The 72,089-nt window shown below is 42.4% G+C and overlaps 2 protein-coding genes and 2 long non-coding RNA genes across 4 annotated transcripts; 2 read left to right on the top strand and 2 right to left on the bottom strand.

The window, feature by feature from the left end:
* Positions 1 to 6,976: 6,976 nt before the first annotated feature.
* LOC115193417 (uncharacterized) lies at positions 6,977 to 14,176 on the top strand. The gene is made up of 3 exons (XR_003878169.1): positions 6,977 to 7,110; positions 13,771 to 13,874; positions 14,148 to 14,176. It is a non-coding gene; the product is annotated as an uncharacterized LOC115193417 (long non-coding RNA).
* A 17,336-nt stretch (positions 14,177 to 31,512) lies between these two features.
* lurap1l (leucine rich adaptor protein 1 like) lies at positions 31,513 to 39,286 on the bottom strand. The gene is made up of 2 exons (XM_029753833.1): positions 38,581 to 39,286; positions 31,513 to 33,540 (listed from the first exon to the last, which is right to left on the bottom strand). The coding sequence occupies exons 1-2, from the start codon at positions 38,788 to 38,790 to the stop codon at positions 33,142 to 33,144; spliced, it is 609 nt and encodes a 202-aa protein (XP_029609693.1). The 5' UTR covers positions 38,791 to 39,286; the 3' UTR covers positions 31,513 to 33,141.
* Positions 39,287 to 40,065: 779 nt separating this feature from the next.
* LOC115194259 (5,6-dihydroxyindole-2-carboxylic acid oxidase-like) lies at positions 40,066 to 54,845 on the bottom strand. Its single transcript, XM_029753832.1, has 7 exons — positions 54,278 to 54,845; positions 51,391 to 51,713; positions 50,444 to 50,648; positions 46,762 to 46,929; positions 46,246 to 46,425; positions 44,775 to 44,921; positions 40,066 to 40,879 (listed from the first exon to the last, which is right to left on the bottom strand). The coding sequence occupies exons 1-7, from the start codon at positions 54,630 to 54,632 to the stop codon at positions 40,689 to 40,691; spliced, it is 1,569 nt and encodes a 522-aa protein (XP_029609692.1). The 5' UTR covers positions 54,633 to 54,845; the 3' UTR covers positions 40,066 to 40,688.
* Positions 54,846 to 56,349: 1,504 nt separating this feature from the next.
* Positions 56,350 to 59,996, top strand: LOC115194261 (uncharacterized). The gene is made up of 3 exons (XR_003878324.1): positions 56,350 to 56,566; positions 56,980 to 57,026; positions 59,117 to 59,996. It is a non-coding gene; the product is annotated as an uncharacterized LOC115194261 (long non-coding RNA).
* Positions 59,997 to 72,089: the final 12,093 nt, after the last annotated feature.

Below are 72,089 nucleotides of genomic sequence, written 5' to 3'. Positions count from 1 at the left end.
TATGATATGTTACTGTAGGTTACTTAATGAAAAAAACTAAAGGAACGTCTATCGACCCACAGGTCGTGTATTCAAATCTCATCACAGACAACTTTTGCATTTTAGCAACTTGGCAACTACTTACTACCTCATTTGCCACTTTGCAACTAATTATCATGTTAGCTAACCCAAACTGCATGATAATAGTGCCTAAAACTAGTTGATTCATCACCATTGTCATTTTCTGTGGATTATTTGGCTGCTCTATCAAGGCAGGAAAGACAACAGGGAAAAAATATGTTTACAGATTCCCCGCAATCCTGAAACACCATTGGTGACACCAATGAGAAGACTCAAGAACTGTCAGAAAAGCAAAGAAACCCATCATTTTTGCCCATCAAGGCCTGAAGCAAGACAGCTGTCTATAGAGGGTATGCTATGATCATTTCATTACTGGTAAGTCAAGTCTGTCGGATTTCGAGTTTAGTTTAGCTGTTATTAAAAACAACACTAAGTTAGCGAAAATTAGCTAACTAGATAGCTTGTAGTGTATCTATTAGCATGTGTCCAGTGAATTTCAAGTCTTTGTTCTATATCACATTTCAGGTAAGACCCAAATGCAGACTGTGTTGAAGTAACAATGTTTATTACAGCAACAGAGGCAGGCAAACAACAGTTCAAGGCAGACGCGGTTGATAATCCAGAGTGGTGGGGCAAAGGTACAGGACAGTAGGCAGGTTCAGGGTCAGGTCAGGCAGAGGTCGGTAATCCAGAGTAGTGGGGCAAAGGTACAGGATGGCAGGCGGGCTCAGGGTCAGGGCAGGCAGAAAAGAGACAGGAATAGAGGGGAAAACGCTGGTAGGCTTGACAAAACAAGACGAACTGGCAACAGACAAACAGAGAACACAGGTATAAGTACCCAGGGGATAAAGGGGAAGATGGGCGACACATGGAGGGGGCGTGGAGACGAGCACAAGAACAGGTGAAACAGATCAGGTGTGACAGTACCCCTCCCTAGGGACGCCACCTGGCGTCCTACCTGGGCACATACCTGGTTGAGCGGGGTGCCGGCGTTGGAACTCAGAGATGAGGCCTGGGTCCATGTCCCTAGCGGAGACCCAGCACCTCTCCTCAGGGCCATAACCCTCCCAGTCAACCAGGTACTGGAATCCCCTGCCCCAAGGTTGAACCATCAGGAGACGTCTCACCCTGTACACCTTTTGGCCATCAATGAGACGGGGGAGAGGGGTGGGCCTAGAAACAGGAGACAAAGGGCTGTGAGACATGGTTTTAAGTCTAGACACAGGAAAGGTAGGAATTATATGGAAGGTAGGGGGCAACAGAGGACGAACGGCAACATAGGGACAAATGATCTTGGAGCGAGGGGGAGGTCTTGGCTTCTGGGGGTGTAGCAGTGGTGCTATAACGGCATGCCAGCGCATCTGGCTTGACTTTCTATGATACCGGTCGGTGCTGTGGAAGCAAAGTGGCCCGGGCCTTATTGAACCCCTCCCGGAGGTCCTGGTACTCCACGGGAATTGCGGAGAGGTCCGGGGCAATTTCAAAGCCTCCAGGAAGATGTCCCGGGGCAGGCAGAGCTGACTTCAGGCAATGAGTGTGGCAGAATGGACTACAGCTCACGATGGCACCAGTAGACCAGTCAATCAATGGATTGTGTCGCTGGAGCCAAGAGAAATCCCATTACCATGGGAACCTGCGGAGATTAGCAGGAATTGGATCATCTCGCTGTGGTTCCCTGACACTCGTAGGTTGATGGGGTGGTATGGTGGGTGACCCGGCCAATAGAGTGCCCGTCCAGCGCTCTAACATCCATAGGAATGGAGAGGGGTTGAGTGGGGATGCCCAGATTGGACGCCAGGGTAACGTTCAAAAGACTCATATCGACCCCCGAGTCGATGAGTATTTGGAGAGACTTGGACTGGTCGCCCCACAGCAGGCTGGCTTGGAGAGGAGGGTGAGTAAGGGGAGAAGCAAAATTATCTTTAAGACCCACCAGAGCACTCATTCCTACCAATGAGCTAGGTCTCTTGAAGGAACAGGTAGACACATAATGACCGGCAGTACCGCAATACAGACAACACTGGGTGTTAAGTCTGCGTACACGTTCGGCTGGAGACAGCCTAGCCCTGCCGAGCTGCATCGGCTCGGGAAGAGGTAAATCGGCAGTCTTCAGAGTATCTTGGAGGAACTCGGGTAAACCTTGATCCTCTCGGGGACGTAGACGCCGGGGACTTCTGGAGTTCATTAGATGCAAGGTGGGATCCTTGCGTGAGCGATTGGGACCGCAATCAGACCTCTTCTCCCTCCTACGTTCCCGTAGCCGACCATCGATCCGGATGGTTAAAGCGATGAGTGAGTCGAGATCCATCGGTAGTTCCCGGGCTGCAAGCTCATCCTTAACTTCTTCCGATAATCCATGCAGGAACGTGTTGAACAGTGCTTCCGAGTTCCAGGCACCCTCCGCTGCTAGCGTGCGGAAATCCACCACATAGTCTGCCACACTGAGGAAGTCCTGCTGGAGTAGGAACTCGGGTAAACCTTGATCCTCCCGGGGACGTAGACGCCGGGTGTCACGGTTATCGTCGGTGAAGGAGGACCAAAATGCTGCAGGTATGTGTATGCTCATCTTGACTTTTAATAAATTCCAAAATGAACACCAAAATAACAAAAAAGAGAACGAACGATCAACAAACAGTCTGGCAAGGCACAAGGCTAAACACAGAACAATCTCCCACAAACACACAGAAACACACCCAACTAATATAGGACTTCCAATCAAAGGCAACACCACACAGCTGCCTTCAATTGGAAGTCCACCCCAATTAACTCTACATAGAAACAGACTACCTAGACTAAACATAGAATACATGAATCTCAAACAGTGCCCAAAAACCCCCGGAATACTAAATCAAATGCCCTTACTACAAAAACACCACCCTGAACCACATAAAACAAATACCCTCTGCCACGTCCTGACCAAACTACAATAACAATTAACCCTTATACTGGCCAGGACGTGACAGTACCCCCCCCAAAGGTGCTAACCCCGGAAGCACCTCAAAAATAACAAAAACCCCAAACAACAACAAAAAATCCCCCTAAACTAAAGGGAGGGAAGGGAGGGTGGCTGCCGTCAACGACGGCACTGTGCTACCCCCCCCCTCCCCAACCCACCTATATCTGGAGGTGGCTCTGGTTCTGGCAGTTCCGGGCAGACGACCCACCCCGGCAGCTCTGGGTAGACAAGCCACTCGGGCTGGGCCGGAGGACAGTCGGGCCACTCTGGCAGACCCGGAAGGCAGTCGGGCCACTCTGGCAGACCCGGAAGGCAGTCGGGCCACTCTGGCAGACCCGGAAGGCAGTCGGGCCACTCTGGCAGACCCGGAAGGCAGTCGGGCCACTCTGGCAGACCCGGAAGGCAGTCGGGCCACTCTGGCAGACCCGGAAGACAGTCTGGCCACTCTGGCAGACCCGGAAGACAGTCTGGCATCGCCGGGCAGTCTGGCATCGCCGGGCAGTCTGGCATCGCCGGGCAGTCTGGCATCGCCGGGCAGTCTGGCCACTCTGGCATCGCCGGGCAGTCTGGCCACTCTGGCATCTCCGGGCAGTCTGGCCACTCTGGCAGCTCCTGACTAGTGGGTGGCTCTGGCGACTCTTCACTGACGGGCGGCTCTGGCGATTCCTCACTGACGGGCGGCTCTGGCAACTCTTGACTGACGGACAGTTCTGGCGACTCTTGACTGACGGGCAGTTCTGGCGACTCTTGACTGACTGGCAGTTCTGGCGACTCTTGACTGACTGGCAGTTCTGGCGACTCTTGACTGACGGGCAGTTCTGGCGACTCTTGACTGACGGGCAGTTCTGGCGACTCTTGACTGACGGGCAGTTCTGGCGACTCTTGACTGACGGGCAGTTCTGGCGACTCTTGACTGACATGCAGTTCTGGCGACTCTTGACTGACGACCAGTTCTGGCGACTCTTGACTGACGGGCAGTTCTGGCGACTCTTGACTGACGGGCAGTTCTGGCGACTTTTGACTGACGGGCAGTTCTGGCGACTCTTGACTGACGGGCAGTTCTGGCGACTCTTGACTGACGGGCAGTTCTGGCGACTCTTGACTGACGGGCAGCTCTAGCGACGTCGGACTGGGATGACGCACTTGAAGCCTGGTGCGTGGTGCTGGTACTGGACGTACCAGACTGGGAACACGCACCTCCAGGCTAGTGCGGGGAGCGGGAACAGGATGAGTCGGACTGGGCTGACGCACTTCCGGGTCCGCACGAGAGACAGGAGCTGGAATCCCAGGGCTATGGAGGCGCACAGGCGGTCTTGATCTTACCTCCTGCACAACCCGTCCTGGCTGGATGGAACTAGTAGCCCTGTACGAGCGGGGTGCTTGTACAGGGCGGACTGGGCTGTGCAGGGGCCTGATGGTAGCCGTGCGTAGAGCGGGAGTTGGGTAGCCTGGTCCTCGGAGGCGTACCGGCGACCAGATGCGCTGCGCAGGCATCCTCCTACCAGGCTGGATGCCCGCTCTAGCACGGCACCTGCGAGGGGCTGGAATAACGCGCACCGGACTGTGCGTGCTTATGGGTGAGAGTGCGCTCCTCAGCGAAACATGGCGCTCTCCACCTCATACGCTCCTCCATATAACCACGGGTAGCTGGCTTCCGGCTTTTCCTAGGCCTAGCCAAACTACCCGTGTGCCCCCCCAAAAAAATGTCTTGGGGTGCCTCTCGTGCTTCAACGCCAGTCGTGATCCTCGGAAACGTTCCCGGTCCTTACCAGCCATTCTCCATGGGCCCTCTCCGGCCATAACTTGCTCCCAAGTCCATCTCTCCCGTTTGTCCAATTCAAAAATCCTCTGCTCCTTCCTCTGCTGCTTGGTCCTGGTTTGGTGGTGGGAGATTCTGTCACGGTTATCGTCGGTGAAGGAGGACCAAAATGCCGCAGGTATGTGTATGCTCATCTTGACTTTTAATAAATTCCAAAATGAACACCAATATAACAAAAAAGAGAACGAACGATCAACAAACAGTCTGTCAAGGCACAAGGCTAAACACAGAACAATCTCCCACAAACACACAGAAACACACCCAACTAATATAGGACTTCCAATCAAAGGCAACACCACACAGCTGCCTTCAATTGGAAGTCCACCCCAATTAACTCAACATAGAAACAGACTACCTAGACTAAACATAGAATACATGAATCTCAAACAGTGCCCAAAAACCCCCGGAATACTAAATCAAATGCTCTTACTACAAAAACACCACCCTGAACCACATAAAACAAATACCCTCTGCCACGTCCTGACCAAACTACAATAACAATTAACCCTTATACTGGCCAGGACGTGACACCGGGGACTTCCAGAGTTCATTAGATGCAAGGTGGGTTCCTTGCGTGAGCGATTGGGACCGCAATCAGACCTCTTCTCCCTCCTACGTTCCCGTAGCCGACCATTGATCCGGATGGTTAAAGCGATGAGTGAGTCAAGATCCATCGGTAGTTCCCGGGCTGCAAGCTCATCCTTAACTTGCTCCGATAATCCATGCAGGAACGTGTTGAACAGTGCTTCCGAGTTCCAGGCACCCTCCGCTGCTAGCATGCGGAAATCCACCGCATAGTCTGCCACACTGAGGAAGTCCTGCTGGAGTAACTTCCGGGCAGCCTCTCTCCCAGACACCGGAACCTCAAACTTTTTTACCTCCGTCATGAATCCCTCCAGACTGAGGCAGATTGTTGCTCCCACACCGCCGTGGCCCAAGTGAGTGCCCTCTCGGACACCAGCATAATGATGTACGCTATTCTCGAGCGGTCCGAGGGAAACGAAGAAGGCTGCAGCTCAAAAACGAGGGAGCACTGGGAGAGAAAGGCCCGGTAGGATTTGGAATCTCCATCATAGCCTTCCGGGGGAGGTAAGCGTGGTTCCAGGGAAACCGGGGTGACGGCGCTGCTACCAGCCGGGTTACTGAGGGGCTGGGAGGTTACCGTCGTGGTAGGCAACCCACGGAATTGCTCCCAGAATGCGTCCAATGCTAGGTCATGACGTTCGGCCACGGCCTGGAACCCTTCCATCAGACCGCGAAGCAACTCATCGTGCCTATCAATGGTGGCACCTCGGGAGGAGATGCCGTTGCGGAGCTGGTCCAAGTCTGCTGGGTCAGTCATGGCCAGTCTGCACTATCACGTTTCAGGTAAGACCCAAATGCAGACTGTGTTGAAGTAACAATGTTTATTACAGCAACAGAGGCAGGCAAACGACAGGTCAAGGTGGGCAGGGGTCAATAATCCAAAGTGGTGGGGCAAAGGTACAGGACAGCAGGCAGTCTCAGGGTCAGGTCAGGCAGAGGTCGGTAATCCAGAGTAGTGGGGCAAAGGCATAGGACGGCAGGTAGGCTCAGGGTTAGGTCAGGCAGAAATGGTCAATACCGGGAAAAAAATTGAAAAAACAAGAGACAGGAACAGAGGGGAAAAAGGCTGGTAGGCTTGACGAAACAAGACAAACAGACAAACAGAGAACAGAGGTATAAGTACCCAAGGGATAATGGGGAAGATGGCCGACACCTGAAGGGGGGTGGAGACAAGCACACAACAGGTTGAACAGATCAGGGCATGACATTCTACTTTACTTTTTTAAGTGTATTTATAGTACTACTGATATGATTACTACATTATTGGCAAAGAGCAAGCAGTAAAACCATTTCACTGTACTAGTGCACGTGACAATAAAAACTTGAAACTTGAATTGCAATTTGTACCATATCATATGAAATGTAATTTGTAACATATTATATAAAATGGATGATGGAAATCCACAAATGAATACATACCATACCAAACATAACCTATCATACTAATTGAAGTGTCCCTGATTTTCAAATACTATGTTACGTCTACCCCTGAGTCTAGGTTGGTCAGGTAGCTATTCCTTGGAAGGGAGGAGGAGTTTATCTTTAAATACACACATTGTATGCTGCTTTTGGTACAGTATGTTTTCTTTCTAACTAGAGTTTCCAACTTATTTTGTCACATCAGGCCGACCGGATAAGTCAACCTTTTATGATCCCTGTGCAAAGAGACGCAAAGACACAGCGAGTGCCGGTATGTTTGCAGAGCTGAAGTTAGGGAAACCACAAGGCTAAGCACGATATAGACATGTGCTGCTTAACCTTGGTAAAGGACAATTTTTCAACCTGACAGGGTTTAGCCGATACATTGAGATAGGATACCTGGGAAATCGAAGAAATTACAAACAAATGGTGGTCAAAGCAACATTTTAGAAAAAGAGACTTTTGAGGATCCTTTTCAATAAAATTGGATGAAAAAGTGCATTTGAACTCTCAAATTCAGAGACAGAGCTATGGATACAAGGACTGACCATCCCTGACATCAACATGGTAGTTTTAACCATGTTTAGAAGCTATACAATGTTTGGTTACAATTACATTGTTTACAAACAATGTAGCGAAAAAAACAAATATTTTGGGTTCTGATGGCGTAAGACACCATTATTGATATATACACTAGATGACTGATAAGAGCGCCGTGTTGAGTCCATCGTGCCTTCCATCTTGGCACTCCTCCACCATTGTAAAAAACATTTTGGAATCTATAGAAATCCATTTATTAATGTCTACATTGGTTTCTGCCACATTTATTAAATTACAGACACCTCAATGCATACTTTTTAATTATATTATGTGAGCTAAACAAAATGAAAAAATATATAAAACAATTTTCTTTCTTAAAGTATAACTTTTGGAGATTACTAATCTTACTGTCCCCACTACAACAACAAAATATTTAAATACATGCAATTTTGTCCTTAAAACTTTTGATTGAAATACTGTAGAATTCCATTCATTCCAATGGAGGACTGCTCCTACTGCGGAGTGCCAATATGGCTGACCGGCGGCTTCAAAGCCTGTCAATGGCCAATACATAGCATCAGCATTCCAAGGTTTATATACATCATTGGGAAAACAGTTGAACTAAGCTCATGAGGCATGCATAACTTACACTCCATAACAATCAATGGCTGTATATCATTCATTAGTGGCAGTGGCTAGGTAAATAAAATATACTGCTCAAAAAAATTAAGGGAACACTTAAACAACACATCCTAGATCTGAATGAAATAAATAATCTTATTAAATACTTTTTTCTTTAAATGGTTGAATGTGCTGACAACAAAATCACACAAAAATAATCAATGGAAATCCAATTTATCAACCCATGGATGTCTGGATTTGGAGTCACACTCAAAATTAAAGTGGAAAACCACACTACAGGCTGATCCAACTTTGATGTAATGTCCTTAAAACAAGTCAAAATGAGGCTCAGCAGTGTGTGTGGCCTCCACGTGCCTGTATGACCTCACTACAATGCCTGGGCATGCTCCTGATGAGGTGGCGGATGGTCTCCTGAGGGATCTCCTCCCAGACCTGGACTAAAGCATCCGCCAACTCCTGGACAGTCTGTGGTGCAACGTGGCGTTGGTGGATGGCGCGAGACATGATGTCCCAGATGTGCTCAATTGGATTCAGGCCTGGGGAACGGGCGGGCCAGTCCATAGCATCAATGCCTTCCTCTTGCAGGAACTGCTGACACACTCCAGCCACATGAGGTCTAGCATTGTCTTGCATTAGGAGGAACCCAGGGTCAACCGCACCAGCATATGGTCTCACAAGGGGTCTGAGGATCTCATCTCGGTACCTAATGGCAGTCAGGCTACCTCTGGCGAGCACATGGAGGGCTGTGCAGCCCCCCAAAGAAATGCCACCCCATGCCATGACTGACCCACCGCCAAACCGGTCATGCTGGAGGATGTTGCAGGCAGCAGAACGTTCTCCACAGCGTCTGCAGACGTCTGTCACGTGCTCAGTGTGAACCTGCTTTCATCTGTGAAGAGCACAGGGCGCCAGTGGCGAATTTGCCAATCTTGGTGTTCTCTGGCAAATGCCAAACGTCCTGCACGGTGTTGGGCTGTAAGCACAATCCCCACCTGTGGACGTCGGGCCCTCATACCACCCTCATGGAGTCTGTTTCTGACCTTTTGAGCAGACACATGCACATTTGTGGCCTGCTGGAGGTCATTTTGCAGGGATCTGGCAGTGCTTCTCCTGCTCCTCCTTGCACAAAGGCGGAGGTAGCGGTCCTGCTGCTGGGTTGTTGCCCTCCTACGGCCTCCTCCACGTCTTCTGATGTACTGGCCTGTCTCCTGGTAGCGCCTCCATGCTCTGGACACTACGCTGACAGACCCAGCAAACCTTCTTGCCATAGCTCGCATTGATGTGCCATCCTGAATGAGCTGCACTACCTGAGCCACTTGTGTGGGTTGTAGACTCCGTCTCATGCTACCACCAGAGTGAAAGCACCGCCAGCATTCAAAAGTGACCAAAACATCAGCCAGGAAGCATAGGAACTGAGAAGTGGTCTGTGGTCCCCACCTGCAGAACCACTCCTTTATTGGGGGTGTCTTGCTAATTGCCTATAATTTCCACGTGTTGTCTATTCCATTTGCACAACAGCATGTGAAATGTATTGTCAATCAGTGTTGCTTCCTAAGTGGACAGTTTGATTTCACAGAAGTGTGATTGACTTGGAGTTACATTGTGTTGTTTTAGTGTTCCCTTTATTTTTTTGAGCAGTGTACATCCGTAGATTGCAGTCTCTCCTGGTTCATATACTGTAGATTGCTTATTAGGCAAGTAACCACATACATAATGGTGTAATTTGGGTGAGCTATCCCTTTACCATGATCTATTACTAAACTCCAACAATGCTTGACAAAGATAGAACACTATGTAGTTCTATGTAGAGAATAGGGTGCCATTTGGGACGCACACTAGTAAGAGCTGCCATATGCCTTTAAAATAGAGGTGACGTGCAATATAACCTCCTCAACGGGGCATTAAAATGTGTTTACACTCCCATTGCCAGATGAGCGTTACCTCCCTATCAAATTCCGTTAAATATGTAGCCCCATAAACCTTGGCTGCTCTTTGGCTTTGTTGACTCACTGGTATTGACAGTGCTTTGTTTGTTGTATTACTGTGCAGAGGGTTTGGGGTTTACATCCAGGATGAAACAGAATATGTACTGTTTTACTTTGCCTCTTGTAAAATCCGCGTTGCGGAGAACGTGGGCGGACAGAATCACGGAATCCAGCCATTAAAATAGAATTCAACATTATACATTTTGTATAGAACTTAGTAGGAAATAAAGTAAATGTACTGCTCTTATTAGAAAAATGCATTAATTTCCTTAAGATTATCATAACCTGTTAAGAAAATGCATCAGTAATTTGCATTTTCCTTCAACTTTCTGGAGAGGCAACAGCACAGGAATGCCTCTGTCTGTGTGCGCACGTTTGTCTACCACTTTGTGTTGCCATTACCGATGATGCTAATGTAATGAAAACAGTTTTCTGGTAGATGGAAAGACCTTCCCAACAACCTTCTCACTTAAATGTTAAATACAAGTAGGGTATGCCTACCTGGCAGAATGATATCATGACTATTTCCATAAATCCAGTGGTCATTTGTTTTGCAAACTCTGCAAGCACCTGAGCGCCACAGAAACATCGCCAAAAAACGATCTCTGGCCTACACACTATCACAGCTTATTGTGAAATAGACACAAATTACTTATTCGAAATCCACGACACGATTTTCTTCACAATGCATTTTGTGTGCTTACTTTGGCCATCTCTCCATCACAGAAGCACTGAGGGAGGCTGAAACAGCTGCACTCTGGAGCTGCCCTGCTCCAAGAAGTACCTACTGCCTATATCTGTGATTGAAATGCACTATGTACAAAATCATGTACAAGCACACAAAAAGTGTAAACGTTTTTGTGCGCCTGTCACAAATTTCCAAGAAGCAATTCATGTCTATTTCACACCAATCTGTGATAATGGGTTGCTCTGGCTGTTGCACAGTTGAATTAAAGGGTAACTATACCCAAATATTGAAATTGAATAGATTTTTCCCAGACCTCAAAAGTGGTCTCCTGATGTGGTTTAATCATTGTTGTGGACTCAGAACATTTAATTGTATTATTTTTCTATTAAAAAACTGTGATTTTGAAAGAAAAACAAACAGAAGATTTTTTGGTTGAAAAAAACAAAACATGGAGAAACAAAACGGAGAAAATGGAATTTGGGAAAAAACAACATGGTATCATGTAAAAAATATAACAGATAGGGCCCAAGGCACTGCACCAATCTATTAGGTACTTAGCCAAATACAGAATTAAACATTGAAGGTATAGGTTACATACTGCTGCTGATGAAGAACAGCATACTCTGTTGATCTCTTCTAGGAAGTGGATTTCATGGTGGTCATTTTGTGACACATATGCTGTCTTTCACCTTTGCACCGTGGAGAGAGGAATGTCGCCCGGTGTCATTGCATGTCTCCAGGCGATAATTACAGCAGAAATATGTTCAAGCCGTGGATCCCTTAGTCTGTTTTAGATCATGCCATGGTGCTGGAGGCTAAAGGGTTTGAACAAGCATGTGAGACACGCCACAAACCTCGCAATTGGCCCGCCGAAAATGTCCAGTTTGGTTTGTCAAAAACATGGATATAATTAATGGCACATTAAAGCACATTACAAAGACAAAACTCAGACAAACGTCTGTCTAAAGTACAGATCATTACTCGTTGAGGCAAAGGTCTTCAGATTTTGAAGTGTGGTCAGTTCAGTACTTTCAAAATATTGCACTTATGCCACTATAGGGCCAACCCGGACTGTACTGTGCTGGTTCTAGTACAGCTTGTCCTGGCTTGGCTCGGTTTGACCCTATAGTTTGATTTTGAACCAGAAAATGAAAGATAGCTCTGGAAGTATATCAAAACCTTTATTGCCATTTGGTACCTACTGAACAAGACACTGGTTTGCAATGCCCCAACTGTGGTAATCGTTTTTGATAGGTCTTTCTTGGCTGCATAAAGCATCCGACACTGCTGAGGGAGCGTCTTCATTCACTGAAATGTTCTTAATTTTTCCATCAAACATGTATGAACCTGTTCATTGGAACAACAGCTTTGACATGTGCTCATACCTCATGTTAAACTACTGTCCTACAGGCAATTATCAAAGAAAGAATGATAGATGATAATTCACAACCATACAATATATTACATATATCTATTTTATAGCCAGATTAGATTCCGTAAAAGATCTGACAGGTCTACATGGGTTTCTGAGCTCTCACTGAAACACCATTATTACCCAAGCTTCCCTGTTGTGAAATCTGTAGAGTCAGCACATTGTGTGTTGACATGCATAGACAGTGAACTGTTGACAGACATCCCCGCATGGCTATGCTAACACACAGTATTGATACGATATGCTTTCTCATGATCTTAGCTCTACCCACATTTGTCTACATATGTCTACTCCAAGGTTTTTGTTTTGAAATTTGAGAGCATTGAAAACCAAGTGCCCAGACCCACTCCACAGAAAGGCTGTATAAAGATGAGGTATTTTTTGGCGCACTTTACAGAACATCACTGCATGCCACACTTGCCTGGGTCAAAATCTGTATGTACAAAATAATCACCCATGTGGTCCATGGTTAATGGTGATATGATTCAATTAATTAATAATCCTCCCATGTGTTTTCTGTGAATGGAAGTGTGTCCGCTCACTCTGCTGCGCAGAAGCACTGCTGCGCAGAAGGAATTCCATGCTGCGCAGAGACGCATGACGGGGCATGTTCACTAGCAAGCGGTAAATTGCCGCGTGCCGCTTAGGCCGCCCATTGTGACTCGCTTGTGGGCGTGCTGGTAGATATGGCATAATGTTCGATTGTGCATCAAGAATTCAGCATAGCAAGTTTGTATGAAGGTCTGGTTATTAAATTGGTAAATAGTTCAATAGTAATATGCTCTAAAACGCTCTGGTGACAAACTTTGCTGCCGTGTTTCCAATTGTCCACATGGCTGGGATAACCTATTCAAGTCAGTAAATACATTTGGAAAATGTAAAAAAAAAGAGGTATTATTAGCTAGCGAGCTACAGTGCAGTCTAACTCAAATGAGCTTCTAAATGAGCTAGCTAGTTGGCTGACTTTACATAATGTATAGATAGCTAGCTAAGTGAATTAAATATCACCAGATACCTAACTTCATATTAGCTAGCTATCTTGATGTATTCATCACTGTAAAAAACAAACTCCAAATGCATTTGTAGGTAGCTAGCTGATAACCATGGAGGAGAGTGAAAGGAGAGCAACCCCAACTGTCAAAGTGAGAGAGTAGGTGCAGATGGTTCGAGCTTTGGTATTTATTATAATCCAAGGGATAGACAAAAGGCAGGTCGGGGACAGGCAAGCGTTCATAACCAGGGTAGAGTCCAAAACAGTACAGGGCGGCAGGCAGGCTTGAGGTCAGGGGCAGGCAGAGTGGTCAGGCAGCGGTCAAAACCAGGAGGACAAGAAAAAAAGAGACTGGGGAAAACCAGGAGCTGAGAGAAAACCGCTGGTTGACTTCGCAAACAAGACGAACTGGCACAGACAGACAGAAAACACAGGTATAAATACCCAGGGGATAAGTGGGGAAGATGGGCGACACCTGGAGAGGGGGGGAGACAAGCACAAGAACAGGTGAAACAGATCAGGGTGTGACAAGTCTATTCTGGATAGGTCAGGTACTTGTGTAGTTCCAGTCCCTAGAAGTGAGGACGAAGATAATAGTAACATAATATTCAGTGCAGTGTAGTTTGAGTATAATGAGGTCTGTTTCTTGTAAGGTTTTCTGTCCTCAGATAAAGAGAGCTGTGAAAGAATGTCTACAGATGACGAGGTCCCAATGAAGAGCAGTGGTTCTCAGTCCTGTTCCTGGGGACTCAAAGGGGTGCATATTTTTGTTTTTGCCTTATCACTGTACAGCTGACACAAATGATCAACTCATCATCAAGCTTCAAGTGGTATTTATGTATTCATTTGTGACGCTATCCTTGATATGATCCTGTTATTGTCACATGCTACACATGCACATGTGTGTGCACATGCAACTATCAATCCAATGTTATCCTGATTTGTTATAAGGGATATTATACTTTAGTAATCCACAATTACCTGGTGATGTAAAAGTCTAATAATGACATTGTCTTCCATATTCCTACAGATACCTTGTAACTGGAGATTCTTTCAAAACGATTGCCTACAGTTACAGTGTAGGGCACCGCAAGGTTGGGTGACCAGGGCCATCTGGGACTGCCTCCTGGAGGAATTCAGGCGTGTGAAGGCTACCTATGTCCTGCATAACTTCATGAGGATGGACACAAGGACCAGGAAGGGATCTGCAGCTTGCCTCCGTGTGCCAGAGGAGAAGTCTGGTGCTCTGCAGGATGTTTCAAGGATGGGGTCCAACAACGCAGCAAGAGAGGCAATCCTTGTGCAGGAGATCTTCACCTCCTACTTCTTCGAAGAAAATGTTATGAGATTCACGCCATTGGTTTTGTTGGTAGTCCTACATTATGCTCAAATAGCCACAATATTCTTTTGGCTACTGTCTAAAACTGTAAGGGTACAACGTCAGCGTTAAATGTAAACGCGTGCCGGAAGTTGCACAAAATTATCATAATGTTCAAGTTTCTGCTCACAAGACCTAAAATTTGCTCAGTGCCCCACAAAAATTAGAGGGAACATTGCTCCATTTAGGTGAAACAGCCTGATACAATAGAAGAACATGTCCCTCTAACATTTTTGACATGCGTTTTTCTGGATTTTTTTGTTGTTATTTTGTCTCTCACTGTTCAAATAAACCTACCATTAAAATTATAGACTGATCATTTCTTTGTCAGTGGGCAAACGTACAAAATCAGCAGGGTATCAAATACTTTTTTCCCTCACTGTAAGTATTCAGACCCTTTGCTATGAGACTCAAAATTGAGCTCAAGTGCATCCTGTTTGCATTGATCATCATTGAGATATTACTCTAACTTGATTGGAGTCTGCCTTTGGTAAATTCAATTGATTGGACATGATTTGGAAAGGTACACACCTATATATATATAAGGTCCCACAGTTCACAGTGCATGTCAGAGTAAAAACCAAGCCATGAGGTCGAAGGAATTGTCCATAGAGCTTAGAGACAGCATTGTGTCGATGCACAGATCTGGGGAAGGGTACCAAAACATTTCTGCAGCAATGAAGGTCCCCAAGAACAAAATGGCCTTCATTATTCGTAAATGGAAGAAGTTTGGACCCACCAAGACTCTTCCTAGCTCTGGCCGGCTGGCCAAACTGAGCAGTCGGGGGGAGAAGGACCTTGGTCATGGAGGTGACCAAGAACCCGATGGTCACTCTGACAGAGCTCTAGATTTCCTCTGTGGAGATGGGAGAACCTTCCAGTAGGACAACCATCTCTGCAGCACTCCAATAATCAGGCATTTATGGTAGAGTGGCCAGACGGAAGCCACTTCTCAGTAAAAGGCACATAACAGCCCTCATAGAGTTTGGCAAAAGGCAGCTAAAGACTCTCAGACTATAAGAAACAAGATTCTCTGGTCTGATGAAACCAAGATTGAACTCTTTGGCTTGAATGCCAAGCGTCACATCTGGAGTAAACCCGGCACCATCCCTATGGTGAAGCATGGTGGTGGCAGCATCATGCTGTGGGATGTTTTTCAGGGGCAGGGACTGGGAGAGTAGTCAGGTATGAGGCAAAGATGAACGAAGCAAAGTATAGAGAGATCCTTGATGAAAACCTGCTCCAGAGCGCTCAGAACCACAGACTGGGGTGAAGGTTCACCTTCCAACAGGACAACGACCCTAAGCACACAGCCAAGACAATGCAGGAGTGGCTTCTTGACAAGTCTCTGAATGTCCTTGAGTGGCGCAGCTAGAGCTCAGACTTGAACCCAATCGAACATCTCTGGAGATACCTGAAAATAGCTGTGCCGCAACGCTCCCCATCCAAGCTGACAGAGCTTGAGAGGATCTGCAGAGAAGAATGGGAGAAACTCCCCAAATACAGGTGTGCCAAGCTTGTAGCATCATACCCAAGAAGACTTGATGCTGTAATCGCTGACAAAGGTGCTTCAACAAAGAACTGAGTAAAGGGTCTGAATACTTATGTAGATGTGATATTTAAGTTTTTTATTTTCAATAAATTAGCAAGAAATTCTAAAAAACAGTTTTTGCTTTGAAAAGCTTGGGGTATTGTATGTAGATTGATAAAACATATATATATATATATATATATATATATATATATCATACATTTTAGAATAAGGCTGTCACGTAAAAAATGGGGGTCTGGTTACTTTCTGAAGGCACTGTATCTGCCCTGCTCTGTACATTAGACATTAGCCCTTAGTAGCAAATATCCATGAGAAAAATATTGAGGTTAAAAATATAACTGTGTATTCCACTAAAATGCTAAATGCTTAAATTTGAATAAGTAAATGCTAACACAGTAAATGCTACCATTTTAGCCAGAATGCTACCGACAATAGCCCTTTTCTGACCACAAACAGGGTCCCTCAGCCAACCAGTTAGTTATGGGAATCTATCTTCCTACTGTTTTCACTGGTGGGCTTTAGAGGAATTCCTGCCACGTGACTACACTAGCCAAGATTCAGAGATTTCCCATGCATTTTCTTCCTTCAGTCATCACCAGCAAATGGCTACTGTCAGCTACTAATCTGTGCTTATGCCAGAATTACTTTTATTTGTACAAACATTTACTCTGCTCAGACAGGATGACTTCCGGTACCATTTGAAAAACCTCCATATCCACAGAGAATGAGCAGCATTCTTCATTCTTTGGTCAGGCAATAGAATGCTTTCCTTTTTCAGAGTAACACTAAGGGAATATCTTAGCGTGATTTCTGAAAACCCATTCTGGCTATTCTTTTGGGATAATCTCTGAAGACACTAACAAGAGATGTTTCAAAGAGATCATTTAAATGAGGAAATACAGTGAAAGCTATGAGAGAGCTACTTTCAAATGCTTTTCACCAGCATTAAATGAAAGTCTACAAGGTTAAATTGGGACAACGTGCCATTGATTTCAACGCCAGTGTATACTTAACAGACTTTGACTCTGAGGACAGGAGAGAAATTCTCAAACGATAGACCTACACATGAATGTACACATTCACACATCAATGACCATCGTCATATCTGACAACTCATTTGTCTTTATCAGTCTTCGCAGGTGCACAATATGTCTCTTTATCCAATGACAATAGTAAATGAGGACTGTGGCAAGGGTTAGACATCAATCTCAATGAACAGACAAGCTCCCCTGTCAGTGAGTGGCCCACCAGTGGGATGCATAATGATTAGCCTGACTAGAGATAATCATTAACAGTCACTGCTGATTGCCTGACTGCAATTACCTCACCTGTTGGTCGCTGCAATGCACAGCCAGCTAGGTCAGCATGTATTTAATAGCAACGGCAGTGTCCCAAATTGCACTCCATTCCCTATATAGTGCACTTTGAAGGGAACAGGGTGCCATTCGGGAAGCAGACATTGTCTATCTGGCGTGCCTTTCAGATGATGCCATTGTAAATTGGCATAGAGCTTGGTCAGTGTCCTCAGGTAATAAGAAATCAAACACATTTACAATGTGTTGTATAAAATGTTAAAGTTGCAATTGTCCAATCCGGCCTTGTGGTAAGGACCAATGATAAATAGTCAAGGCCGTGTAGGGATGTAGGTTGAAGTGCAGCTACTTTATGTGTCTGGTAAAGTAATCAGGCATAGGGGAGGTTCAATGGCTTTAACTGCAAGTGATTCAAATGACTCCTGGCTCTTTAGCCTCAGTTCACTGTTATTTATACATGTAGAAATTCATTAAAGTGGAACTGAGTAGCAATGATAGCTAAGCAAGAGCAACTAAGAGCAACTTCAATTCCCTAATACATTGCTCCCGAAAAGCATGTATTTGTTAAGTAAAAACCAAACCATCGAAACCCACGACAGCAGATTGAACAAACGGCGTTGTACTTCCTCTTTGAACAGAAGAGGCCCTCTGAGTCCTATCGGTAACAGGCTGCTAAGAGGATTTTATCTTCAGCACAAAGAGCTTTCTGTTAGGCCGTGGGGATCCTGGGATCCCTGGAGTCAACTGGGACAGGTGGCTATCCCCACGGGGAGTGTATGTGGGGGCTGGGAGGGTGGTTGATGGGCGGCTGTTAGCGTAATCAGATACCAGCCTGAGACATAAGCACTGGTGGTGTCGGCTGGTGTGTGGTGTGTTTCTCGAACGGTTTCTAAACGTTGAACAACATATTTACCATGGTTGGGTCAAAGGTGTTCTGTTCACGAACGCCCACTCAACCAGAGAGGAAGTGGGTATATTAGCAGTAATAAACATTGGGACAGTTCAAAATGGCCGCTAAGAGAAAGTGGTTACAAGGTTAAAGAGGTCAAATGTTTTTTCCATGCTTAATTGCTTCCCTCAACAGTAGGCAATGACTTATGGCCACTTAATAGGGGGAGAATTAAAGTAGTTATCAGCTTAGTTATCTATCAGGCTCGAGTATCACGGTGCATATGTAAAACTCATTTGGAATATGGTTCTTCTTGGAAAAACAGAAGCCAAGTAACATGAGAGTCTACAACTCAAAGTCTCAGTGTTCTTTTGAGATCTGACCCTACTGGGCTCCCACACCACAGAGGTCGTAGAGGGGTTGTTGGTAGGTATTTGAACCTGCAGACATTACGGTGCTTCTGAGGTGGATACTCCAAATCCCCTTCAAGTGGAAACAATCTATTTTATTCTTTCTTTTTGAAGCGTCCCATTTAGACCGTGCCAAAGAACCATTGCCAGTATCAGGGCCTAATCTGTAAGGACATTAGAGGTTCCTTACCTCTTGAACCAAAGCACTCGAGAAGAAATAGCAAAGGTCCTGTTACACATAGAGAGTCTTAATGGTTGAGTGAGGATCAGACCTGGGTTGAAATACTACTTGAAATCATTTCAAATACTTTATCTGTGCTTTATTGAACTTGCCTGGCTTAATGGACCAATAGAATAGTCCCAAAACAGTAAACCCTGCCCATCTGGCACTCTAAGCAGGCTAGAGCAAACATTCAAATAGCATTTGAACCCAGTTCTGGTGAGGATTGGATGCCAGGGTAGCTTTTTTTATATACTACATCTGTCAGAAATGTCTAGCGATAGAAGGGGATTTTGTTGCAATGCCTCAAATTTGATGAGTGAATTCCTATTTTTGGCACCCTAAGCCACACCAGGGGCAGCGGGATGGACAATCAGACCTTTGTCTGTTTTGCGGCGTCACATCATCAGACAGTAACAACTGGAGGTCTGTGAAAGAGGAAGACATATACTAATCCGATGGAGTTAGTTACACGATCACACCAAAACCCCTCAGCCAGTAGTGCTAAGAGGATTTAAAACTTAAAGACACATATTGCCTCCTATGCCTAAAACAAACCAGCTCCCATCTGATCTGATTGGGAACAACTGTAGGGATGTAATGATTGCAAACAGAAAAATGTACAATCCACGATTTACACTACATCACCAAACAGATCGGAATATGTGTAAAATGTTCATACTGTACATACAACTAAGGTGAAATGATATCAGAGGTATCAGCCATCGGTTGGAAGAAAATCCTGAAACACATCCTGTGAACGAGATCAGAGGGAGGGATCTTGTTGGGAAAGACAGTGAGGGGAGGCGTAGTTTTTGCATCTTCCCAAGGGGATCATATCCCGCCAAGCGCTGTCAAAACGTTCCCAGGCAGGAAGATGCTTTTATGAGGTAGTGCAGACAGACAGCTTGAAACAGAGGATGATGGGCGCCCCATAATGACCTAGCTGGAAATCTTTCAAATACATTTAGCGCTTGGTATAGCCTGCCTACAGTGCCAGATTGGTGGGCTTTGCACTTTTCCAACAATTATATTGGTTCCATTGTGCAAGGCAAGCTCAATCAAGCCCAGCACAAGTACACTGAAGAAAAATGTAAATGCAACATGTAAAGTGTTGGTCCCATGTTTTATAAGCTGAAATAAAAGATCCCTGAAATGTTCCATATGCACAAACTAAAGCTTATTTCTCACACATTTGTTTACATCCTTGTTAGTGAGCATTTCTCCTTTGCCAAGATAATCCATCCACCTGACAGGTGTAGCAAATCAAGAAGCTGATTAAACAGCATGATTATTACACAGGTGCCCCTTGTGCTGGGGATAATAAAAGGCCACTCTAAAATGTGCAGTTTTTTCACACAACACAATGCCACAGATATCTCAAGTTTTGAGGGAGAAATTGGCAGAACGTCCAAGCGGCCTCACAACCGCAGACCACTTGTATGGCGTCGTATGGATGAGGGGTTTGCTGATGTCAGCGTTGTGAACAGAGTGCCCCATGGTGGCGGTGGGGTTACGGTATGGGCAGGCATAAGCTACGGTAAATGAACACAATTGCATTTTATCGATAGCAATTTGAATGCACAGAAATACCATGAATGAAGAGATCCTGAGGCCTAATGTGAGGCCCATTTTTTTAAGGTATCTTTGACCAACAGATGCATATCTGTATTCCCAGTCATGTGAAATTCATAGATTAGGGCCTAATGAATTCATTTCAATTGACTGATTTCCTCATATGAACTGTAACTCAGTAAAATCTTTGAAATTGTTGCTTTTATATTTTTGTTCAGTATATTTAAATCGATTTCAAATAGTATTTGAACCCATTTCTAACTGACAATAAGGAAACTTTATCTCTTAGCCCAAAAGAGTGACAGAACTAAAATGAGGTTGTGCAGTCTTAAAAAACTGCACATTGTTCTTTCCACAATGCAGAGACAGGAGCCACAAAATGACAATATAATATATAGTTTAATGAGAAGCATTACTGTAATGAAAATTCCAGATTCTCTGCATAATCAAATAACATTCAGCTCAGACACCCATACATACCCCACAAGACATGCCACCAGGGGTCTCTTCACAGTCCTCAAGTCCAAAACTAATTCATGGCAACACAGAGCCATGATAACATGGAACTCCCATCTCCAATTACTTAAGCAAACAGAAAAATGACCTTAAAAAAAAGATTAAACAACATCTCATGGAACGGCAGGGACAGTGAGGAGACACACAAAGAAACACACATACACACAGACACACATCATTTTTGTTCGTTTTATTATTATCATTATATTTTTATTGTTGTATTGTTTGTGTATTGTTGTATTTTAAATTTGTGTGACTGTCCTTGTCTATCAGTGTATGAGTGTTTTGTTACTTGTCATGTTTTGTGTTTTTTTGTGGACCCCAGGAAGAATAGTTGCTGCCTCTGAAAAAGCTAATAGGTATACGCATAAAGAAATATGGCGTTCTGGAGGAATTCTCTGATGGAATGAAATAAATGAAAAACTACACAAATGCAATGAAGTTATGTTGAATTAGAAACACATAACATTTCATATTTGTATGTGTAATGCATTTTGCCACACGGGAACACGGGAACATTCTAGAGTTAAATATACTTTATTTACCATATCAGTCCAGAGTCCAGTGTGCAAGCCCCTTGTGATTCAGAGGGGTGGTCATCTTCTACAGATGTAGCATCTTAATTTGAGCCAGTTTGCTAAACCAGGAAAACATTCCTGCAGCAACAGGCAATGTGAATAATTATGTGGATTATGGTTAATGGACAGTTGTTGTAGGGGTTAATACATTTTTCGTTTGTGCAAATCAAGTCTTACATTATAAAGTGGAAATTACAAACTTTAGTAGACTTTTTAAACCTCAAATACACACAAGTTTGCATTTCCAAGAACATTTTCAACAACAAAAGAGTGATCCAATAAAGAGCCTACATCTGTATAGTGCAGGAGAGATGACTCAATTGAGTTCACCCTGCAACCTGTCGAAAACCTGATCAAATTCACTTGACCTGTGTAAGCCTGTCTGTTTTTGTGGTGTCTGGCCTAATTTCACCTTAGGTTCAAAGGTCAATGTCTGTGGTGTTGGGTGGAATCCCCAGCTCTTTACACTAATGAAGTTACACCTTTCTGCATTTGTCATACTGGGCATGAGAACATTTCCAAGATGGTGGAAATAATTGGCAGAAATTAGATGTGAAGTAGGTCTAAACCATCTTCAATTTCTTCAAAGTAAACAAAAATCCCCCCCTCCCTTCTCTGCAATCTATTCCTACTCATGACACATACGTTAGTTTTCAAAGAACAGACAGCAAAGTCAATAGCTCTGAAGGGGCTAGAGTCTTTGATTCCGAATATAGCCATGTAAAGGTTTCCGGTCCTGATTTTGATTTTTTTTAAAGATCAAATGCAACCGGGAGTTTGTTTTGTTCTCTATATTTTTGACAGTTGAAGCTTCCTGGCTGATGTCCCACTATGTTTAATCTACACAGTTCAGTTGATTGATCCTCTGGCTGTGTACCAAATGGCAGTTTTTTCCCTTTAGAGTACAGTTCTTTTGACCAGGGCCCATAGGCCTGTGGTTGAAAGTAGTGCACTTTATAGAGAATAGACTTCCATTTGGAACAGAACCTCAGTACAGCGTGGTAGAGGAGAGAGTGCATCTATCCCAGACAGAGATCAAACAGACAGACACAGAGGGTGTTGGGAGGTGACCCGACCAACATCAAGGTGAAAGAGGTAGGAGAGAGGGGAGGGAGGGATAAAGGGGTGGGGGTGAGAGAGGCTGAGCAATAGGGAGAGGGTGAGGGGAGGGATTAAAAGAGGGGAGGGAGAGGGAGAGAGGGGTGATGAAGGAGGGGTTAGGGAAAGAGGAAGAGGGGAGATAAGAGGATGATAGAGGGAGGAATAAAACTATATGATTGAGATAAGGGAATGAGAGAGGGAGAGAGAGGATGAGATTCTCTGAAAAAAAGAGAGAAAATGGGAGCCAGAAATAGAGTGGGGGGAATAAAACTACACAAGAGTGAAAGACAGGGGGAAGGCCATGTTATCATTGATCTTCTTTATCTTGACAGAGATGTATCACAACATATTCCATACTGACACAAATCTTCAATCAGGCGGAAATTACATCTTTGTCTGATATTTCTGACAGTCAGTCCACTTCAGTGCACTTTGGGGATGGGGACATATAGATTCTAATCAAATGGAACACTATGATGAGTACTTTAGATGTCCAGGGGCGCAACTTTGGTTTTAGAAGTGGGGGGACATTATGATAAACTCAGCAAAAAAATAAATGTCCTTTCACTCTGTCAACTGCGTTTATTTTCAGCAAACTTAACGTGTAAATATTTGTATGAACATAACAAGATTCAACAACTGAGACAAACTGAACAAGTTCCACAGACATGTGCCTAACAGAAATTGAATAATGTGTCCCTGAACAAAGGGGGGGGGTCAAAATCAAAAGTAACAGTCTGTATCTGGTGTGGCCACCAGCTGAATTAAGTACCGCAGTGCATCTCCTCCTCATGGACTGCACCAGATTTGCCAGTTCTTGATGTGAGATTTTACCCCACTCTTCCACCAAGGCACCTGCAAGTTCCCAGACATTTCTGGGGGGAATGGCCCGAGCCCTCACCCTCCGATCCAACAGGTCCCAAACGTGCTCAACGGGATTGAGATCCGGGCTCTTCGCTGGCCATGGCAGAACACTGACATTCCTGTCTTCAGGAAATCACGAACAGAACGAGCAGTATGGCTGGTGGCATTGTCATGCTGGAGGGAATGCCAAGTGTGCAAAGCTGTCATCAAGGCAAAGGGTGGCTACTTTGAAGAATCTCAAATATTAAATATATTTTGATTTGTTTAACACTTTTATGGTTATTACATGATTCCATGTGTGTTATTTCATAGTTTTGATGTCTTCACTATTATTCTACAATGTAGAAAATAGTAAAAATAAAGAAAAACCCATGAATGAGTAGGTGTGTCCAAACTTTTGACTGGTACTGTATATTTTTTTATCAAGTTGGGAAAACACTCCAAATAGCCTACCCGACCTCTCTGATGCGTCCACATGGTCCTAAAGCACACCTTCGCCTCGTTTTGGCAGAGCTAAACCCGAATCAGCGGTTTTCCGACTGTTTAACTCCTATATCATCTCCACATTGAATCGAAATATGAAATTACAAATGCTGAAAAGTTTATGGAAGTATTGCTGGCTATATTCAATGCAGAAGGCCTTGTTGCATATCATTTTGAATTTGGTTGTGATTCATGTTGCTGCTACTCTAATGCATTACTAATCAAAGCCACGCATTACTAATCAAAGCTTCAACTAATGCTTGAGACGGGCTTTGCTTTTGCTGTGCTTGTGCATATTCATGTGGTTTCTGCATATTCATGTGATACTGCTTGCTAAACTGCAGATAGGTCTAGGGCTCAAATTCATTATAACACAGTATCTGGTCTTAAATGTTTACCTTCTATGTGTTTACGTTGCATGAAGGGAGATGATATTTAAACCCAACCCTCCTATAGTGATGACACATCTGTCATTCACACATGGCCATTGTCAATTCAAATCTGGATAACCACATCATTATGGCATACAGTAAAGTCACCACCAGGGCCACGTAGCCAAACATTGTTGAACACCGCAGATAGAAATGTCACGAAGAGCCAACATTTTTCATTATTCTACATGTCAGAGGGGCAAGTTTGTTCTACATAGCATGTTTCTATCTGAACATTCCAAATCATTGAGTCCTGCTGTACGTGCCCCAGATTACAGTTTCAAAAGAGTCAGCTCTCTCTATCTATTGGCCAGAGTTCACATCCTAGGCCTAAATTATGTGACTAATACTGACAAATTAGCCCATCCCTAGTCCCATAGAAACGTACCAGAACGGCTATGTCACCCCAGAAATGTTCACTTTACTATATGTCATACACTGGTTCTACAGCTAAGGATGGAGAGAGTAGGCACATGTGATTTCAGAACCTGGATTTTACATGTGTGTCTTGCGTAATAGTAAACATGATAAACTAACAGTGGGGGAAAAATGCCTATCATCAATTATATTTTCTGCTTAGTATAATGTTACATTTGATCCGTACAAGTGTATAATTAGGTTGAAATTACAAATTACCATCACTGTGAAATATTCAATATGCTGCTGATTAAAATCTTTTTTTTTTTTCGCTGCATGCTACATTACTACTATTGTCATGCAGCACCATATCCCACACTATTTTTAATGAGCACAAATTGCACACAGTAAATGAGGCAAGCACTACTGATCACGTTAATGACAAAATAAATGGGTGAATAGGTAAATAAATATACTTAACAACTCTCAACTGGAGATCTTAAGTTAACCTTAAATACCAGAGGGGAAGAATTGACCTTTAGCATTTCCTATGTCCTTCCCTTGGGAAGGTCTGTAGTACTCCAGCGAAAATTACCCACTCTAAAATCTGATAAATATGTACTTGTATTTTTTTTTTAATAGTCTCACAGAAAAATGACTGTGTCTGGAATGCACCACAACAGATTTGAGGGAGGTATGTTCTCAGGGTGGTGTGCATTTGAATACTTGAGCTTCCCATAACTTTACACAATCTTGTTTACAAAAACGTACCAATGGGAATTGTAGTAAACCTCAAAGAATGTATGGTCCGAGTTTGAGACCCCCATTGTTAGTCTCGCTTGTATTGCAAAAGGGCGATGGATGACTATACAAGAAAGTATTTTGAGACGATTTCTGCCATGCTTGGTGAGACAGTTCCCCAGACGGAGTAATGGGACTACAGCTTGAACATTGTCCAACTGGAGCTGTACTCAACATTAGAGATGCATTAAACAGCCCAAATGCTTGTGGGCACCACAGTTTAGAGTTTTCCAGTTATGTAAGGGGAGTAAGCTAATTGGTCTGAAATATTCAGCTTGGCTGTAAAGATGACTGGTATCGTCGGGCAGAAAATTACATGACAAACATAACACTGTGAAGTGTGGTTAACCTTGACATTCAGTAAGTATTTTTCCGAGTAATAAGATATTATTGGTAAAAGACACCACAGCTTGATACATCTCCCAACATGCACTTCTTTATGTCTGGGAAAGCAGAATGGTTGACACGGTGGATCCGCTTCACTACGAGGATCATGGTTGCAAAAGAATTAGCCAAAACAAGACCTAAGGAAAAAAATGTGTTTGAGCTAGGCATTGACACTAATACCTTGTTCAGATATTACAAATATTCGTTCAGAAATACATTTCTACCACTTTCAAAAGTCTCTCAATGCTGGGATAACATTGCCCCATTGATGTAGCAGAGCATACTGACAGGCAGCTAATTAAATGACTTCTAAATTGACTTTGGATTCTTGTTTGAGTAGTCTATATCTGTGCCTTCCTTCCTGTTTTCAGGGGCCCGTACCGTTGCTGTATGGAAACCCTTGTCCTGTTGATCCCTCTACTCCACAAACCCATATCCTGTTGATCCCCCTACTCCACTAACCCATATCCTGTTAATCCCCCTACCCCACTAACCCATATCCTGTTGACCCCGTACTCCAGTAACCCATATCCTGTCAATCTCCCTACTTTAGTAACCCATATCATGTTGATCCCCCTACTCCACTAAATCATTTCCTGTTGATCCCCTACTCCACTAACCCATATCCTGTTGACCCCCATACTCCAGTAACCCATATCCTGTTGATCCCCTACTCCACTAACCATATCCTGTCAATACCCCTACTCTAGTAACCCATATCATGTTGATCCCCCTACTCCACTAAATTATATCCTGTTGATCCCCATACTCCACTAACCCATATCCTGTTGATCCCCTACTCCACTAACCATATCCTGTCAATACCCCTACTGCACTAACCCATATCCTGTTGATCCCCCTACTCCACTAACCCATATCCTGTTGATCCCCCTACCCCACTAACCCATATCCTGTTGATCCCCCTACTCCACTAACCTATATCCTGTTGATCCCCTACTCCACTAACCATATCCTGTCAATACCCCTACTCCACTAACCTATATCCTGTTGATCCCCCTACTCCACTAACCTATATCCTGTTGATCCCCCTACTCCACTAACCCATATCCTGTTGATCCCCCTACTCCACTAACCTATATCCTGTTGATCCCCCTACTCCACTAACCTATATCCTGTTGATCCCCCTACTCCACTAACCCATATCCTGTTGATCCCCATACTCCACTAACCTATATCCTGTTGATCCCCCTACTCCACTAACCTATATCCTGTTGATCCCCATACTGCACTAACCCATATCCTGTTGATCCACATACACCACTAACCCATATCCTGTTGATCCCCCTACTCCACTAACCCATATCCTATTGATCCCCATACTCCGCTAACCCATATTCTGTTGACCCCCCTACTCCACCAATCCCAATCCTGTTGATCCCCCTAGTCCACTAACCCATATCCTGTTGATCCCCCTACTCCACTAACCCATATCTTTTGTGTCCAGTGTGTCACTTGGTGACAGTTTCCCATATACCATATGCACAATTTACTAATGGATCTTCGCTGGAAGCCCTTTTTCTTAGACGCATGTCGGTGTAATTAATTGCTCCGGAGGGAAGTAATTGGGACTATGCCAACTTAAATGAATAAATAATTATATTGGACTCCCAAGTCAAAAAGTGTGATCTTTTTGACTTGGGAGATGGCTAGTCCCCCTGTGTTTGCTTCCCATGCGTATCTTTCCCGTTCAGATGTAGTTCAGACAATGGCATGACTTTGCTCTTATGGGTTCATTCCATGTGATACTGGAACTGAAATCCCCTATGAAATTGTGTATTTTTCTTCAGTACAAATATGTCTTTTGGAGGAAGAATCTTTGACCTTTGCCTGGCATTTCAATCCAAAATTATTATGGAGACATACACTATCGGTCAAAAGTTTTAGAACACCTACTCATTCAAGGGTTTTCCTTTATTACATACTACTTAATACATTATAGAATAATAGTGAAGACATCAAAACTATGAAATAACACATATGGAATTATGTAGTAACCAAAAAAGTGTTAAACAAATAGCAAAATCTAAATATATTTGATATTCTTCAAATAGCCACCCTTTGCCTTGACGACAGCTTTGCACACTATTAGTGATCTAAGTTAGGATATCCCAGAAAAAGTGGCCTTACCAAAGCCTTAAAAAAAATTATACGGAATGATTCTTTGCCAAACAGGTCCACTTTATGACTTGTAGCATCCAAAACAATACCAACTTATCTGTATTCTGACCAACTGCATGGTAATCATACCATTGTATGGCATGAAGAGGAATAACAGTACATATTACAACAGTCATGACATGACAGCACTGAAGGGAGATGATTATTAGCAGATAGTCTATTCAACCACCTGGCTAAATATAATGTGGTTCTTTAAGAACTCTGGCCTACAGTTTGATCTGAATAACACATTAATGATAGAACAAATTACTCAAGATTACAGAGCAGAGGTGCCAAGAAAAAAGGTTCTGCACTTTTCAGTCGCTCTTAGTTCAAGGTTCGAGGGGAATTTATTAAGGAAGACTTCATAAACCATATTCAACACTGACTTTCTTGAAATATAAATTCATTCTGTGTTTACAATCTTTAAAGCTATATTTTTATCCTACTGGCCTTTTTACACTAACACAATATACCAAGTAAGATATGCCTTTCTTTGACATCAGGTTTGCAACTTTTCTGTTGACATTAAGTTTTGCTGAAAAAGAAGCGGCATGTGTCCCTTGTGATTCATTGGGTTGGCGCGCCTCTGCTGAAGGTGTATACTTAATTAACAAACTGTATATAAACTGCCAAGCCCCATTCTGTGTCAAAGAAAGCTCTTGTCTTTGCATCGTTTACATGAGCAACCAAGACGATGTTTAGCTGAGTCAGTATTTAAAGAGAGAGACTTGACTTGGTGAATGATTACGTAAAAGAGAGAGCTTTAGAATCTTTTGTCACAAAGGTGCTTAAGGAATATGAGCACATGGAGAGAAAGTAAGCCTTTAATCTTCGTCTTGGAAAGATACAATACCAATGACTGTACATGGGTGTTATACCCTGTCCTTTTCTCCGAAAATCCAACACATAGAAGGGTTATGAGCAAATCAACCTGTTCTTGTTTATTGAAATCTTCCAATTACTTTATGGGCCAACAGGTCTAGTCATTTATTTTTCCTGAAGGGGATAGTCAAAGAATAGCCAATGGCGACACAGTTAAGCTTGTTCGACAGGAAATGATGAGCAAATGATATCGGTTTTAATGGGAGATAGTCAACCAGAAGTCACACTGTCATTCAACAAGGCTTTCTGGGGTGGTTATTTTGGCTTTGTTTAGTCTTGACAGGTGGCTTAAGTGTGCCAAAGGCACTAAGAAGGTGAATTATACCTAATTCGCATAGCCTTTTTGGTGTGTTGCCTGAAAACATTATTGGGCATAATTGGTCCCCTTACAGATAATTTTTTTTTACCACAATCTTGTCAGCATTCATCTTTTATATCGCCATTGCTTGCCACAACTGATCAAGAGAGGTTAAAGATGCACTAAATCGCTCTGCCATTTTCTGGTTGCTAAAATTATGAGACAAAACAAGCAGTCATTGTGTCATTTATTCCTCTTATGGTGAATAAAAAGTTGGCTACAGTTAAACTCAAACTGTTGTCAGATAGACTAATTTTATTAGCTCGTTAGCCAGCTAGGCTAGATAGTTAGCTAGTTAACAAGCTAACGTTGACTTTAGAAAGTTGTTTTAAGTTGCCTGGCTTGATAGATTGGCATACCCTAAGTACATTTTTAAACGGATGGGTCTATTTGTGCAAAACATTTAGCAAGTGATTTTGCTATTTGGACCAGGTTGCTGCGATGTCATGCAGACTACCATTTTGTTTATACTTTTTCATAATGAAAAGGACAAGTTTGTCTGACAACAACAACAGAATGTTCATGATTTAATGCATGCCAATGATAGTAAGATGAAATGTGATGTTTATACTGAGGGGATGACATTACCGCAGTCATGACTACAGGCTTTGTTGTCTGCAATACCTTTCAGATTTACAGAAAAGTTGACAAACCCTTGTGGTATTGACTGAGATATAATGTAATTCATACACTTTCATCCCAATCCTTATGCAGCGATTAATAACAATTCAATGCATTTCCTATTTCAGTTTATATGGTGATTCTCTGCACCTTCAATGCTAAGGAAAACATGTCATTTGAACCATGAAACTTTATCATACAACTTGCAAGGGTATTTCTATTTATTTTGCATGCTAACCATCCTCAGAATCATCTATGACTCAGAGGCATATGTGACTACAATGGCTGGCATTGTTTGTTATTTATGCAAAAATAAAGTGAGAAGTGACATAGTATGCAGAGTTAAATAGAGTACTGGATAGGAATGTCCTGGGGCTGCTCATTGTACCACAAGGGCCTCTGCTTTCCAGTCTTGAAATGCACTTATCCCTGTAGAATAGCTACAAGCCAGTGAGAATAATTAAAATGGACATAAAAAAACACTGTGGTTAGCATTCCTTTTCTGTTTCCGTCTTTTCTCTGGCGTACATTTGTTTCGATTTACATGATCCGGCTATAATATTTTGTGATGAATACTCCCAAGGTTTATGTATAGCAACGCGATGCCACGTCCATGAGAAGTTAAGTCATGTTAATCTTGAGTGTAATCCAAAATGGTATTCCTTCCACTAATAGTTTAAATGTTTAAAAAAAGAAAATGTACTTTCATTTTATGAATTGAGAAGATGTAATAGCCCTCTTTGCTTTGTGTTTTTTTCCAAGTAAGGCCTAGATTTAATCAGATCAAGCGTTAACCGGCAATAGCCTACAACCGCATAGCTGATGTTTTGACGGTGTCGGAGGTGTTACTGCGTTGGAGCTATCCAATCGGTGAGCAGCTGCTCTTGTGATCATTGTAACAAAGCCACACCCGTCCCACTTGCAATAGAAGTTCAGAACGAGAAAGAGTAGGCTATATAGAAATAATGACGCTCAAATTGAAAATCATTAAACGAAATAAGGGGGATTTATATCAGCCTAATCGGGGTGTAGATTACGTCTCACATTCCAGAGTTTGAACTTGTAAACAAGGCTGCATGGGATTTCTCTTAACGCGATTGCGTGCAGCCAAGCTTTAGGTATAATGCTGGGAGACGCTTGTGGATTTGATAGCTCTAACGCAGTTCCACCTCCGACACGTAAAAGCAACCACTGTGTCGGCTTGTGTGAATCTGATAGAATCTAGCCCAAACTGAGCACAATTTTCCATTGTACATTGCTCAAACTACCACATGTTGGAACTTCACTAGTCTGACAAAAATGGAGCAAGACTGTCTCAGCATAAAAATGTGCATATGAGCGCTTCTGTGGTCTTACTAAATAATCCAAAATGGAGTCAATTTCTCTCCACTAATTGCATGTTACCACAAATAGACTATTAGCTGGCAATCATGCGACCCAGTGTGTGTGTGTGTGTGTGTTAGCGTGTGTGTAGATTAAACTAACAGTACACAGAAACTGAGAAAGAAGAAAATCACAATATATTATTTTCCCCAACAGACTTTTCAACAACACCAATAAAAACAATAAGTTACAACGTTAAAAAGTAGGCAACATGAAGGGCACAACACAACACAACACAACACAACACAACACACACACAGGTAATGTGAATAGACACAGAAAGTGGAATTTAAAGAAAAATCATCTTCATACAGAAATGAATGGCCTTACTTTTGTACTTAACTTTGTCAGTTACCAGTCATTAAAGTGTTGACTAGCTCAAAAATTAAGTTATTAAACGTAACCAAAAAATACCATCTAGTAATTCAATTAATTAAGTGTTGTGAACTTCAAGATTTCCGACTATGGAACTTGTTTACAATTAATCTCTTGCGGTAAAACAAAACTAAAATAAATTGTTGACCTGGGCATGGCAATGTTGACTGCAATCTGTCTAAATAAAAAAAGTAAGAAAGAGCAAAGTACCTGTCCAATATTTAACATGTAAGCACATAGCTGTCAAAAATCAAATAAAAATCCAATCAAATTGTATTGGTCACATACACATGTTTTGATAGCTATGTGCTTCCATATGTTGTGGAGGTGCTGAAATACAGTGATGCAAAGGATTTGGCATGGTAGCAAATTGCACTTGGATGCTATAACCTTAAGGAAATGTAGTATTTTTGCCCCACTAAACCACTCCAGCCGATGTCTCAGCATGGAACCGCTAATGCTCCAAATTACCACTAATTCCTTATATACTACATTACCTTAGTTCTGATGGATGAACGGCTAACCAAAGACAAGGTATCTAAGTGAAAAGGGAAACAAGACACTGAGGTATCGGATTCTTTGGAGTACAGTCAGTGTGCGCTGAATGAAAATTGTGAAAAATTCATGTAACTTTTGCCAAGTGAACTATGTCAATAAAAATAAAACAAACAGCAAAATTATTATTAAAAAGGTGCAATTTGTAAGTTTGATTTTCTGTAAAAAAGAAAAGAAAAGTGGACTCCAACGCTCCTGGAGAGCACTGCAAGCAACCACAAAGAATAAGGAGGAAGAGGGTGCACTACTTAGCATTATTTTGTATTTGTTTTAGGTTGATTGTGGTTGTAGTTCCTCTTGTTGGGGCAGATAACTTACAAATTGCACCTTTAACCTATCAGTACAACAATTCAATCCCTAATTATGTTGAAAGCTTGTCCTTACTTGTTTTGGTGAAGGGACAAGTAGCTAAGGTTTAGTGAGGTGTGCATGCATCAGACAAAAAGGAATTTGGTTTTAAGACACAAAATAGCACAACTCTGAATAGTTGCCCTTTGTAAAACCACTTAAATGTCACTGTGACATCACTGTAGAACACTTAGCAGCAGGAAAATAATGAAGGTCATCATCAAGGGAACAAATCCAGGTTCTATATTTCACACAGTAAACTCAATGAACAAGCCACCTTATGAAGCATTTCTAAACTACTCAAATTTCAACCAGTTGAAATCCTAGTTCATATTTCAAAAATGTTATCAAAGTTACCATGCCAACTGTATTTGATTTGATATGAATTTGAAATCTTGACAACGCTAGGCAAAAATAACCCTCTGGTCTTTGTCTGCGTTTGTATTAGCCTCATAGCCACGCAGCGCTATCCAAAGCAGTAGTACTCATCGGAGTCCACTCTGAGTCGCATTGTTGTCTTGCTGAAAGTCTCGTCCTCTATAACAGGTTTATCAGAGAAGAGATCAAGGTCATTCGGAGAAGTGTGTTCCGATAGGTCTTCGGCTAACTCATCCAACGTATCCAGATAGCTGCCCACGGATATCCCGTCCAATCCGTCGCTGTGTCCGTCGTGCAGACTGGTGAAGCTGCCGCGTGAAGAGGTGTCATCCTGGCTGTCCAATAGGCTGTACAGGCTGCCTGTCAGGCTGCTTTCACGACTGGCTAGGCCCTCCTTGTCATCCATCACCCATTTGATGGATTCGATGCCGTCGTTGATGGACATTAGCTGCTGCATCAGCTTGACATCGATGGCACGGAGGTGGGCCTGCGTTTGGTGTGAGAAGGAGATACATTTAAGGCCTTTATCATTATAGAGATTTGGACTAGAAACTGGACAACTTGAAACCCACATGTATTATAAAGTCACACAATAACACACTCCAACAAGTAGGCCTACAATCTTTTTTTTTTTTTTTTTAATACATTGCTTTCCTATTCCATTTTTGTGAGATGCCAACACCAGCATGTCTTTTGGTAATGGTGAAAAGCAAAATTGCCCCTGGGGGATAGTAAAGACACCACTCTACTCTTTGGAAATGACATGTAGACAAAGACAAACAGAACAGCATGCCACAGGAAATCCTTCCATCCATGGCATGTAACAGTAGGGTCTGTGACTGCATAGTGCATAGAAGTACATTCTCGCCCAGATGCCTATACAGTACCACCATTGATTTACCACAGCAACATGACAATCCCCATAGAGTAGGGGTGGGGGGAGGTAGCCTATGCTCTCATTCTGAAAGATTCTCCCAGGCTACCAGTGACAAATAGCCAGCCATTTACGCCTGTGGCAGCAGTCCAAAAGTATTACGCCTGATGGCTGATACAATGTTCCGAGCAACTGGCTTTATAAAACAGAGCCCTTTCCTGGGAGTGGATCGTGACAGGGCTCGTTTAGCTCATAATTCTGACAGTGTTTGCTTTGCCGATATAACCCGTCCTCTATGTGTGCACACATGTTGAGCTGTAGCACAGTGGAATTTTACAACAGTATTAGCAGTGTCAATTAAAGTTTGTTCAAATGGGGCATTGAATCACAAGATCGGTCTAGCTAATGTGATTTACTGCTGCTTGCTTTTTAGTTTGTTAGTCATTATTAAACTTTATTGATTTAGCCGCCCTCCAACAATACTTACAAGAGTTAAGTTTAAGATATTTTCTGAACACTGTTTAAAACAAGTTCTATTATTCTGGCCTTTTGTCTAAAATGGGGGTTATAGGCAATTTTTTTTTCAATAAAATGTTTTTATCCCTATGTTATAACAATATACAGTATTTTAATGCAATATTTGTGGAGGAATACACAAGATTACATGGATACAGACAACTGGTAGTCTATTGAGTACCACCATATGAGTCATAAAACCCGGAAAAGGTTCCAATCGTTTTTTTTTACCATTCATTTTTTCATCTGGGACTGCTTCATATAAGGTCTGTGTTTCGTGTAGACTTTTCCTGGCGTGACCTTTTGATAAATGCGCAAATCTCTCTCGGACAAGGTAACTTTTATCAATAATTTGCATTGTCTTTTTTTTTGTAAATTGAGGCGAAAATATTGATAAAACTCAGATTACATGGCTATCATAATGCCACGCCAAGGTAAGCCTACACCAAAGAAACAATTAATTTGAATATTTTGTAAAATTCACAATGTGAAAAATGAATGGCTGAAAAACCATTGGAACCATTTCTGTGTTTTTATGGGTATTAATGAGGTGTCCACTGTGGTGGACTATTGTGAAGTGAAACAGCCAGTTGGCCAAGAGAAAAGCAGCCTGATTGGATTAAAGATTAAGTTGAGATTGTAAGAGGTGACAACAGCACAAAATCCTTAGATGGCCCAAATGGGGCATTCACTATAGTAGGGAGGGAACACAACAGAGTACTCGTTGTCTTACAGTGCAATTAGAAAGTATTCAGACCCTTTGACTTTTTCCACATTTTGTTACGTTACAGCCTTATTCTAAAATTCATTAAAATATAATTTCTCATCAATCTACACACAATTCCCCATAATGACAAAGCAAAAATAGGTTTTATCAATTTTAGCAAAAGAAAACTGAAATATTACATTTACATAAGTATTCAGACCCTTTACTCAGTACTTTGTTGAAGCACCTTTGGCAGTGATTACAGCGTTGAGCCTTTTTGGGTATGACACTACAAGCTTGGCACACCTGTATTTGGGGAGTTTCTCCCATTCTTCTCTACAGATCCTCTCAAGCTCTGTCAGGTTGGATGGGGAGTGTCACTGCACAGCTATTTTCAGGTCTCTCCAGGGATGTTCGAACGGGTTCAAGTCTGAGATCTGGCTGGGCTACTCATGGACATTCAGAGACTTGTCCCGAAGCCACTCCTGCCTTGTCTTTGCTGTGTGCTTAGGGTTGTTGTCCTGTTGGAAGGTGAACCTTCGCCACAGTCTGAGATCCTGAGCGAACTGGAGCAGGTTTTCATCAAGGATCTCTCTGTACTTTGCTCTGTTCATCTTTGCCTCGATCCTGACTGGTCTCCCAGTTCCTGTCGCTGAAAAACATTCCCACAGCATGATGCTGCCACCACCATGCTTCACCGTAGAGATGGTGCCATGTTTCCTCCAGACGTGAAGCTTGGCATTCAGGCCAAAGAGTTCAATCTTGTCCTTTAGGTTCCTTTTGGCAAACTCCAAGTGGACTGTCATCTGCCTTTTACTAAGGAGTGGCTTCCGTCTGGCCACTCTACCATAAAGGCCTGATTGGTGAGTGCTGCTGAGATGGTTGTCCTTCTGGAAGGTTTTTCCATCTCCACAGAGGAACTCTGGAGCTCTGTCAGAGTGACCATCGGGTTCTTGGTCACCTTCCTGAACAAGCCCCTTCTCCCCTAATTGCTCAGTTTGGCCGGGCAGACAGCTCTAGGAAGTCTTGGTAGTTCCAAACTTCTTCCATTTAAGAATGATGGAGGCCACTGTGTTCTTGATGACCTTCAATGCTGCAGAAATGTTTTGGTACCATTCCCCAGATCTGTGCCTCGACACAGTCCTGTCTCAGAGCTCTACAGATAATTCCTTCGACCTCATGGCATGGTTTATGCTCTGACATGCACTGTCAACTGTGGGACCTTTTATAGACAGGTGTGTGCCTTTCCAAATCATGTCCAATCATTTGAATTTCCCAATGGTGGACTCCAATCAAGTTGTAGAAACATCTCAAGGATGATCAATGGAAACAGGATGCACGTGAGCTCAATTTTAAGTCTCATTACAAAGGGATTGAATACTTATGTAAATAAGGTATTTCTGTTTTTTATTTTTAATACATTTGCCAAAATGTCTAAAAACCTGTTTACATTTGTCATTATGGGGTAGTGTGTCGATTGATGAGGAACATTTTTTATTTCATGAATTTTAAATAAGTCTGTAACTTAACAAAATGTGGAAAAAGGGGAAGGGGTCTGAATACTTTCCGAATGCACTGTATGTATGTATGCATGCATGCATATATATATACACATCTTGCTGATATGAAAGATATGTGCCTTATGTTTCCAAAACCGTACCGCAAGCGATGCTTGTTAACATTTATAGCAAGTGTCAGAGCTCTTTAAAAAAACTCCCCCAGCCAGAAGATATTACCATCAAAATGGACCTATACAGTATATCTCCATTGCCTTGCGATCAGCATTATAAATAATCCATAAACTTCTGAGAAGACAAAAGTATAGCCTATGAACACAAGGGCAATAAAGTTGGATTGACATCAGGCGTCTGGAAGTTATTGCAGAACATGCTGAGTTAAGATATCACAGGTCAGTGAACTTTCAATATTGCCTAAAGCAAACCGCTGCAATAACCTTGGACAACAACCAGACTACTGCAGCTAAAAGCTACTTTGTTAGCTTGGGTAAATTCATATACATTAAAACCAGTAGACAGTGATTGCGCTGACGAATCCATGTATTCCTATGGAAAACTCCCGCTGGCGCATGAAAGCCGGAAGTATTTGAATTTGAAGGGGCTGAACGGCAAACATTTGCAAAGGTGGCTGTAACTAGCAAAGGATCATGGTCGATGTTGTTGTTTTCGTCCTGCTTAGAGCTGCTAGATGCGCACCACATCTCCTTAGGTGCACGTGCAATGAGTGTTCGTGACGGGGTGAGTGACTGGTCTGTCAGCACATGTTCATGTGTGACGACAACTGTAATAGTCTAATGGATCACTATTTCATTAAATATCTTGATTTGTTGTGAAATAATTCACTGCGAGGATAGAACTTGATCATAATAAACACATTTTAGAGCCCAATGTGGCCATTTATTATTTATATATATTTTTTTACCTTTCTTACGATCCCAATTTACATACGCTTTCTAGGGAAGACCGGGGCTTTTGCCGCTGCTCTGTTGCAACCAATGATTTATATACACACTAGATGACTTGTTGGGGGTGCTGTGTTGAAGCAACCATGCCTCCATCTTGGCACTCCCTCACCGTTGTTAAAAATATTTTGGAAGCTATAGAAATGCGTTTACATTCTACATTTGTTTTTGCCACATTTATTCTATTACAGACACCTTAATGCATATTATGTGAGCTAAACATACAAATAAAAAATGAAATATTATATTTGAAAATGTCCTTAAAGTATACTTTTTTTTACATTTCTAATGTTACTGTCTCCACTCCACTAACAAAATGCTTAAATACATGTTAATGTTGTCTTTATTTGAAATACTGTAGAATTCCATTCATTCCTATGGAGGACTGTTCCTACTGGGGAGTGCCAATATGGCTGACCGGTGGTTCAAAGCCTCTCAATGGCCAATACATATCATCCGAAATCCAGGGTTTATATATATCATTGGTTGCTATGCAGTAGCCGATTAGCAGAGACTTCACGCTCCAGACCAGACACTGGGGGCCAGGTATAAATTGCACTTAATGCAATGCATCACTGAATATAAATAAAGGTTTTGAAAATGCAGTGAACTGACTTGAAAAAGCCTGGTCGAATTGCAACAGTACCTGTTTTGGATGTCTGCTTCGGTAGTCAAAAAACGTTATCAAAGGCTTACTGTATGAAGCACAGGAGGCTGGTGAGGGGAGGATGGCTCATAATAAATGCTGGAACGGAGCCAATTGAATGGCACATGAAAAATATGTGTTTGATACTATTCCACTAATTCCGCTCCAGGCATTACCACGAGCCAGTCCTCCCCAATTAAGGTGCCACCAACCTCCTGTGGTATGAAGTAACTCACTGATCCAAACCGACGGACAGACTGAATGAAATATATTTGGAGACGCATCTTTATTAAGACAATCACTTACCATTTCCTGTCTCAAAAATAACATCTTGCTCTCCAGTCGTTTCAAATCAGCAGAGTTCGACTGGTTTTTCGGTGTCGCCGATTTTGTATCCTCATGTTTGTCGTGATGATTATTTCCTCCTGCAAGGGAACGAATGAGACTTTCAGGAACTTTGCGACCCAACTTTGTCTCAATATCTTTAAAATCGCGTAAAACGTGTTCCTCGTCCATTGTCGAATTACAGTAAGACTAGGCCTATAACCGAAAAAATATATATATGCTACGTTTTTCAAAATGTGCAATAGGAACAACCGAGAGAGCAAATTATAGGTTTCCGTGGCTTGATGACTCGCGCTGACTTCACGTCCAAAGAAAATAAAAGGTCATAGCCTTGGTCTTAAGCTTTCGAAAACCCTTCTTATCCGTAAGCGTCTGTGAATGTTTTAGGATGGTCTGAGATCCGAGGTTGAAAGCGACTGCTATATAATCTATAGGCACACAGTTGCAGAGAAAAGTAATTAAAAAACAAAGTTGCCCCATCCGATTATTCTCACCAATTCAAAATATAGAGTGCAATCCACAACAAAATAGATACATATCCCCGTTATTATGCCTACTGCAAATCCACTACACTCATCCGTGAAAATGTTAGTTTTGGAAGTCCCGTCCGCCGGTGTCAGTCGTGTCCACTGAAACAATAGTCGAGCAGCACAGTTGGATAACAGCCACAGAGACACCCATATGGAGCTTATGACCCCAGACAGGTGGGACTTTGAAACCACGCCCGTTTGCTGTAATCGTAAGGCAACTGTCACAGCATATGTTTTGGTTTATTGTGCACAAAATACATCCATATGGTAACCTACAGTAATTTACTAATCATCAGTTCAATCATACAAACGACTGAATTGACATTTTATGCTAGCAAAGTAGATTACAGTAAGAGGTCTTTCGTGCTGAATGTATTTTAATTCAAACCAACGTCGTGTAGCCTAGGCCTATAGCCTATTTGCATAGTTGTAGGCTACATTGTTATTAGGCTACAGTTTTATTATACCAGCATAATAAAATCAATCAATTTTTAAAAGCTATCTTTTTAAAGCAAACTAATTAACCTAAGCTTGATCTACAAAAAAGTATTAAAATGTATGCACTCACTACTGTAAGTCACTCTGTATAACAGCGTCTGCTAACTGACTAAACTGTTAATGTAATATCTAATTAATGATCATATATGTATTCAAAGCAACACATTTTGCCTTGATTGACACTGTCCTCTCCCTCACCACTCTGTTCAAGTTGTATTCAACTTCACTTCTACCACCTTGTGGCAATTCATGGAAATTGACATTACTTACAGCAGAGTGGAAAAGTAGGCTATTCAACTTTTTAGATATGACCCTGTTGTTTTTCTATTCTTTAAATGATATATAAGGAGAGTGCTTATGTATGAATTATGACATTACACTCCACAAGTGTTGCAGAAATTATAATAATACAAGAAAAATTCTTAATCTTTTATTTTCTTTAATCAACTCATATTTTCAATGGAATTAAAAATGTTCCATTTTGAACCAAAACGATTCAAATAAAATGAAATATGTGTACACATTTACAGAAAATCATTGTTATACTCAGAATCTATAGTTATACAGGTCAAAGCACTCTGTAATGTAACTAATAGTAGAATGAGTGACAGGGCCAATTAGATTCCATATTATGAGTGATACAGTCAATTAGATTCCATTTTATGGACTACAGCAGTTGTGGTCAAACTTGGCCATGAGAGGACGGGCCGCTGTGTGCAGGTTTTTGTTCCCGACCAGCATTAACGCACCTAATTCTACTCACACTGCCACCCTGCATTGCCAACATTTGTCCTCTCCCGGAATACAGTTTTTGACGCATATTATGCGGCATTCGAAACTCAATTTGAAATGATAAAACATGAATTTGTAATCTAATTACATAACTGCTAACAATACAAAAGTATGGAAATATGTGACACTCAGCTAAGCCTGGATCATGTTCATTAGTCAGTAAACAAAAGAAAACGGACAAAAACAGGGAACGACTACACATTTTCTGTTGTGCCCTAATGAACATGACCCTGTAGTTTCACATTCAGCTCAGACCACGGATTGGCTTTTGTCGTCGTCATAGCGTTGGTACTGTTCACCCAGCAGGGGCTGGCGGCCCTCCAGTTTGGTGTAGGAGCGGGCGCGCACAACACAAGTGGTGGCAGCAAAGATTACAGCCACGATGACCAGGGCCGCCACCATGGCAATGGTGATGATCTCAGTCAAAGTGAAAGGAGCAGCTATAGTGAGGAGACAAGATTTATAACAGTTACATTTGTAATTGTATGGAATGTGACAATAGCAGAGTCACACACAGACAGACAGACAGATGAACTCTAACCGTGGTAGAATTTTTAAAAAAAAGTTTGGACACACCTACTCATTCAAGGGTTTTTCTTTATTTAGATTTTTTCCACATTGTAGAATAATAGTGAAGACATCAAAACTATGAAATAACACATATGGAATCATGTAGTAACCGAAAAAGTGTTAAACAAATCAAAATATATTTTATTTTTTAGATTGTTCAAAGTAGCCACCCTTTGCCTTGATGACAGCTTTAGACACTCTTGGCATTCACTCAACCAGCTTCACCTAGAAGGCTTTTCCAACAGTTTTGAAAGAGTTCCCACATATGCTGAGCACTTGTTGGCTGCTTTTCCTTCACTCTGCGGTCCAACTCATCCCAAACCATCTCAATTGGGTTGAGGCTGGGTGATTGTGGAGGCCAGGTCATCTGATGCAGCACTCCATCACTCTCCTTCTTGATCAAATAGCCCTTACACAGCCTGAAGGTGTGTTGGGTCATTGTCCTGTTGAAAAACAAATGATTGTCCCACTAAGCACAAACCAGATGGGATGGTGTATCGCACAGAATGCTGTGGTAGCCATGCTGGTTAAGTGTGCCTTGAATTTTAAGTAAATCACAGTGTCACCAGCAAAGCACCCCCACACCATCACACCTCTTCCTCCATCCTTCAAGCTGGGAACCACACATGCAGAGATCATCCGTTCACCTACTCTGCGTCTCACAAAGACACGGCGGTTGGAACCAAAAATCTCCCATTTGGACCAAAGGATAGATTTCCACCGGTCTAATGTCCATTGCTCGCTTTTCTTGGCCCAAGCAAGGCTCTTCTTCCTATTGGTGTCCTTTAGTAGTTGTTTATTTGCAGCAATTCGACTCTGAAGAACCCACATAGTCTCCTCTCAAAAGTTGATGTTGAGATTTGTCTGTTACTTGAACTCTGTGAAGCATGTATACTGCTCAAAAAATAAAGGGAACACTTAAACAACACAATGTAACTCCAGGTCAATCACACTTCTGTGAAATCAAACTGTCCACTTACGAGGCAACACTGATTGACAATAAATGTCACATGCTGTTGTGCAAATGGAATAGACAACAGGTGGAAATTATAGGCAATAAGCAAGACACCCCCAATAAAGGAGTGGTTCTGCAGGTGGAGACCACAGACCACTTCTCAGTTCCTATGCTTCCTGGCTGATGTTTTGGTCACTTTTGAATGCTGGCGGTGCTTTCACTCTAGTGGTAGCATGAGACGGAGTCTACAACCCACACAAGTGGCTCAGGTAGTGCAGCTCATTCAGGATGGCACATCAATGCGAGCTGTGGCAAGAAGGTTTGCTGTGTCTGTCAGCGTAGTGTCCAGAGCATGGAGGCGCTACCAGGAGACAGGCCAGTACATCAGGAGACGTGGAGGAGGCCGTAGGAGGGCAACAACCCAGCAGCAGGACCGCTACCTCCGCCTTTGTGCAAGGAGGAGCAGGAGAAGCACTGCCAGATCCCTGCAAAATGACCTCCAGCAGGCCACAAATGTGCATGTGTCTGCTCAAACGGTCAGAAACAGACTCCATGAGGGTGGTATGAGGGCCCGACGTCCACAGGTGGGTGTTGTGCTTACAGCCCAACACCGTGCAGGACGTTTGGCATTTGCCAGAGAACACTAAGATTGGCAAATTCGCCACTGGCGCCCTGTGCTCTTCACAGATGAAAGCAGGTTCACACTGAGCATGTGACAGAGTCTGGAGACGCCGTGGAGAACGTTCTGCTGCCTGCAACATCCTCCAGCATAACCGGTTTCGCGGTGGGTCAGTCATGGTGTGGGGTGGCATTTCTTTGGGGGGCCGCACAGCCCTCCATGTGCTCGCCAGAGGTAGCCTGACTGCCATTAGGTACCGAGATGAGATCCTCAGACCCCTTGTGAGACCATATGCTGGTGCGGTTGGCCCTGGGTTCCTCCTAATGCAAGACAATGCTAGACCTCAGGTGGCTGGAGTGTGTCAGCAGTTCCTGCAAGAGGAAGGCATTGATGCTATGGACTGGCCCGCCCGTTCCCCAGACCTGAATCCAATTGAGCACATCTGGGACATCATGTCTCGCTCCATCCACCAACGCCACGTTGCACCACAGACTGTCCAGGAGTTGGCGGATGCTTTAGTCCAGGTCTGGGAGGAGATCCCTCAGGAGACCATCCGCCACCTCATCAGGAGCATGCCCAGGCGTTGTAGGGAGGTCATACAGGCACGTGGAGGCCACACACACTACTGAGCCTCATTTTGACTTGTTTTAAGGAGATTTCATCAAAGTTGGATCAGCCTGTAGTTTGGTTTTCCACTTTAATTTTGAGTGTGACTCCAAATCCAGACCTCCATGGGTTGATACATTTGATTTCCATTGATTATTTTTGTGTGATTTTGTTGTGAGCACATTCAACTATGTAAAGAAAAAAGTATTTAATAAGATTATTTCATTCATTCAGATCTAGGGTGTGTTGTTTAAGTGTTCCCTTTATTTTTTTGAGCAGTGTATTTGGGCTGCAATTTCTGAGGCTGGTAACTCTAATGAACTTATCCTCTGCAGCAGAGGTAACTCTGGGTCTTCCTTTCCTGTGGCAGTCCTCATGAGAGCCAGTTTCATCATAGCGCTTGATGGTTTTTGTGGCTGCACTTGAAGAAACTTTCAAAGTTCTTGAAATGTTTCGCATTGACTGACCTTCATGTCTTAAAGTAATGATGGACTGTCGTTTCTCTTGCTTATTTGAGCTGTTCTTGCTATACTATAGACTTGGTCTTTTACCAAATAGGACTATCTTCTGTATACCACCCCTACCTTATTGCAACACAACTGATTGGCTCAAACACATTTACAAAAAAATTGTCATCAAAGCAAAGGGTGGCTACTTTTAAGAATATCAAATATAAAATATTGTTTAACACTTTTTTGGTTACTACATGATTCCATATGTGTTGTTTGATAGTTTTGATGTTTTCTACAATGTATAAAATAGTACAAATAAAGAAAAATCCTGGAATGAGTAGGTGTGTCCAAACTTTTGACTGGTACTGTATAACAAGTGGACCACATTGTTATATATATAGTAGATAAGACAAATATCCATAATACATTTATATTGACAATACACACCTGGCCATTCAGCCTGTAGTTATATTGACAATACACACCTGGCCATTCAGCCTGTAGTTATATTGACAATATACACCTGGCCATTCAGCCTGTAGTTATATTGACAATACACACACCTGGCCATTCAGCCTGTAGTTATATTGACAATACACACCTGGCCATTCAGCCTATATTTATATTGACAATACACACCTGGCCATTCAGCCTTTAGTTATATTGACAATACACACCTGGCCATTCAGCCTGTAGTTATATTGACAATATACACCTGGCCATTCAGCCTGTATCTATATTGACAATACACACCTGGCCATTCAGCCTGTAGTTATATTGACAATACACAACTGGCCATTCAGCCTGTATTTATGTTGACAATACACACCTGGCCATTCAGCCTGTAGTTATATTAACAATACACACCTGGCCATTCAGCCTGTATTTATATTGACAATACACACCTGGCCATTCAGCCTGTAGTTATATTGACAATACACACCTGGCCATTCAGCCGGTAGTTATATTGACAATACACACCTGGCCATTGAACCTCTATTTATATTGACAATACACACCTGGCCATTCAGCCTGTAGTTATATTGACAATACACACCTGGCCCTTGAACCTCTATTTATATTGACAATACACACCTGGCCATTCAGCCTGTAGTTATATTGACAATACACACCTGGCCATTCAGCCTCGTAGGAGTAGCCAAGGTTCTCAGGGGCTGTACGAAACATCTCAGCGTTGGTCACTGGAGGCCAGAAGGGAACCATGTTGTACCCCCTGTTGTGACCAATGGGGGCATTCTCTGAAGGATAGACTGCAGAATCTGCAAAATGTATCAGCTAAGAGTCAGCTTCTGAACATATGGCCCTGACGTACAACAACAAAAAAGCCTCCCAGAGCTAAACAAATGTTGGACAGTGGTGTGTGTATTATGAATCTTAGTTTCCAAAGTAATCATGTAATTGATGTGTAATTACAATTTAACCATGTAACTTAGAAGTAACTACAAGGTAAAAAGCAACCTGTAAAATACAGCAAATTCAACAAACACATACAGCGAGTGTACAAAACATTAAGAACTCCTGCTCTTTCCATGACACAGACTGACCAGGTGAATCCAGGTGAAAGCTATAATCCCTTATTGATGTCACTTGTTAAATCCACTTCAATCAGTGTAGATGAAGGGGAGGAGACAGGTTAAAGAAGGATTTTTAATCCTTGAGACAATTGAGGCATGGATTGTGTATGGGCAAGACAAAATATTTAAGCGCCTTTGAACGGGGTATGGTAGTAGGTGCCAGGTGCACCAGTTTGTGTTAAGAAATGCAAAGCTGCTGGGGTTTTCATGCTCAACAGTTTCCGGTGTTGTCACAACGTCCACAGGTGGCGCCTCTCCCCGTTCGGGCGGCGCTCGGCGGTCGTCGTCGCCGGCCTACTAGCTGCCACCGATTTCCTTTTCTGTTTTTGTTTGGTAATGTCTGGTTAGGGTAGCACCTGTTTTGTGTTTAGTAATTAGTGGGGTATTTAGTCTGTCTGTTTTGTGTTTGGGGTTGTTTCGTGTCTGTTATTGTAGGTTGGGGAATTCTCTTTTCTGGTCCATTATTATTTTAGCGTTTTGGCGTTAGAGTTGCTGGGCTGCGTCCCGATATATATTCAGAAGACTGTGTTAGTCTTCCTCTGTTTGAATATTTTTCCCTGGCCTTTTCGGCTTGAATTTTTGGACTGGTTTTTCCTTCATTAAAGTAACTACGTGTTTCACGTACCTGAGTCTCCAGCGCCTGACTTCACCCCTCCTGCAGAACTATTATCTGACAGGTGTGTATCAAGAATGGTCCACCACCCAAAGAACATCAAGCCAACTTGACACAACTGTGGGAAGCACTGGAGTCAACATGGGCCAGCATCCATGTGGAATGCTTTCGACACGTTGTAGACTCCATGCCCCCAACGAATTGAGGCTGTTCTGAGGGCAAAACTCAATATTAGGAAGGTGTTCTTAATGTTTTGTATACTCAGTGTAGATTAGTTGGCAAAAGGATGGAAGAGCATCATATTTTCAGACAAGCAAGCATAGACAAAGATACTAGCACAGGAAGACAATGATCAGGTCTTGAACATGAGATCAGTAGTAGGATGGGATCTATTACCTGGGGCGTGCCTCCTGAGCCACTCATCAAAGATGGCATCGGTGAAAGTGTGGAGCAGCACGAAGATGGGGTCGTTAGGCGAGAGGTGGGTCTGTCCCCCTGTCCCGTTCAGAAACAGGTGGGCCAGGTTGTGAAGGCTCCGTACAACAGGGTCGTAGTTTCCCTGGGGGGCGCTATAGCCTGCGCACACAACACAAGTAGTTTGTGGTTTAAATACAGGGAATCATGCTTAATGGATGTGAAACTCGCCCATAGCATTTTGGCTGGAGTACATCAGTGACATCACACCTTCCCGGAGATCTAAAGCTCACAGAGTGACAGATTTGTCTCTTTCTCTGTTGGCTAAGACGGTTGTGTGTGTGTGTGCCTGCATGTGGGTGTATGTCAGCATTCACAACAACCCTCAACGTTCAGTGTGTGTAAGCATATGTACAGTATGTGTAGGTGTCTGTGATATCTGTGTGCATCAATGTGAATGACTGCATCTATTGGTGTAGACCAGCAATACCCACTCACCCTCGATGGTGTTCCTGAAGCTCTCTGAGGAGGTGGAGTAGTAGGGAGGGGTGTCAAAGGTGTTCACCTGCAGGCAGTCTGCAACATCCTGGGGCTCAGGGAGACGCTGCACCATGGGGCGGGCCACGTTACCTGCTGGGTTCCTCCTGATGGGGGTGGTCTCAGTGTCTGGGGGGGGGGGGGGGGGGGGGGGGGAGGAGAGAGTTAAGAGGGTTCTCAGTAACCTGGGCTAATAGAGGCAATTGTAAATAGGCTTGGGAAGTTGGCAAGTGCTAAAGGACACACCCGGGCCCTGTTTAAATACTATTTAGATGCTCCTTCCTTCCTTCCTTCCATTCTTTCTTCCTACTTCCAACCTTCCTTCCAGTAATCACCCTATTGGAGAAGAAGGTCCAAGGCCCCCTCCGCTTTGAAACCCTAGTTTCAAGTTTCAAGTTTTATTATCACATTCACAAGTACAGTGAAATGCATTTCTTGACAACTCAAAACCCAACAATGCAATAATCAATAACAATGTAATACTCGGAAAAACACACGAGAAATAAGAAGAAATATGAAGAACACAATAAGAAAGTCAACATAATATATACAGTTCCTATACCATATTTACAATGTGCTGGGATACTGGAGTGATGGAGGTAGATATGTATAGGTGTAAGGTGACTAGGCAACAGGATATAAGATAAGCAGAGTAGCAGCAGCTTGTATGTGTGTGTGTGTGTGTGTGTAGAGTGAGTGTAAATGTATGTTAATATTATGTGTGAGTGAGCAGATGATGGAGTGAGTGAGTGTGTGTGTGAGTGTGTAGGGCCCTGTGAGTATCCATAGAGATAGTGCAAAAATGTAAATAAAAGGTTAATAAAGATACAAGGTTTACTCAGCTGGCCTGTGTAGCTATTTTGTTAGCTATTTATCAGTCTTATTGCTTGGGGATAGAAGCTGTTCAAGAGCCAGTTTGTGTCAGATTTGATGCACCGGTACCGCTTGCCGTATGTAAGCAGAGAGAATAGTCTATGGCTTGGGTGGTTGGAGTCTTTAACGATTTTCCGAGCCTTCCTTCCACACCGCCTGGTATAGATGTCCTGGTTGTCAGGGAGCTCGGACCCAATGATGTACTGTACTGTAGCGCCATTCGATTGAGGGTGGTGCTATTGCCATACCAGGCAGTGATGCAGACAGTCAAGATTCCCTCAATGGTACAGATGTAGAACACTTTGAGGATTTGAGGGTCCTTGCCAAACTTTTTCAATCTCCTGAGGGGAAGAGGCGAGTGCCTTTGGACCATTTTAAGTCTTTAGTGATTTGGATACCGAGGAACTTGAAGCTCTCAACCTGGTCCACTGCAGACCCGTCGATGTACCCGTTTCCGATAGTCCACGATCAGCTCCTTGGTTTTACTGATGTTGAGAGAGAGGTTGTTGTTCTGTAGGCTGACTCATCATCGCCGGGGATCAGGCCTTTCAAACAATTGTGTTGTCAGCAAACTTGATGCAGTCGTGGGTGAACAGGGAGTACAACGTGGCGGTGAACAGGGAGTACAGCGTGGCGGAGGTGATGTTGCCTACCCTCACCACCTGGGGTCGGCCTGTCAGGAAGTCCAGCAAAAGAGGTGTTCAGACCCAGAGTCCTAAGCTTGATGACGAGCTTGGCGGGGACAATGGTGTTGAACACTGAGCTGTAGTCAATGAACAACATTCTCACATACTGTAGGTATTCCTCTTATCTGGGTGGGTGAGGGCAGGGGAGGGTGGAGAGCAATTGAGATTGCGTCATCTATGGATCTGTTGGGGTGGTATGCAAATTGTAGTGGGTCTAGGGTGTCTGGGATGGTGGAGTGAATGTATGCCATAATCAGCCTCTCAAAGCACTTCATGATTACAGAAGTGAGTGCTACAGGGCGGTAGTCATTGTGACATGAAGCCTTAGAGTTCTTGGGGATAGGAATGATGGTGGTCATATTAAAACGTGGGGATTACAGACTGAGACAAGGAGAAGTTGAAAATTACAGTGAATATGCCTGCCAGCTGTTCTGCGAATGTGCCCTGGAATAACGTCGGGCCCCGCGGCCTTGCGGGTGTTGACCTTATTAAAGACCTTTCTCATGTCGGCCTTGGAGAGCGAGATCCCCCAATCCTCTGGGTTGGTCACAGCCCTCACACCTGGCACAGTGTTGTTGTTGTCAAAGCGTGCAAAAAATGAGTTTGTCTGGTAGAGAAGCATCGTCGGGCAGATCACAGTTGGGTCTTCCTTTGTAATCTGTAATGGACTGTAGCCCCTGTCACATGCCTGTATAAATGATTCCACCTTACTCTTATTTTGTCCTGTTGCTCATTTGATGACTCTGTGGCAGTCATAGCGGGACTTCTTGTACTTGTTCATGTCCCCAGCCGTAGCCTCAGAGTTGTCTACAATAGCTCTGTGTGCAGTAGCACTGTCCTTTAGTTTAGCTCCAACCTTGATGTTAATCCAGGGCTTTTAATTGGGGAAGCAGCAAACCCTCACCGTGCGGACAATGTCGCTGATGCATTTCCTAATGAAGCTAGTGATAAAGGTGGTTAGCTCGTCAATGTTATCTGCGGAGTCTTGAAACCTATTCCAATCAGCGCTAGCAAAGCAGTCCTGTAGCTTAATCTCTGATTCTGGTAACCATTTCTCAACGGAGCGAGTTACGGGTACTTCCTGTTTGAGTTTTTGCTTGTAAACAGGAAGCAGGAGTACGGAGTCATGATCTGATTTTCCGAATGGCGGACAAGGGAGGGCCTTGTATGCTTGCTTGTGGGTAGAATAACAGTGGTCTTTATCACCCCTAGTGGTGTTGGAGAAGTGTTGATGGAAGTTGGGAATCACGTGTCTTAGTGATGGGGAACTAAAATCACTGGCAACCAGAAAAGCAGCCTCTGGATGTAGGTTTTCTTGCTTTTTTCTTGCTTTGTACAGTTCGTTAAATGCCAGCTTGTTATTTTTCTTGTCCTGAGGTGGAATGTATACAACAGTCACAATAATAGCTGAAAACTCCCTTGGGAGGTAGAATGGTCGGCATTTGACCATCAGGTATTCCAAGATGGGTGAACAGTGGGTTGAGACTTCCATCGCGCTGGAGTTAGCACACCAGTTGGTGTTGATATAGAGGCAAACCCTTCCCCCCCTCAATTTCCCCGACTCCACTGTCCTGTCCACCAGGTGAATGGAGAATCCATTGAGTTGGATAGCCATGGGGGGTAACTTGTCCGACAGCCATGTTTCCGGAAAGCAAATAATAATGCAGTTTTGAGATTCCTGTTGGTAGCAAATCCGAGATCGGAAAATAAAGTAAAAATAAACTACACAATAATCACAAAGTACCTAAATTGGGTCAGAGCTCGCCGAATGGCGGCCATCCAGTATGGCGCCATTTTTGTCTCGTTGTCAGACAAGGTGTTGCGCCAATAGCACCAAAGCATAAATAGTGAACCGGGTGTAAGCAATGATAGTAATGATAGTAATCAACAGGTATCACAATATGGAATGGTGACACTGAGGTGTCCCTGTGAGCATGTTTCTAAAATCTCAATGACTTTTACACACTTTAACATTTGAGGAGGGTGAGCTGATCCTAGATCTGTGCCTACAGGCAACTTCTACAAACCATATAGGGTGTTTCTTTAAAACTTGGAAGGATATAAGCACACTACTGAATGCTTACTGTTGCAGATGGTTCCCAGTGTGTCATAGTCCTCCACACTCTCACAGATCACCCTCCAGTTGGAGAAGATGGAGTTGGTGCTGATGGAATTCATATTGAGGTTGCTCCTCGCTCCCAATAGGTCATCTGTGCAGATGTCACAGGTGCTTCCACCAATGGCAAAGTTCCAGTAGGGCAGGGCAAAGGAAGGGTCTTGCAGCATATCCTAAATTGAGAGTAGGGTTAGAATGAATTACATAAATGGCACACAATTACAATAATTAGTTTGTGCAATTAGAAACCACAATAATGAACTGCAAATAAAAGTGTTACAAATGGTCTTGGAGAAGTATATAGTGCCTGCATTATTTTAATCCAGCAACATACAACTGTATCACAATCTCAATATTTAGCTGCACCTGATTCAACTTTTTCCATTGTATGAAATAATGATTTGTCTTTATTGCTGAGGCCTAATATAGCTGGCCTACTGACATCCAAGATAAGGATCTTTGAAAACAATAAACAGTCTGTCAGTAATGCCGATTAGTAATGCATAATTCAAGAAATAACTTGGGCAACAGATGCTCTTTTGTGCCTTATTAGACGGGAAATCTAGGCTCAGACTACTAACCGCTTAAGCACATTTTCTGCAAAGCTTGCTTGATTATGGTACAATATTGCTTCATCTCCAAAGATATCCACACCCTTAATGCGGCACTAATTCAAGCAAACAATAGGGAAAGTGAAGTGACTATTGATGGGTAATAAATAGGCCCAGCCTACAGATTAAAATGGATTTTGCTGGTGGTGAAAATCCATAATACCATTAGATAATGTGATATCTATTGAATATATTATATTGAATAGTAGGCACACTAAAAAAGTAGTTATTTGCATTATTATTGACTATTTCAGTTCATATTACATGCAGGGACATGCATGTAATTGCTGGTACCCCATCTCACCTGCATGTCGCGCTCAAGTTGGAGCAGGTGAAACCTGTGCCAGGTCACAAAACCGGGACCTTCGTGAGAGAAGTCTACTCCGCCAAAGCTCGGCTGGCCGGCCCCCAAGAAGGTCTTGCTGACCGAATAGTAGTGGGTCCACACAAAGTAATTGTAGATGGTGATGTTCTCAAACTGCGGGGTGTTCCCATCGGGTCCGAAGACATCCTGGTATCGCCGCGTAGCTATCACAATGTCCGGATGCACGGTGCGCTTGGCCTGGTCTAGTGCGGTCACGAAAGCTCGCTTCTGATCCGCACTTAGCTGCATCACGTTTCTCCGGACTGAAGAATTAAAGAGAAAAATAACATTTGATTATCTTAATCATTCATGCGTTAATGAGCACATTATTTTGTGGAAAGAAATGAAGAAATTACTGGGCATGTAGCCTATCCGCAGTCACCGTTCATCTTTACGCATACACCATTGCCTGAATATGAGGCAAAAAGGTAATTATATCAAACATAAAATGCAGCTAAAATGCAGTGTCCTTTAAAAAAAAAAGTATTCTATGCTTTCCATAGTCTGTGTAGAAATGTGGCTTTCAACCAGTTAAGTGGCAGTGCATAAAGTCAACCTTCACTCAGGGGTAGACATAACATAGTAAACGACAATCTGGGACTCAAATTAGTGTGATATGTTACATTTGGTATAATATTAATTTGTGGATTTCCATCATCATATGATATGTTACAAATTACAAGTAATATAATATGTTACAAATTACAATTCGTACAATATGTTATGAATTTGCTATACATATTATATGTTTCCAATTCCAATTTGTTGTGGCTAGGTGGCTAATGCTAACGTTAGCTAGGTGGCTAACGTTAGCTTGGCTAGGGGTTAGGGGCAGGGTGGGAAATTAACACCCATCACCCGCCAAATATGCGTAGATTTTGTTATTAGAGGGTAAGAATGTCTATTTGGCGTGTGATCACACACAGCATTTGGGAACAGTTTTTATTTCAACCCAAATGTAGAAGTTGGTCGAATTGACCTGAAAGGATACTAAAGTGTGACTTTGTCCTCCTGTTTCTTGGCTAGTTACATTGTTTTGTTCAAACGGTAGATTTTTTTTCATTATTAGTTTTGAGTTTGTTGCAACTGTCTGCTTGTAGAGCAGACATGAGATTATGATCTCTGACAGACAGGGAGTGCCTTTACCACGCTAATAGCCCACCCCTTAAAGGGGTAGTTGAACATTTTTATCAAACCTAATGACTCAAATATTTGGGGGTAAATTGTGCTTGATTGAACATGGAACATTCCAAAAACATTTTATTCCTGTTTTGTCATTTCTTATCATTAAAACACTCAAATAATTGTATTATGGACCTACATTCATTTTTGTGCTCCTAAATATCAACTTATATAGTCCTTATTAAAGCCCTGAACTAATACTAATAAATAAGCCGTATCACTCAGCATTTTGTGGCAGGGCAGGCACTTTGTTGATTCTTGATGTTCAGTTGTAGAACTGTTTACCTGTTTTACTTTTTAAAATTGTATCTAAATTATTTATTTTAACATACATTGGTTGAAAGACTCAGGTCACAAAAATAAAATTGAGCAATATACCACAGTACTTCTTACTACTAATACATTTCTTGTTTTAAAAAGCATGCTCATTTGTTATTTTTCCACCCTTGTAAGGGGTTAAGGTTAGCGGTAGGAGTTAGGTTAAAGGGTTAAGGTTAATTTTGGGGGATGGGTCAGCTAACATGCTAAGTAGTTGCAAAGTAGCTAAAAAGTAGTAAGTAGTTGTAAACTTGATAATTAGCTAAAATGCTAAAGTTGTCCGTGATGAGATTCAAACACGCAACCTTTGGGTTTAGACATTCGCATCACCCTTCTTTCATTTTGCCTTAAGTAACCTTCTGTCTTATACACGCATACCATATATCATAGCCTACTAATTTGAACGTCCCGAATTTTCGTCTACTATGTTACGTCTAGTCTATGACAACAGCCTGGTAAAGTACGGCGCATTGGTGCGGTGTATAGAGGTTGTTTGTGTTAGGCTATCATTTACTTATTTTCAGTGGTGGAAAAAGTAACCAATTGCCATACTTGAGTAAAAGTAAAGTTACCTTAATAGAAAATGACTCAAGTAAAAGTGAAAGTCACCCAGTAAAATACTACTTGAGTAAAAGTCTAAAAGTATTTGGTTTAAAATATACTTAAGTATAAAAAGTAAATGTAATTGCTCAAATATACTTATGTATCAAAAGTAAAAGTATAAATTGTTTCAAATTCATTATAGTAAGCAAACCAGACGGCACCATTTGTATTCTATTTACGGATAGCCAGGAGTACACTCCAACACTCAGATATAATTTACAAACGAAGCATGTGTTTAGTGGGTCTGCCAGATCAGAGGCAGTAGGGGTGACCAGGGATGTTCTCTTGGTAAGTGTGTGAAGTAGACCATTTTCCTGTCCTGCTCAGCATTCAAAATGTAACGAGTACTTTTGGCTGTCAGGGAAAATGTATGGAGTAAAACGTACATTATTTTCTTAAAGAATGTAGTGAAGTTAAAGTAAAAGTAGTCAAAAATATAATTAGTAAAGTAAAGTACAGATAACCACAAAAACTACTTATTAAGTAGTACTTTCAAGTATTTATTTTTAAGTACTTTACATCATAGCTTATTTTATTCAACAGATATGTGGACTGTTGATTTCAATCAAATTGGTTTAAGTGTGAGATTTACCACTCCACTTAAATGAGACACATACTTGAGATGACCTATGCTGTTTCGATAGTGCAAAAACATCAAATCGCTTTATACTGGAAACTGCAACATTTGATTATTTGTTTTAAAGTGTGGGGGGAAAAAACGTACCGACAGCGACGGGTTGGTCACAGTTTAACCCGGTCAATCCATGCATACAACGGCCACAATCATAACCGGTGAAATTCCCGTTGCACTGGCAGGTTCGGTTGAAGTAGCGGATGGGCCAACGTTCACGGTCATCCCGTCCATCGTGGGGGTACTGGGGGCCGTGTGGACTTGCGTCTGCCGCTATCGAAATACACTGTCCACGTCCTGTGGCGGACCCGCAGGCGTCATTCGCGACCCCAAACGGTGATGGACAACACTGACCACTCCGAAGTCCCTCCAGAGTCACACATTCCCTCGGAAACTGCGCTCGCACAAACAGGGCGCCGAAAAGCACCAACAAACCGTACTTCCACATAGGCAATGAATAGGTAAAAAGATGCACACCAGAAAGTTAGCTAAATGGAACGGTGGATCAAAGAATTGTCTTTATTCAATCACACTCTAATAGAAGTCAGTACCTTACTCGAAACCACATCACTTCATAATTGATTTTCTGTGCGCACTTGTGTCCTCTCAGTGCGCACTTGTATCCTCTTGTAGGCAACTAATTGCCCACACAGCATCCAAATAAACCTCGAGCCTTTAAATACCACATTAGCGCATGACTGGATGCCAGGATTTCTGATCCCCTCGTGATCACATCACATTTCCTACCGGATTGAGAGGGATAGAGGCTAGGCAGTCATGGATATTTGAGAAGAATGTGATTTAACATGATTAGAAAGTATATAACATAGGCCTAAAACAAAATGTAAGCACGCATGTCACCTGTGCAAGCTATTGAATTAATGCCGTCCTCCAGTTTTCACCACATCACTTCATGTTCATTAACTTCTTGACCAATTTCACCACATTTTGTCAAAAGGTATTACACTTAAAATGACATGGCCAAAATAGTCTTTTTCCGACAGGTTCATTGAAATCCACAAATTGGTATGGCAGGTGGTCTCTAATGGTATCCTAGGCCTGCCACTTTATGAAGTGATAAAGTACACTGTAATAAAACTGTGGCCCGCTACTTGGTTAAGTGTCACTTAGAATACAATGGAACCATATGTACATGTTATTATGCCTGCATATATTTATGTGGATCTTATCTCTAATAAGACCCACTCATCTTCATGTTATTTTCTAAGAGATAGCCCACCTAGGCCAGACTATCATTGAAATAGTGTTCATATCATTGCGATATAATCCTAATATTAGTCTCTTTCTCAAGAAATAACAGTTGTCCTTTGTGATGGATGTATCGCTTACTGTCACACATCTGTATCATAACACCTAGTGTCATCAGTTCAGTTTGTTGATTTATTTGCACAGATAAAACTTTTTATACAAAGTTAATACAAGGTATGCAATGAATGGCATCTCCTTCAGATAATTCCTAATTGTTTACACAGGTTCTTGAGTTCATGTTAGAATGTGAACATGTTACCAAAGTCTTTTGACGTCTCACGCAGCACCCCTTCCTCCCTACCTACACTGTAAAAAAAACATATTTATTTTAAATACTTAACTGTTCATTTTTACATGTTTTTTTCTGTACTTATGAATAATGGTAGAATACTGTGAAATGACAGGGATAAAACTTATATTTAACTTTCGACGTGTAGAACAATGGGAAATGTCTGTAAATACGAAATACATTAAACTTCCTGTATTTTTACAGACACGCATCCCTTTTTCACAATAATAAGCTGTAGAAATACAGTAATATACATTATAAAGAAACAACTACATTTACCATTATTTTATGGATTTTACCTTTAGTTTTACATTCTAAATGCAGATAATTATAGTAAAAAAAACGATTTCTGATATTTATAAACAGTATAAAACTATGCAAGAGAATGTAAAAAGAATGCTGTCGTCTGTGATTGTATTGATATTGATCACTACATTGCAAACATTAACTGTAAAATAATGAGTATTTACAATACCTCAATGAAAGTGAATGCATATAATCTAACACATACTGACTGTTATTTAACTGATTAAGCCAGTTCATTTACTATTTATGAATTGTCAAGTACAGTTTTTCAAGGATAAAAAAAATGCATAAAGCTATGAAAGATAATGTAAAAAGAATGTTATTGCCTGTCATGTTACAAATGTTGATCACTCTATTACAAACATAGACTGTGAAGTTATGGTCAAGTCACCATCCTCTACATCCCTCTTCGGGAGGCGTCATTCAAACGCCCGCGCACACAACTGGCGCCAATTGAATGCCGCAGGCAGCGGCTTGGCACATTCAGTGATAGGAGAGCAGATATTTATCATATCAAGGTGAGTATTACCGCCAAACGATTGTTTAACATAAAGTTTTAAATAGTTGACGAAATTGCTAGATGTGCAGGTCGTTAACTTTGTGTTGTATTTGCTAGTTAATATCGTGGAGTTTGTGGTTGCCAGCTCACACGCGTGAGCAAGAGAGCTAGCTAATACTACCCTAGCTAGTTACCAACCAGACCTTGGCTAGCTAGCAGCAAGCCAGCTATGATAAGCAACCGTTTTTTGTAACGTGTTGACAGTTAAAGATTTATTAATTCAGAATTTTTGAAGCATTGACATTCAACTATTTAGCTAGATTGCTAGCAGCATTTCATAACCTAGCTAGTGCTCTAACTTGCTAGCTAGGTAGTTTGCTGTAAACCAATCCCACCTGATAACATATATTTTCTCTCTTTCTCCTTCAACAGTTACTTGAATTGGAATTGAGGAAATTCCCTGCAATCCTCAAACTGAAGTAATATTCATAGCTAGTTTAGTTTAGCAAACTGAGTCGTTTAGCATGGAAGTACAAATAAATAATCGCTGTTGTCCCCTTTTGAAGTCCATTGTCATTAATCAAGCAAATCAGAAAGATACACTTCAATAGTTAATTGGAACAAAGATTAAAATCTACAAGGTACTTTTTTTTCTTTATTACAAGTAAGTTAAGTATAGAGAAATTAGGAACATGTCAGGTCTTTCCAAATAATTGGCATGACGTTTTTGTGGCCTCACTGTTAAAGCGTTAGAAGGTTATGTGGATCATCATGTACACCGACATGAAGCAAATGGCCAATATGTATGCTACATGCTTAACTGCAAATCTCAGTTGGCAAAATATAATGCGTTTAACTTCTATGGGCTAGGTGGGACGTGGGACACAGCCAGTGAAATATCAGGGCAGCAAATTCAAAAACAACAAAATGTCATAATTCAACTTTCTCAAACATACAACTATTTTACACCATTTTAAAGATACACTTCTCCTTGATGTAACCACAATGTCCGATTTCAAAAAGGCTTTACAGCGAAAACAAAACATTAGATTATGTTAGGAGAGTACATAGACAAAAATAATCACACAGCCATTTTCCAAGCAAGGACATGTGTCAATAAAACCCAATACACAGCTAAATGAAGCACTAACCTTTGACGATCTTCATCAGATGACACTCCTAGGACATTATGTTACACAATACATGTATGTTTTGTTCGATAAAGTTCATATTTATATCCAAAAACAGCATTTTACATTGGCGCGTGATGTTCAGAAAATGTATTCCCACCAAAACGATCCGTGAATGTGCACATCAATTTACAAAAATACTCATCATAAACGTTGACAAAATATATAACAATTATATAAAGAATTATAGATGGACTACTCCTGGATGCAACCGCTGTGTCAGATTTTAAAATAGCTTCACGGAGAACGCACATTTTTCAATATTCTGAGTACATAGCTCAGCCATCACGGTGAGCTATTCAGACAAAGGCATAATGCGCGAGCGCAGAACGAGAGACGAAAAGTCAAAATGTTCCATTACTGTACTTAGAAGCATGTCAAACGCTGTTTAAAATCAATCTTTATGGTATTTTTAACGTAAAATTGCGATAATATTCCAACCGGACAATAGTATATTCATTCAAGAAGAAAAAGAAGGAACGGCGTGCTCGCGTGACCACGCATATCCAATCCCTTTATTGCCAGGCAGACCACTCAGTGAATGAGCTCCTATACTCTGCCCAGTGACAGGAGAATGCTCAAACCACTTTCTGAAGGCTTTAGACAGCCAATGGAAGCCTTAGGAAGTGCAACGTCACCCAGACACTGTAGCTTCGATAGAGAATCAAAAGAAGAACTACAATTCTGACTTTCCACTTCCTGCTTGAATTTTTCTCAGGTTTTTGCCTGCCATATGAGTTCTGTTATACTCACAGACACCATTCAAACAGTTTTAGAAACTTCAGAGTGTTTTCTATCCAAATCTACTAATAATATGCATATTCTAGTTTCTGGGCCAGAGTAGTAACCTGTTTAATTTGGGTACGTTTTTCATCCGGGCGTGAAAATACTGCCCCCTAGCCCAGACAGGTTAAAAGTCATATGCGTCGTCATCGTAGAGAGTCTGCTGTATCACAATGTGACACGATGCAAGGGCCGTTTACATGTTATAACTGACTCTGGTCTGGTGTTGTCATTTAGGATGCCTTACTGTTAAGTACAACTTTCCATTTCAAAACAGAACCACACCAGTCCCTTGTTGGCCAATAGAAATGTAGCATTTTAGGATACACTTTCTATGCACCCAATAAACTTTCTGGTGAAAAAACATTGTCGTTCCACTGTTACTTTAACAGTATCATAGACATTTCCTAATATTACATTTCAGACATCCTACATGTATCCCCTTTAAATGAGATAAATTGATTTTTGCAGGTACATTTTTGTTAGTCAACAAATCAAATTATTGAATGAAGGGGTAGAGGACCACTGCTAGTGATTAAGAATGGCGGACACACTAGTATAGAATGACATAATTTATGTTATTTCGTCCAACGCAGGTGCCTAATCAAGATCAATCCAGATAAGGGGTCCAAAGTGGAGAAGAACTCAAGAAAGCAGCATGCAATCAATCCAAAAGTAATTTTTCTGATCTCAAACATGGCAGACTATGAATGGAGGGAGTAGCCTTGCACACATATACAGGCACTTAAATCCATCGACTGCAGCACGCAGTCAAGAAACAGGCAGATGATAAACACTTGGCCAAAATGTTAGAACTGAATGTTTTTACATTAGCATGTTGTAAGTTGCTTTTAAGTTAATGTTTGACACGGCATATGTAAAGTTTGAGTTCAAGAAATGTTTTTGCACTAGGATCGATATACCTTGTCCTACACACCCACCCCAAATAGTTGTGGGTTAGGATGACAGAATAATAACTTGACCTAAATTTTATAACCAAAATGTCAAAATACTGATATGTAAATTTTTTTTTTCAAAAATGCTTTAATTGAATTTCCTATGTTTGACACGGTAACTATCAAGTGTATAGTTCCAGAAATGTTTGTACACTGAGATTACCTGATACCCCTCTTCTTAACACACCCCTCCCATCCCTCTCTGTCTACCCCTTTACCTCTCTGTCATGCCATTGCACGCACAGGTTATGGTTTGAACATGTATTGAATAACTTAATATACGTAATAAATCTTGTAAAAATATATAAGGAAATCCCTGTGTAAGAGAATGGAGAATACTTTATTTGCTGGAGAATACTTTATTTTCACAACCAATACTAGTTACATTGAGAGTAGGTTTTTGTAATATTATAATTATCTGTTTTCTATCTTTATTTTGTCAACAATTAAGGAGCTGTGTCTGTTTTTTAGCTGACCAATTATCTATTTTCACAACTGATACCAGTTGAATTGAGAGTAGTTTTTTGTAATATAATGACAATTATCTGTGTTTTAGCTATATTTTAGCATCAATTAATGAGTAATGTCTGTTTTTTTGCTTAACAATTCTCTAGTTTCACAACTGATGCCAGTTAGATCAAGAGTAAGTTTTTGTAATATTATGACAATTATCTGTGTTTTTGTGTAACTTTAGCATCAATTAAGGAATTATTTCAGTTTTTTAGCTGACCAATTCTCTATTTTCACAACTGATACCAGTTATATTGAGGGTAGGTTTTTGTAATATTATGACAATCATGTCACACCCTGATCTGTTTCACCTGTCTTTGTGATTGTCTCCACCCCCCTCTGGGTGTTGCCCATCTTTCCCATTATCCCCTGTGTATTTATACCTGTGTTCTCTGAACAGTTTTTTGTAATATTATTATTATAATCTGTGTTCTAGCTATATTTTGTCATCAATTAAGGAGTTCTTTATGCTTTTTAGCTGGCCAATTCATTTTCACAACCAATGCCAGCAACAACAAAAAAAGGATTCCAGGTTAAAATAGGAGTTAATGTCGTAAAATCATCATTTTTATACAGATTATTTATGTACATTTTAACTGCAGTTTTACTGTATTATTTCTGGCACCCGTGCTGCCAGAATTTTACCGTAAATGAACAGGATTTTTTTTTTTTACAGTGTACTTTACTCCTCCACCCCACCCCCTTTCCTCCCTCGTTCCAATCCTTCCCTCCTCGTGTGAGCCAAGAACCCTTGGAGGCCCTTGTGATGTTGGCAGCATGGTATAGTGAGAATGTGTTATATCTCTTACAGACAACAGCTTTACTTTCACCTCTAGGAATGGAGAGCATATACTGTATGACCTTTTTATCCAATCCCTCAGCTGATGGTTTCAAATGACAGGTAGCATTTAAGTATTGTTAATGATCTTTTAGTTGGGACTACATCGTCATCTGCTCAAAGTCATTCCCTTTTCAAGCTCTGTGCGGTTCCATGAATTTTAAACACTGCAAAACAGTTGAATTTAGTTTGATATTAACCTAATGCAACACCACAATAAATGAATCACAGAAGGCCAAAACAAAACCTGCAAGGCAGATAATTAAAGGTTCCTTTAGAGCATTCAACGTCACAGTAAGCGCAAATTCATCAATCCCACATTACCAATTGAAATGACGTGGAAACAACGTTGATTCAACCAGTGTGTGCCCAATGGGTATACTATTTACTTGGCAGTGGGTTATTCTGAGGGCATCTCCGAATACAGACAATAGTTGTCATTATTTCACAACAACTAGGACATGCACGATATCGACGTCCTCAGGAGGGTGAACTCCTAATTAGAGAACAGCCATTTTCTCGGTGCTACGGTTTGAGAGATGGGCGAAAACATCAGATGAGTGCTTTGAAAAAAAAGTTTAATGGCAGGTTCTTAGCTTTCAATTACCATATGTTTGTTTCCCACTTCAAAGCACAGACAGCACTTTTAGAAATAACTTGACAGAAAGCCAACATTCCTTAAAAATTCTTAACAGTTACAAAGGTGTAGAGAGCCACCTCATTTTGGAAGGCAGAAGGTTGTAGGCTGCCAAGTGTATAAAGGAAGTAGAAATAATTAAACAAGTACATTTAGAGAAAGAAAAAATAATAAGTCCTCAATTTACTTCAAACTCACTCTGTAAGATCTGAGCTAGATTGATTGTCAATGGAAAAGATTAATTAGGAATCCGCCACATACTTTTCTTCATGTAGGCCTACAAAAGAAAGCCTGCCATTTTTCCAATCTAGCTAAAGTAGAAATGATTAACAAGTACATTTAGGGGCAGAAAAATAACAAATAAAAATAAGTCCTTGATTTACTTCTAGTATTATCTGTTCTATTGGAGTTGAATTGTTTGCCAATGGGAAAAAGTTAATTAAGAATCTATATTGCATATGTGCGTGGGAATAATTTGATGAATCCTTAAATGAAAAGAGAAACTTGCACACTGCCCTTCACTTCAATTTATTAATCTTACTCTTAAATCAGCCTTCATGTAGGCCTACAAGAAAGAACCTACCAGCTTTCTCATCTGGCTGCCAGCACACATAGTGGAAGGGAAAAGATTCAAACCAGTCACATGCATTTCACATTGTTGGGGCCATAATACCAGCCAGTGTAACGTTTCTTAATTCGGTTGTAAGGATAACCAAGATGTTATCCCATTGTTATGAAATACGTATGAACATAAATTCCTTAGGGGTTGTAAAATCACAGGTTACTATTTAGGGAAATAGTGAATTGCATAGATTAATTACAGTCCTTTCCTTTTATAATTTAAACAGGCACGCGCACAGATAGGTCTAAGGGTACCTGAGCACTTGCCCTTTTGCCATCCTAGGAGAAAAGTGCCCTTTCAGATTGGTGGCGTTTTTTTAAAATTACATTTTAATTTCAGTTTTATTTTCTCTGTTGTTATTTAAGTTAATTGCCCATCACTAGCTAAGATTTTGTTTTTAGAATCTTGGAAAATTCACCTTTCCCGGTTCTCTGTCCCGACATGAGCGTGCGCACTGCACTACCCCTGCAGCTAGCTAATTAGTTGATTAACATGATCTACATTCGCAATGACCATACCCCTCTTTGCCCTCTTTTTGAGGGGGGGAGGGGTCACTTTGAGCAACTGCACCTCTAAAGCTCTGTGCACAGCCCCGAATTTATTCATCACTAAACCTCAATGTGAATCGGTTTTGAACTGTTATTCCTTTCTTTAATTGAAATGCAAGTACATTGTCATAATGAAAAATATTTGATAATGTAATAATTTGACAAAATAAATATTGTCTCAAACACAGTTCGATCTTATTTAACAGTACATGCTTGCTGACAATCCTTAACTGTAATCATTTATTGATGCAATTGTATTTCATTGCAATATATATACATTTCATAATTAAACAAGCAATTGTCCTGGAAGATAATGTTCTCATGCATTTAAGCCATTATTTTCACGTTTCAGGTAAGACCCAGATGCAGACAGTGTCGAAGTAACAAAAGTTTATTACTAATACAGGGGTAGGCAAAACGGCAGGTCAGGGGCAGGCAGAGGTCAAAGGATCCTGGAAACAGGAGACAAAGGGCTGTGAGACATAGGTTTAATTCTGGACACATGAAAAGTTGGATGTATACGGAGGGTACGGGACAACAGAAGACGAACAGCAGAGGGGCTATTGACCTTGGAGATGGGGAAAGGGCCGATAAACCGGGGGGAGAGTTTGCAGGATTCCACCCTGTGGGGCAGATCCCTGGTGGATAGCCGTACCTTCTGCCCGAGACGATACCGGGGAGCCGGGTTCCGGTGGTGATCCGCTTGTCGTTGATACCTGGAGGTGGTCTTGAGAAGGGCTGACCGGGCTCTCTTCCAGGTACGACGACAGTGGCGGACAAACATCTGGGCCAAAGGTATACCGGCCTCTTCTTCCTGCCCAGGGAAGAGTGGGGGCTGATACCCCAGGGAACACTCGAAGGGCGAAATACCCGTGGCAGAACAAGGAAGGGTGTTGCGGGCATATTCGACCCACACTAGTTGCTGTCTCCAGGTGGTGGGGTTGGCAGAGACCAGGCAGCGCAGTCGTCTCCAGGACTTGGTTGGCTCGCTCCGACTGGCCGTTGGACTGGGGTTGGAACCCGGGGGACAGGCTGGCCGACGACCCAATGAGTGTGCAGAACGCCTTCCAGAACCGGGACGAGAACTGAGGACCCCGGTCGGAGACCATGTCCACTGGCAGTCCATGGATCCGGAAGACTTGCTGCACCATGAGCTGGGCTGTTTCTTTGGCAGAAGGTAGCTTGGGGAGAGGAATGAAGTGGGTGGCTTTGGAAAACCAATCCACTACGGTCAGGATGGAGGTGTTGCCATCAGACAGGGGAGACCCGTGACAAAATCCAGGGATATGTGAGACCAGGGACATGACGGACAGATAGAGGTTGAAGGAGACCAGCCAGAGCTTGCCGAGGAGTCTTGTTCTGTGCACAGATCGTGCATGCAGCGACGAACGCAGAGACGTCAGGAACCAAGGTAGGCCACCAGAAGCGTTGTCGCACAAAGGCCAGGGTCCGTCGGGAGCCCGGGTGGCAGGCAAACCTGGAGAAGTGGGCCCACTCCAGGACCGAGGAGCGGACCGCATCAGAAATGAACATCCGGTTATCTGGGCCCCCTGCTTCCCAATTCCCCAGCTGAGTGCCATTGCCAGGCATGAGGTGGGAAGGATGGTCTCGCGTTCTGGGGTTGTAGCCGTGGGGCTATAGCAGTGTGACAGTGCATCCGGCTTAACATTCTTGGATCCCGGACGGTATGAGAGGGAGAAGTTGAACCGGGTGAGCAGCAGGGCCCACCTAGCTTGCCTGGAATTGAGGCGCTTGGCGGTGCAAAGATATTGCAGGATGAACCAAGATGGGAGCTGTGATGAAGCAGTGTTTGAGATCCCGGAATGCCCGGTCAGCAGCTGGGGACCACGTGAACGAAACTTTGGAAGAGGTGATTGCAGACAGGGGGGAAGCCAGGGTGCTGTAACCCCAGATAAAGTGGCGATAAAAGTTGCAGAATCCTAGGAAACGTTGCAGCTGCACCCTGGACGTAGGCTGGGGCCAATTCAGCACCGCTCTCATCTTCCCGGGATCCATCTGTACACTCCCTGTAGCGATGATGTAACCCAGAAAGGGGATGGTGGAGCGATGCAATTCGCACATCTCTGCTTTTACAAAAAGCTGGATTTCCAGGAGGCGTTGGAGAACCTGCCGAACGTGGAGCATGTGTTCTTGGGCGGAGCTGGAGAAGACGAGGATGTCATCGAGGTAGACAAAGACAAACCGGTTCAACATGTTGCGTAGAATATCATTAACAAGAGCCTGGAACACAGCAGGGGTGTTGGTAAGGCCAAATGGCATGACCAGATACTCGTAGTGACTGCTGGCCATGTTGAAGGCAGTCTTACACTCTTCCCCTTCCTGTTTCCGCACCAGGAGGTAGGCATTCCGTGGTCCAGCTTGGAGAAAACTGTGGTCCCCTGGAGCCACCGTGTGGCCGAGGAGATGAGTGGTAGCGGGTAGAGGTTCTTCAACGTAATGTTGTTGAGACCCCAGTAGTCGATGCACGGGCACAGGGTTTTGTCCTTCTTCTCCACAAAGAAGAACCCTGTGCCGGCGGGGAGGCAGAAGGATGGATGAACCCTGCAGCTAGGGAGTCCTCAATGTAGGTCTCCATAGCCTTGGTCTTCGGACACGACAGAGAGTACAGTTGACCCCGGGGTGGATTGGTGCCTGGGAGAAAGTAAATCCCGCAGTCATATGGCTGGTGCGACGGAATCGAAGTGGCCCGGGCCTTACTGAACACCTTTCGGAGGTCTTGGGACTCGGAATGGCGGAGAGGTCCAGGGCACCTTCCGAGCCCCCAGGAAGACGTCCCGGGGCAGGCTCTGCTGACTTCAGGCAATGGGTGTGGCAGAACGGGCTCCAGCCCATGATGGCACCAGCAGACCAGTCAATGAGGGGATTGTGTTGCTGGAGCCAGGAGAATCCCAATACCACGGGAACCTGACTGAGGAGATTTAACGATCAGGAATTGAATCGTCTCACTGTGGTTCCCTGACACACGTCGGTTGATGGGGGTGGTATTGTGGGTGACTCAGCCTATAGATCACCCGTCCAGCACTATAACGTCCATGGGAATGGAGAGGGGCTGAATAGGGATGTCCAGCTTGGAAGCCAGGGTAGAGTGTAGCATCCATAGAGCTCTCATCGGCCCCAGAGTCGATGAGTACCCGGAGAGATTTCGACTGGTTCCCCCACAGCAAAATGGCATGTAAAGCGGTGAGAGTAAGTGGAGAGGAAAAGTTCTCCTTATGGCCCACCAGAGTACTCGCTCCTACCAGTGAGCCTGGTCTTTTAGTGGACAGGTGGAGACGAAATGACCAGTAGTCCTGCAATACAGGCAACTCTTAGTGTGAAGCTTGTATAGCCATTCAGCTGGAGACAGCCTAGCTCTGCCAAGTTGCATAGGCTTGGGAAGAGGTGAATCGGCAGTCTTCGGAGGCTCTCAGAGGAAGTCAGTTAGCCATGGCAACGGAGCCATCAGGGACTTCTGGGATGCCTCGGAGGTGAGGTGGAATCGACACTCCTCTCCTTCCTTTGTTCCCTTAGTCGCCCATCGATCCGAATGGTCAAGGTGATGAGTGAGTTGAGATCCCTCGGTAGTTCCCGGGCTGCAAGCTCGTCCTTTACTTCCTCCGATACTCCGTGCAGGAACATGTCGAACAGTGCTTCCGGGTTCCAGGCACTCTCAGCTGCCAACGTGCAGAAATCCACTGCATAGTCTGCCACACTGCGGGATTCTTGCCGAAGCTGGAGTAACTTCCGGGCAGCCTCTTTCCGGATTGACTGACCTTTAAGTCTTCTTGATTTATTAAAGTAATGATGAACTGTCATTTCTCTTTGCTTATTTCAGCTGTTCTTGCCATAATGTGGACTTGGCCTTTTACCAAATAAGGCTATCTTCTGTATACCACCTGTACCTTGTCACCACACAACTGATTGGCTCAAACGCATTAAGAAGGAAAGAAATTTCCCAAATTAACTTTTAACAAGGCACACCTGTTAATTGAAATTCAATCCAGGTGACTACCTCATGAAGCTGGTTGAGAGAATACCAAAATTGCGCAAAGCTGTCATCAAGGCCAAGCATCTCAAATATAAAATATATATACACTTTTTTGGTTACTACATGATTCCATAGGTGTTATTTCATAGTTTTGATCTCTCCACTATTATTCTACATTGTAGAAAATAGTAAAAATAAAGAAAAACCCTTGAATGAGTAGATGTGTCCAAACTTTTGACTGATCCTCTATACATTAGGCATTCTCTATATATTTGGCTTTTGTTGGCCAATAATTTAAAAAGACACATACGTTTGTTTTGCTATCCTTGTGGGAACCAAACAATTGATACCCATTCCAATACCTACTTTCTCTAACCCCTAGACCTAACCCTAACCGTTAACCTAACCCCTAAACCTAAACCCTAACCTTAACCCTAACCCTAATTGTTACCCTAAACCTAATCCCTAAGCCTAAAATAGCCTTTTTTCCTTGTGGGGACTGGCGAAATGTCCCCACTTGTCAGAATTGTTCTTGTTCTACTATCCTTGTGAGGCCTTCTGGTCCCCAAAATAGTAAAACCAAAAACACACACCATTTTACAAACATACCCACAACCTTGGAATCCTCATGCATATTCATAGTCAAGTATCATCTTACATTATATATGAACGCATATTGGAAGTTGATAAATGGTTAATAAAAATAAGGCAATACTGGCCACTCCCATTACAAATCAGGGCAACCCCTTACTATACATGTCAAAAATAATAACAGATACCTCAATAAGTATTGGGTAAATATCACCACAGGTGCAGCTGCAGCCCACTCATATAGGGGTCGGGCACCCCCCAAGAGAGTCAACACGAAATTAAAACTATCGTTTTTTTGGGATGGGTGCACATTAAAACCCAAACAGCATACACATGCATGTGCACATCTCCTGACCAACCAGTCTCCCTCATTATCCCTCCTTTTTTACTACTATTTCTGTCTATGTGAAGTGTGTGAAGTAGCCTGCAACCTTTGTGACCTCTTTGATCATGTGAGACGATGTGACTGGAGCTTCGTGGTAATCCTTCCCCTTGGTTAAGAAGGCACAGTGGGAGTGGTTAACACTGCAACTAGGAGCTGTTCATATGACTACCTCTCGGATGGCGCCCACTATCCCCCTCCCCTCTCTTCCTTCTTCTCCTTTTCCTGTCTCATCTCGTTCATGTGATTATGAGAATCCTTCCTTCACATATCCAAGTTCACATGAATTCACAGTGGTTAAAGAGGCTATATGGAACCTTTGCGTCTGAGGGGTCACCTAAATGAACAGAAATATTGGATCGAAAAATGTACTAATGGGGCACACCTTCCCACACACTTGAGAAAGCACATGAGTTGTTTGCCTAAAAATGTGTATTTGTATGGTTTTGAGATAATAAATGGATTAATATTATAGCACATTCTTCATACAAATGGGAAACCGTTGAGTGTGAAAAAACCCAACAGCGTTGCAGTTCTTGACATAAACCGCTGCGCCTGGCACCTACTACAGTACCATACCCTGTTCAAAGGCACTCAAATATTTAGTATTTACCAATGAATACTAAACAATCCATGTCTCAATTGTCTCAAGGCTTAAAAATCCTCTTTTAACCTGTCTCCTCCCCTTTATCTAGACTGATTGAAGTGGATTTAACAAGTGACATCAATAAGGTATCATAGCTTCACCTGGATTCACCTGGCCAGTCTATGTTATGAACCACCACAAAGTAAACATCCATGACAACATTTTGCAATTAACTAAACTTAAATAGTGTATGTAGCTGCATAAAACAATGGCTTATTGCTACAGTAGACACATGATTGCATCGGCCCATATTACATAATGTCTAGCCTAGTTGGTTTCAGTGAAAAAAACGTTCAGATTTTGTAGACCACCTAAGGGTCACATTCTGAAATCTTGAACAAACACAGGAATGCCCTTTTGGTAATAGTGGGACTGGCTTACAACATGCCTCCTTCTGATGCACTGCTGATGGGATGACCAAGCCTCATGATCGGAGTTCGGCGGTGCCCCCTGCACATTACACCACATTGTATCAGAGCTCTGCACTCTTAAAAAAAGGGGATCCCATAGGAGAACCCTTTTTGGTTCCAAGTAGAACCCTTTTTGGATTCCGGTAGAACCCTTTCGGGTTCCATGTAGAACCCTCTATGGAAAGGATTCTACATTTAACCCAAAAGGGTTTTACCTTGTACCAAAAAGGGTTCTTCAAAGGGTTCTCCTATTTTGACCCTTGCCTGTTTCTGGACTCCGTACCCGCCTGCCTGACTATTCTGCCTGACTTGACCACGAGCCTGTCTGCCACTCTGTACCTCCTGGACTCTGATCTGGTTTTGACCTTTTTGCCTGTCCACGACCATTCTCTTGCCTACCGCTTTGGATTATTAAACATTGTAAGACTCCAGCCATCTGCCTCCTGTGTCAGCATCTGCATCTCGCCTTGTGCCTTGATACTAAGTTAACATATGGAATTGTTTTAAGACGGTCATACCATGGATCAGTTTGCTATTTGATTTGGAATTTTAGGAATAAATAAAATAAAAATTATTTGATAAAATATTGAACTTGACCTTTACTACTATAGCCCTTAGAAACACATTTAATAACACATTTATAAACGGCCAAAAAGACAGTCAAAAAGTGAATCATAAGGAATAAGGTTTTGAAGTGTCTGTCCTGTATCTGGGAGATATAAGAAAGCTTAGGAAATATATACAGTATGAGTTAAAAGTTTGCACACACCTACTCATTCAAGGGTTTAAAAAAATGTATTTACTACATTCTACATTGTAGAATAATCGTGAAGACATCAGAACTATGAAATAACACATATGGAATCATGTAGTAACTAAAAAAGTGTGAAGCAAATCAAAATATATTTTATATTTGAGAAGTAGCTACTTCTTCAAAGTAGCCACCCTTTGCCTTGACAGCTTTGCACACTCTTGGCATTCTCTCAAACAGCTTCATGAGGTAGTCGCCTGGAATGCATTTCAATTAACAGGTGTGCCTTGTTAAAAGTTAATTTGTGGAATTTCTTTCCTTCTTAACGCATTTGAGCCAATCAGTTGTGTTGTGACAAGGTAGGGGGGTATACAGAAGATAGCCCTACTTGGTGATGTCCATATTATGGCAAGAACAGCTGAAATAAGCAAAGAGAAACAACAGTCCATCATTAATTTAAGACAGGGAGGTCAGTCAATGTGGAACATTTAAAGAACTTTGAAAATTTCTTCATGTGAAGTCTCAAAAACCCTCAAGTGCTGTGATGGCACTGGCTCTCACGAGGACCGCCATGAGAAGACCCAGAGTTACCTCTGCTGCAGAGGATACGTTCATTAGAGTTACCAGCCTCAGAAATTGCAGCCCAAATAACTGCTTCACAGAGTTCAGGTAACAGACACATCTCAACATCAACTGTTCAGAGGAGACTGCGTGAATCAGGCCTTCATGGTCAAATTACTGCAAAGAAACCACTACTAAAGGACACCAATAATAAGAAGAGACTTGCCTGGGCCAAGAAACACAAGCAATGGACATTAGACCGGTATAAATCTGTCCTTTGGTCTGATGAGTCCAAATTTGCGATTTTTGGTTCTTTGTGAGAACCAAAAACCGCTGTGTCTTTGTGAGATGCAGAGTAAGTGAACGGATGATTGGTTGGTTCCCACCGTGATGCATAGAGGAGGTGTGATGGTGTGAGAGTTCTTTGCTGGTGACACTGTCAGTGATATGTTTAGAATTCAAGGCTAACTTAACCAGCATGGCTACCACAGAATTCTGCAGTGATGCGCCATCCCATCTGGTTTGCGCTTAGTGGGACTATCATTTGTTTTTCAACAGGACAATGACCCAACACACCTCCAGGCTGTGTAAGGGCAATTTGACCAAGAAGGAGAGTGATGCATAAAATGACCTGGCCTCCACAATCACCCAACCTCAACCCAATTGAAATGATTTGCGATGAGTTGGACAACAGAGTGAAGGAAAAGCAGCCAACAAGTGCTCAGCATATGTGGGAACTCCTTCAAACATGCCAGGTGACTACCTCATCAAGCTGGTTGAGAGAATGCCAAATTAAGCTGGTTGGGAGAGTGTGCAAATGCTGTCATCAAGGCAAAGGGTGGCAAAGGATTTGTTTGACACTTTTTTGGTTACTACATGATTCCATATGTGTTGTTTCATAGTTTTTATGTCTTCACTATTATTCTACAATGTATAAAATTGTACAAATAAAGAAAAACCCTTGAATGAGTAGGTGTGTCCAAACATTTTTGACTGGTACTGTATATATAGTCAAAAAAGTTTGGACACACCTACTCATTCAGGTGAATCCAGGTGATACCTTATTGATGTCACTTGTTAAATCCACTATTTAAATATATATTTACAGCCCTTATTTTTGTTGCTAGAAAACGACCTCCATACTTCCATTCATTTGTATGGGTTACCTTCAGACAGTCCCGTGACACTTGTGGGGGTCATAGACCAAAATGTTTTCGTGAGAAAACCGATTTGACAAACAGCGCTGTAGCTCTGCCACTTTCCTCAGCAGATCTGGAAGGTTGACACAGGCGGATGTGGTGGATTGAGACGCAGCCCAGGCGCTTCAATAGATTTTGAAGGACACGTTATATGAAGCTCTAAGTCATGCTTGATGACAACCTTATGAAGGCAATACGCTGCAACTGCGTGCTGATTCCTGTAATCCCTGCAATTTGACTGTGTTGAAAGAAAAGGATCTAAAATATCCCTGACCTTTTCTCTACCAATACTACTTCACACAAAATATTTGGCAAGGGATAGAGGCAGCACATTGAAAATATGTAGGGTTGGAGGGCAATACGTCGAGATATGCAGGCCCAGACAACAGCTACTTTGTTACAGTGCAACAACCAATTCTCACAAAGCTCTGTAGTGATAATCGTGCTAAGCAGTCACAAGTTACACTAACAAATTGTTCCGCTGAGAATCATAGTTTAGGTTTGCATTTCATAGCATTTCATTTGACCCCCTAAATCCAGTTGGCAAAACAGTCTCGCACCTTGAGGGCAAGTGGTCGTGAGGGCAAGTGATAACCAGACCTGGGTTCAAACACTATTTGAAATCTGTCAGATACTCTGAGAATTTGTTTTAACCTGCCATGTTGACAGGGTTTAGACTTTTGGGACGTTTCTATTGGTTCCATTGCAACAGGCAAGCTCCATCAAGTACAGCTAAAATATTTGAAATAATTTGAAATAGTATTTGAACCCAGGTCTGGTGGAAAGTTCATGTTGGTAATGGCCAAGTCTAAGTTATGTCTAGTCAGTGAAGAAAATCACAATGGACAAAAGATCTGTTCTAGTTTAGTTTTAATTGGTGTTGTTGGCTGTTCGTGTGGTTCCAATCTAAGCTTGCGTCATCTCCATCAG

Source organism: Salmo trutta, chromosome 5 (assembly GCF_901001165.1).
Source record: "Salmo trutta chromosome 5, fSalTru1.1, whole genome shotgun sequence".
Classification (NCBI taxonomy): Eukaryota; Metazoa; Chordata; class Actinopteri; order Salmoniformes; family Salmonidae; genus Salmo; species Salmo trutta.
This window is presented reverse-complemented; position numbering and strand designations above follow the sequence as displayed.

Excerpts from the sequence above, each read along its gene's own strand:
- LOC115194259 (XM_029753832.1), bottom strand. The coding sequence starts at position 54,632 with ATGTGGAAGTACGGTTTGTTGGTGCTTTTCGGCGCCCTGTTTGTGCGA. Across the intron at positions 51,714-54,277 it reads TGACCAACCCGTCGCTGTCG|TCCGGAGAAACGTGATGCAG; the intron begins GTACGTTTTTTC and ends TTAATTCTTCAG. Across the intron at positions 50,649-51,390 it reads AACTTGAGCGCGACATGCAG|GATATGCTGCAAGACCCTTC; the intron begins GTGAGATGGGGT and ends CTCTCAATTTAG.
- lurap1l (XM_029753833.1), bottom strand. The coding sequence starts at position 38,790 with ATGGACGAGGAACACGTTTTACGCGATTTTAAAGATATTGAGACAAAG. Across the intron at positions 33,541-38,580 it reads TATTTTTGAGACAGGAAATG|GCCCACCTCCGTGCCATCGA; the intron begins GTAAGTGATTGT and ends CACCAAACGCAG.